Here is a 72,089-nt window from a genome sequence, read left to right as displayed (position 1 = left end):
TTCAAAATGTTCCATCTACTTTGTTCGTTTGTTTTTTTAAATAATTTTTAGGTTTTTTAAAGAAAAGAAAAATATTACAATAAGGGTAAAGTTGACAATTTCAAACCTCGTTCCAAAAATTACATAATTTTATCAAATATTAGGGAGTATTTGTAATAATGTCAATCTTAGGAGTGCTCATTGTAATTTACCCAAAAAAAATTAACTGTTTATTTTTATTTTTTTATTTAATGCTTTATATCAAAATTTGCAAGCCATGATTCATATACTGTGGATCCACGGTTCTAAATACTGGAGTTCGAATTTAATTGGTGCTGGATTTTAATTTTATAGATTCGGATGAATTTCGATGGGTCTCAAATTTGATCCAAGATCCGTCATGGATATATCACGAAACCGTTGCAAACAATTTTATATAATATAATTAATTTATTAGAATTTCTACCTTTTATTTTTAATATTTATTTTTTTGATGTATAATAATGTTGTTCTTTTTTCTTAAAACAAAAAAAAAAATTCACGGTAATTAATTGAAAATGAAAAAAAATCGACTTGTTGGGGTCAATGGTGGATCCATGGGCATTCTCGATACCACCCATGTGAAATCGTACGCACATGAATTGTGCATTGTTGAATTAACACATGATGATGATATCACGTATGATCTAAAGACTTGATAACTTGTGTAGATATAAATTCACTTGGATAATATTATCAGACCTGGATCCAAGTAGGGTAGGGTTTTGAGGCGGGTTAGAAGTTTTCAACGCTGTTAGGTGAGTTGGATGGAAAATAAGGCGGAATTGATATCAAGTTTCACTAGAAAAAAAAAGTTGGATTGATCCCTGATCCAGCTAAATCTCGATTTTTGCTACTCTAAAATATCATGATATCAAATATGGATACAAGATTACGCTCCTACTTGAGTCGGGTCCACTCAAATTTTTTTGGATACGCAACATGGACAGTTAAGCGACTTTAGATTTTCATTATACTTTAAAGAAATGGTTTAAAAATTTATTATTGTAGGAATTGAAAATTATAATTTTAAATTTATCAATCCAAATGTTGGCCGAGTGGACTATTGATATTGATCCGATCCGAAAGATCGACCTCCACTCAAGAATTCAAGCTCGCTATATCTTTGCCCCAGATATTAAAGATGGGTCCTAAGAAAGAAACATGAACGTTAGTTTAGTCGGGTTCACCCCCGACTAAAACCCTCCAACACTCAAATTAGTTAGATTCGAGGTCGAAATATGCGATCTAGAGATAGAAAATGATATAAATCATCAATCATGTGATGATTTTGACATAGTCATATAATAATTTTTAATAATAAAAAAAATTAAATATAGAGATCCTAATCGACACACAGAGACACAATTCTTCCAAGCAGCATAGGGTGCCACGGCTGCATTTTCATTTGTTTCCCAAACGTGAAAGGATTGTATAGCATGATGTAGAGTAGATGTGTAAGCTTGAGGTTACTGTGTGCAGTGTGCCGTGACGGACATGAGAAGGGTGTGATGCAAATTCCATGTGCAAGTCTGAGTAAATGACATTATCAGGATTTTGTGACAGAAATTCATGTCGTATTATCTTAAAATAAAATTTATGTATATTATTCTATATTTGATTTGGGATTAATGTTAAATATTTAATTTTTTTATTTAAAATATAAATAATTATTAATTAAAATAATTTAATTTCAATCATTTATGTCAAATATCAATTCCTAACAAAGACAATTATAACAATCATACTCTCATCGACAATATCAGATAGATGAAATGCAAACACATGCTGCTACAGTAGACAACACCTATTATGTAGTTAAATAACATCTCACATATATAGTGGGGTTCGAACGCATGTATCGGATAAATTAAATAATTGATCTTGATATATTAAAAATAACAAATTATACTTAATCTTTCTTATTTGATATGATTTAAAGAAATAAAAAGTACGTTTAGAAAACTCATGTTACGTGCAATTTAAACTCATGGAAGCTTGATCCAATTATAATTAAATAAAGGATGAATTACAACGAATTTTTCTAAAATTTGTTATTATTACAAATATTTTTTTCTATTTGAAAAACTACAACCCCTCTCTTAAAATTAATAATTATTTAACAAATATCCCCTACAATAGGTCCGAGAGGGTATTTGTTAAATGATTGTCAAAGTCAGGGGTTATTTGTAATTTTTAAATAACGAGGGAGTAATTATAATTATGGCAAATCTCGATGGATCCATTGCAAATTTCTCAAATTAAATTCAAATAAAATTTTTGAAATTTGATAAAAGTTTAAAAAAAGGGAAAGTTGAATGTTCTTTTCGATTTATGTTTAGCAAATTAAAAAGTTTATATACATTTAAGTTAAAGGAGTAATAAAACTTGTACTTTTGTGATTGGAATAAATTCTAAGACGAAGTTGTAAGTTAAATAATAGTAAAAGTTGAGAATGTATGGAAACAGAAGTAAGAAGTGAAAAAAAAAAAAAGTTGAGATATTTGGAGAATTGCTTAATAATTAGAATTTTATCATTAAGATGCAGAAGTTGATAGGAAACACGATATAATTTTGGCATCTAAATATTTCGAGACCTAAATTTGGTTTCAAATATAGTCAAAATATTTGTTACAGCTTTTAGCTATAACTAATGTTTTAGTTTTGTTTGCGGAAACAATGCACACTTATAATTAATTAGTATTTGCACACATATCAAAAGTAATATTTCTTCTAATGGTTTCCCAATCTAGTGGAGTCAAAGTTTTATTGGGGGTATCGGCAATCGCTTAAAATAATAGCCTATTAATTTATTGTTGAAAATAATATTTCTTTTATTTATAACTTTTAATTAGGAATTACTTAAATAAGTTAATTTAAGATAAAAATTATTAGTGACCTCCTACCAACTTCTGCATCTTATAATTTGGAAAATTATTAGGTATTACGTTGTTTTTTCTAAACACGCAATCTTTAAATTTATTTTTACTTTTTATTTTTATTTCCAAACACTCCAAACTTTCATTATTACTTAAGTTGTAATATTTTCCACAATTTATTTCCACCACAAAACTAAAATTATTGCAGACACCTTTTTACTAGTATATTAGTAAGTCTACCTCGATCAAATTGGATAATTTTTTGATAAATTTTGATGAAAGAAATATTCTTTGACGGTCAGGTTTGCCTAATTCAGGCAGCCTAATAGGTTCATCCAAAAATTGCAAGTCTTTAGTATATACTAACCATTGTGGCATATCATTCTCGCATGTATATAATAAATAATATTTCACACTTTAAAAATTTTATAAATAAAAGTAAAATATATAAATCAATACATTCTATTTCCCCCCCCCCCCCAAAAAAAAAAAAAGAATGAAAGAAAGAAAAGAAAAGTAATTTACAAGTTAATGTAAAATTTGGAAAGTGAAAAACTTAGTTAGATATTAGTTGAAGGGTATTTTTGACTTCAAATATAGTTGGTGTGACGGTGTTATTAACTACCAATTGTGAGTACGAAAGGGTTTTTTTTTTTATATATTAGTATAGATATATTAGTGTTTTCTTATGATGAAAAATGCCTATTATTTACACCTTTAAATTATGTTGATTACAATTATTCTCCTAAAATATAATTAAAATTATTATAAAAATAATTATTACCCAAAATGTATCATTTTTATAATTAATATAGAATCTATAATTTTATAAATTTACAATCCTTATATTTTTTACATAACTATTAAAAAATTAATATATTTTTGTTAAAAAATTCACATAACTTTTGATTGTGTTGTTATATATATGTTGAACTTTATTTTAGAAAAAGATATTATCAATATAATTTTAAAATATTACATCGAATATATATGCACCGTAAAATATACAAAAACATATATATACAATTAAGCTATAATATTCTATAATTATTTGAGCAATAATATGATATATTTTAATTATATATACATGTAACTAAATATAAAATATATAAGTTATATAAAACAATTTTTTTATAAAATTATACGCATACATAGTTACATCACGATTTATACATTTTGTGTATTCCTTAACATAAATAATTTACTTTGTAAAACATATTTGTACGTATCGATCTTGTAAATACTTTTTGTATTAAGAAAATTTAAAAAAAATAATAAATTATAAATATTATTTTTCAACAAAAAAATAAGTGAAATTTTAAAATCACCAAAAATAATTTTGGGAAGATTTATTTAATAAAATATATTTCAAAAAAGTATAGGAGATAAGTGAAAGGACATTAACGTCAATTTATTTTATTAGGTGGGCTCCAACTCTTTTTCATACGTTAAGAAATAAATACGACGTGCATAATTCAGGAGTGTAAAATATATTTAACCCGATGTTTTCCGCCCCAAAATAAGTTAACGTTGAGCTCATTGAATCTACTACCTACTAACAAGTAGTAGTAATAATTATTCGTTTCCCCCACACCACCACTCCATCCCCACTGCTGCTTTCTCTCTCCTCAACATCGATACCTCCATTGTTTACATGTACTAATCCCACGTTAAAACTATACAAAATTGTCGGTCTGGGATGCAGTAGGGCTTATGACCAGCCTTCTCATGTCCTTATTCCAACATGGTTCGTGCCAAGAATACTTGTTACATTTTCCACCTTTCCATTCAGTTCCACACATCAGAACAGTCGTCCCAATGCAGAGTTGGAGGCTGATCATCAGAGAACAAACTACTGCAGCATTCCTCCCCAAAGAAATTGTGCTCCTCAATCTTCACGAACTGCGGCGGCTGGTAGACCTTAGAGTCCGACAACTGATGAAGACTTATGGCAGACGACGACAGTCCAATTCCGTGAACATTGTCCAAGAATTCATCATCATGTGCCGGTGGGCTGTGGTGGAGAACCCCCCCGGCAGACGAAGAAATAGCTGCCCCGACCGGGCTATTGTTGTTGTCCTCGTTCAATATTGCGCTCGAGTCGCTGCTGTCCGAGGATCCGTCCTTGAAGTCGACGAAAACTGAGGCTTCTCTCATCATTGTTGTTAGTTCATTTCGGCAGTTCTCGAAGTTGAGCTCAATGAAAGGGGCTTCGATCTCGGTTTTCGCCTCAGTTTCGGACACTAATGGCTCTTCTTTGACCGAAACTTTGCTGTCGTGCTCGCCATCTCCTTCGTTCAGTTTCGATTTCAGCTCGAGAATCTGATAAGCAAGTTGAACAATTGTCATCGTTTATCAACTCATTACTGAAATTAAATAAAAGAAGAGTATATTTTATCAAAAAAGTAAAGAGAATTTAACCTATCCTATCTAAATTCTTTTACTCTTATAGTTGTTTTTTTTTAAAACTTCTTTCTGTCCAAATTAGATTAAAATAGACTGAATCAATGACATAAAAATATCTACTTAATTAATTCAAACAATACACAATTGTATCGACCATAGTATAACACTATAAAAAAATTCGGCACACTATAAATAATCATGACATAAAATCGCAGTAATTCAATACTAACCACGGTAAAATAAAATCAATGTGAAGATTTAAATTTTATCCTCTGTAATCAACATTTGTTATGATTTTCATCATGATCCAAATATTTTCCATGACTAATATTTTGACATCACTAAGAAAAACAACGTTAAATAGCCTTGGTTAATTTGTAGTCACCGCAATTTTTCTTTTAACTATAGTGAAAAATGGTATTTTTTCGAGCGTAGCTTAAATCTGGTCGAAGCTAAATTCTTCTAGATTTCCTTTATATTCTATAAATTTGACCTGCAATTTATTAACGAATCGCAGAAAATTAGGCCTAATCGGATCAATCCGATAATAATTAAGCAAGTGTACGTAGTACACTCGACCTGTCGTGTGAATGATTAATTTTTCCAAATGATACACTAAATTAGATAATCACACTGGAATTGTAATTAATTCAAATATGATGAGACCAATCTGGACTAAAATTTCCCAACAAAACACTTACTGACAATAAAGATTTATAGCCAAAATTAACAAACAAGTTATATATACACATATGTGCTTAATCTACATAGACAAAACGAGTGAATTACCTCATTGAGTAAAGAATCATTGTCCCTCTGAAGTTGTTCATACTTGTGCTTGAGGGCATCATAATTGGCCTTAAGTACGCCGTAATCTCTCTCCAACTGCTTGGTCTTCCACCGTGCACGGCGGTTCTGGAACCAAACCGCCACCTGGCGCGGCTGCAGCCCGAGTTCTTGTGCAAGCTTCACTTTCCTCTCCGGCTCAAGCTTATTCTCAACCTCAAAGTTCTTCTCCAGCGCCTTAACCTGATCCACCCTCAGCCTCCTCTTCTTCTCCGAAACCTGTCCCGTTTCTTCCACACAACCTCCGCCGCAATCCTCGTCCAGCCCCTCCAACATGGTCTGAAACTCCCTCGTGTACATGGGGTAGTCGCCTTTCGGGCTGTTTTCATCTACATCAAGTGGAACAGAAGCTGCAAGATCAGTACCGTAAAGGTGGAGTCTTGATTTGATTTGAACTACTCTATTATGGATGGGCGTGTTTGGGGGTAACATGATCAATAATAAAAAATGGAATTAACTATCAAGAAAGTGCAGGAAAATGGCCTGCTTTCATCAATTCAAGCACCTGTAGAGTTGGGACAGATGGACATCAGAGCACCCAACGAATCAGAACTGCCAAGAGATCTCTTCATTCTTGATAATAGTAGTAGTAGTAGTAGTAGTAAGAGTAGTACTGTAGTAGTAGTCGGTCAATACCAGATCTCTTGCAACCAACCAAACACAAGACAAGGTTATTTTACTTTAGTTTTTTGTTCTTGAAGTTGTTGTCTACAAGAAGAGGGATTTGGGAGCGGTGTGCGAGTGTGTGATCTGTGTTGTTTTTTTTTTGTTCTTGTTCAGAAGAGATGGTGGTAGTAGCCAAACTCCCATGACAAGAAACAATCCCAAGAGGCACAGTTTTGTATGCATGAACTATCATCATTGTGCAGCTTTTTCTCTTTCTTGGGTACTCCATTTTCCTCCTTTTTTATCACTTTCTCCACCTCTGTACCCATCTGAACCAAAAGCACAAAAAACACCCAAACCCCAAGAAAGTGAGAAAATCAAAGAAAGAAAAAAAACAATTGAAACTTGAGATGAAAATCCCAAAATTTCCAACACCCAAAAAAGCAGAAGTATTCGAAAGCTGCAGCTATATTTTTCTTTCTTTATTTACATGATTGCTCAATCAATCCAAGAACCATGTTTCTGAGAGAAGATTGTAACTGTTCAACTCAAGCAGAGAGGGATTTCAGTGTCTTTAAATAAAATCAAGTGGGGTTTCACATATGGTTAGAATCTGACTGGGGTTAGGTATAAATGCAAATGCATCGTGGGTTAGAGGTTTGGGTTTTGGTCACAAATGAAATGAACCCGAAATTTAAGGCAAATGCAGTCTCTTGGTCCACCGGCTATGCCGGTGAATTTTCGACCGTTCTCTGGGTGCGGCGCGGCTTGTCCTGGCGTGTGGGTTCGGCTCCAGTGGAGCCGTTTGGGGATTTGAGTGACGTCAGCGGATCTTGGAATCGGTTTTGTAAGAACGGTTCGGGCAGATGGCAAATTATAATTAATTAAAGAAGTAATTTCTCATGTTAATTAAATAAGCCCTTTAATTTTTTTAGAAGATCATAGTATGTTGTCTTTAGGAATTTGGAATTACATAGTTTGTCTTTCCTATAATCTTTGAAATTTGGCCTAAGATACGTCATGATAAGAAAAAATACACAATATATATATATATGAAAATTGCATCCGTACACCACAAATATAGGAACAAATTCAAAAGAAACATTTGAGGAGGCCAAAAAAAATTATATTTATATATTGGGAACCATCATGCTCATGTTGCTATATTATTTCGGCAACTGAAATAATTAGAGGATCAATATAAAAAAAGATTAAAAATTTGAGGGGCTAAATATAGAAAAAAAATTAAATTTATATATAATCTTTAAAAAAAAAAAGGCTAAATTACACATTCAGCCTGAAAATAACTCAAATAAGCACTTTTCACCCTAAAAACAAATTCCAGTTCTCACCATAAAAATGTATTTATCTTTGCAGTTGCATTTAAGGTATTTTCTATGCCAAATTGCTCGTTGGAGGGAGGGCAAAATGAAAAAAAAAAAAAAAAATCAATTTTCCACTAGGTTAAACATTAAGAAAGGTAAAATTTGTACTATATTATGAACTTTTGGACAAACTAAGATAGAAACAAAGAACTGGAAATGTTTTCTCTCACATGAGAGCTTCAACTTTTTTTCCTATTTCATAAACTTTTGCTTAGTTTAGGTTTAGGAATTGGGTGTATGGTCGTGCTAACGATGGATTGCTGCTTAGTGGTAGACCATGCACGTGTAGTGGTAGAGCAATACAGTTGAGAGATTGAGTTGAAACAGTTACACTGCGTATAAAGATGTTCGATAGTTTCACTCCCTTCCTTACAACGTGAACATAGAGCTGAAGGGAGCTTATGACGACGGAATTGGAATTTTGCAGTTGCGATGCTTAGATGACCCAGCATGCAATTTGATTATGGGGGTTGCCTCTTTGCACCAGATTATGAACCATGGAAGATGTGGTGATATTATTGAATTTTTAGTATATATTATGTTTTGGTAACAAACCATTTATAGATAGATTTAATTGTGAATTTACCGTCAACAATCCATGCCAAGTTATGATGTTGTTAAACTCATTATGACAAATAGGTATTGTTAAAATTTTATTTATGATATGAATGGGAAGAAAATGAAGAATACAATTTAGGTTCCATGTATAATTATTAGATACAATCTGATTAACTCTAAGATTACTCAAGTGAGAAGGAATTTTTGATACCATGGACTTAAGAGTTGATCTTGCTCGAAATATGCGACCTCGACTGGTTGGATCGATCACTGCTGCGTACTCTCCCAAGATCGAGTGTTTGAGTCTTGAGGACAAAATACGAACGTGAGGCTCGTGGGACACGTCCCCGACAACGATCCTCCGACACTTAAATTAGAGTGATTCGAGGTAAAAATATGGGAACTGGAGAAAATATATCGAAAACAGCTAATATCAGTTACCTCCTTAAATAATGCGTCGGAGTATTTACAGGCCCAAGTGGATACTGTTGCTTGGGCCACGTGTCTTCATCAGGTTGATGGGCGTCTTTGATTGGACGGCCCTCCCTGATTCGGGTCTTCGGTAGTGGAAATGGGTTCATCCGACCCGCTTCTGATGAGGCGCGGATCTTAAGCTCCCAAATGACTGAAATGCCCTTCATTAAGGATATTTCTGGTATTTTGCCCAAAAATTAGGGTTTTCCCATTGAAGAGTCAATTGATCAATCCACTTATCTTTCCAAACACTAATATTATTACCATTCCCAACAAGCCATTGTGTTGATTCTTTACTCAAAGGAATAGTTTGGTGTAAGTTTTTCCAAATCCAACTATTATGTTTTTTGCATTGGGAGTTAACAAAGTTGCAATTAGGAAAATATTTAGCTTTAAATATGTGGTAACATAGAGAATTTTCTATGATATGAAATTTTCATCCTTGTTTAAGGAGAAATGCCATGTTAAGAATTTCAAAAGTTTTAGAAGAACAAATAGTTTCTCCACTACAAGGCTCACTAGACTCGATCACTCTAAGGGGAGGCTCCTACACCAATAGGAGGGTGTATGATATTTTTCGTTCTTCAAGTCCAAAGGTAGGTTGGTATTCACTTCTTATGGGCCCATTTAAAATCCCCAGGAACTCGTTTATCTTGTGGCTAGCTCTACATGAATGACTCTCCACCGTGGACCGTCCGTGGTTACAGCATCTTAATAAGGATTGTGTTCTTTGCTCGTTGGGTACACTGGAGACTGACCAACACCTACTATTTTCTTGCCCTTACAAAGCAGTGTATTCGAATCTTATGCAGGGAGGTCCGATTTTCATGGACAAACAGAGGATGGATGATTGATGTGATGATTGCTGCGCGAAAATGGCGGGGAAAGCACGTTGTTAATGCCGTCTATCGCAACCTGTTAGCATCTTTAGTATATCACATTTGGCAGGAGCGCAATAGGAGGAAATTTCAGCAATTGGATCGAGACCCGTCGGCAGTGGCTAAGATTATTCTTGACGAAATTAGACTACATATACTTGGTGTAGAGTTGCCGAATAAAATTAGTACGATAGTCTTGTATAGATTATGGCAAATTCCATGGCACACTACATCAGCCATATGATTGTACATTACGATTTTTTTTTTTAATGCAATTTACCGTTACCGAAAAAAAAACAGTTTCTCATTTAATTAAATTAAATTTCCTTTGATCTGGTTTTGCATTTCATAAATTGTTTTTAATGAGATTATCCGTTTTTCCTAGAATACAATTTGGGATTCTAAATATGGACATGCAGTAATTAGCAGCGCTGAGAAGAATAGAAGGAGATAATTAAGTTGTTGATTAAGAGGAGATAATTAAGTTGTTGAGCAATAGTAGGTTTAGTGCATGTTTGGTGAAAACAGGGCATCAGATTTTTTCTAACTGTAGTTTGGCCTGATATCTTGCTGAATTTTTTGGGACTAAATTTCAGGCTTGATATAGTTTTGTTCTTACCTTTTAGAAACATAAGACAATATCATTTGCGAACGTAAGAATTGGTAATGGAGGGCTATTGGCAGAGTGTAAATCTAATGTAGTTCCATTCTAATTTATCGTATGCTTTAACTAAGTCTAGCTTGAGAGCCATATAATGTGTATTTTTATTTTTCTTTCTTTGGAGGGTAAAGAGCATTTCATGGGCTAGGATTAAATTATCTGAAATTAATCTTTTGGGAATGAAGGTGTTTTGATAAGGGAAAATATGTGTATTAAGCAGAGGTCTGATTCTATTAACCAGGATATTAGAGATAATTTTATAAAGGAAAAAAATTCAAGAACCCCCGTGATTTCAAAAATGTTTAAAAACCTCCGTGTGAAAATTAAAGTAATCACTTAACTATGATATAAAACAAAGTTCAAAATACCTCCTGTGGTCAAGGTTAGCAGCACACGTGTATTGACTGCAAAGGTTTGTCTGAAAATTGCATTTTTTAAATATTTTTGTCCTTCTCTCAGGTCTAATATATAATATATATCATTTAATAAATCTTAAAATAATATATAAATATTTATTAATAATAAAATATTATTTGATATATAAAATATAATTATATTAATATTTTTTTAATTAAATTAATCTTAAAAAAAAAGTAGCGCAGCAAAGCCGTCGTCACCACTGCTGCAGAGAAGGATGCGGCTGCGCTCTCCTCACCCCTGGGCAACGACGATAGCTTAGCAGCGAGGGCAATCATAGTCGCCCATCGCTGGCATGGCGATGAGCGTCGCCCTAAACATCTGGGCGAAGTTGTTGCCCAGTGGGGGCCGACGGTGGGGCGTAGGGCGGGTTGAGGAAGGGGAAGCCAGTCGCTGGTGAGCTGGGGGGAGGGTTGATTATTATTTTTTTTAAATAATAATTTTACTTTTAGAAATTACAATAATTTTAATTTTTGTAAATTATAATAATTCATATAATTCATATAATATAATTTTATCCCACCCGTGATCCAATCCATTTTCTAAAGTCACGTGTGACTTAACCCTCCAAAAAATATCCACTTGGCATGCCATGTTATTTTTTGGTCAAAACTTAAAATTTCAGCCATTGAAGGACTAAATTTCATCAATTTTAAAACTTGGTGAATTTATAAAAAATGGGATAATTATCGGCTAATTATTGGACTAATATTAATACTGAGCATATTTAACGGACTAAAAAAAATAATTTTTTCTATATAAAATTTAATATATATAATTTTATAGGTAATTTTAATAGATATATTTTTCTATATAAATGTTTTTCTATTTTTTCTATATAAAATGTTTTCTAAATAATTTTTATATGTTATAGTTATATTTTAATAGGCCTAGGTTGACCAGGAGGGGCATTTTAGTCATTGTATCAAAAAAATAGGTTCAAGTTGATTAGGGGGCGATGTGAGTCATTATTCATAACATAGGGGTAATTTTTTATATTTAAATTTTCACAAGGAATTTTTTGATATTTTTCCATATCACAGAGGGTCAAAATGAATTTAACTCATTTTATAAATCACTTTACATAAGCTAATAGGACCAAAATAATTAGGTGGATTAGGGTTATCTTTTTTTGGTATAAGAACAATATTCGTTATTAATATATTCTGGTAAATACCATTAGAGAAAAAATTAAGAACTATCTTAGTAACATGGTTCTTAAATAGGCCCAATATTTAATGTAAAAGTGCGAATTGAGTCCATCAGATTCATATCTATTCTGGTTGGATTAGATTTAGTAGAATTCGTGTTTAATAAAATAGGGGAGTGATCAGAGATACTGGAACTGAGATGAGTAATAGAGGAATTTGGGAAAGTATTACACCAATTGAAATTTGTCAGTGCTCTATCCAGTCTTTTGCATATAAAATGATCTTCTAAATTGTCGATTAGTCCAAGTAAATTTGTGTCCAATATACCCAAGATCAAGCAGATTACAATAATCAATACGAATTAAGGATTTTTTATGGAGGAAATATACTAACCAATTAGCATACGCGTAGCTATCAACAAAGGAGTTCAATTCATTCCATACATGTGGTTGTAGACCTGGTTGTGCATGATTATAGAGTGCAGTGAGCAAGAAAGGATTTTCTCTAGTATGATATTCCACTTCAATGTGAATCATGCGAGGTTCAAGACGTTAAGGTGCACAGTGGGCCGAGTCGATTTAGGATCGGCATGGATCAGCCAGGAGAAGTTCAGCCTAAGAACAACCCACTACTATTCATAAACAGTGTTAGGGTATTTTTGGGCCTGTAAATGGGCCCCAGTTAGGTCTATCTATAAATTAGGCCAGACCTATGAATCGGCTCTATTAAGGCCTGGACCAGGACCAGACCAGGCCCAAAGGTGCTTTTTTTTTTTTTTTTTAACAAATAGAAGTTTTCTTTCTAACAATTACTTGAATATATGATAGCATTATGAAATAAAATAAATAATAAATTAAATCACACAAAAAATCATAGCTAGAAAAAATAATAGTTAAGATTATATAATGAACTTATTTGATAACAAATTCAGAAAGATTTATAATAAACTTTTAAAAAAATAAATAAAAAATATTAATGAATTAAAGTACTAAAAATTTAGAAATAGAGCGACAATAAGTTTTAAAGCTCCAAAAAGTATAAAAAAACTATTAGAATAGTTTGCCTAGGAGAATAAAATAAAATTTATATGTCATGCATTATTATTATTAAAATAAAAAAAAAATGGCCCAACAGACCCAGCCCAGGCCCGACTCAAGACCAGATGGTCTTGGGCCACTGAGCTGAGTTGGTCCTAGGTTTCAATACATGGGACCGGCCCGATTCCAAGTGGGTTTGGGCCAACCCGACCTTTTTTTTATTGGTTCAATCCGGTCCTGGGTTGGCTAGCGCAGTTCGGTCCACTGCGCATCTTGACCAAGACGCATTTGCCTCATAGTGGTTGCAACAACACTCCACATCACCCAAATACCTCCCACAAAATCAAGTGCAAAAAGTACAATGGAGTCTGTAAAAAGAAAACGTTGTATGAGTGGGTTAGCCCTTTCTTCATGCATGCGTGTATCCGTGACAATGAAGATTTTTGGGGTAGTCTTATGAATCTAACTCCTTGCAGTAGTGAGAAATTTAGGGTGTCCTACCCCCCTATAATTCCAGCTAAGGATTCTCATTGAGGGTGGCAAATTAAGTAAGGTTGGGCGAGAGGGTCCAACATTGTTGGCTACTGCTGTTATGTTCACAGGCTTATTTTGGAGTTGACCAGACCTCGAGAAGGTCGAAAGATCTCTTTCTAGATGATGAAGGTATAAGTAAAATTGTCCTTCCCTTTCTCTGGCAAATGCTTCCCTTTCTTGAGCTAGTTCTAAAACCAGAGTCTGTGGAGTGCAGGGGCTGAGAAATAGATGGGGATTCGTATGGCTGAGCTAAAGAGCTATTGAGTTGCCTCTTGATCTTCTTTATCGGTCCTATCATAGTGCTCTGGGCTGCCTTATAGATTGGTAAAGAGGTATAAGATAGTACAAGGACTCCATTAGCCCCCCCTAGCCGATGGACCATGAACACAATCTCGATTCCACACCTGTCAAAGGACGAGGGCTTCACTCTTCTCTGGTTGACCTCCGGGATGGAGCTTTTGTCGAACAAAATAAATCTGAAAGGAGCGGCCTTGTTTAGGAAAGCAGAAACTCTGGAATTGTTGGGCTGCTACTGATTTGGTACCCCTGTTGGTAGCTAAGGACTGGTCCAGTTTGACTGATTTGGCATCCTGGTTGGTAGCTAAGGACTGGTAGTGGGCTGTTATAACCAGTCGGAGGGTAGCTAGGGAGGAGCGAAGCGACCATTGCTGCTGGTAGTATAACTGAGCTAAATGGGAGTGAGGCATCCGAACGGTGTACTCAAGCTGCAGCGGGTAGAGAGCGGCTTCCTAGTATATTGGTTTGAGGTTGGGAGAGGTTGTGATTTCGAGAGTTTCCTACTAGTTGTGGATGGTTGACTGGAGGATTGTGATTGGAAGGTGAAGGGCGAGTGATTGGTGGAATTCTCCTAAATTGGTAACAAGGTGGGAGCAAAAAAAATGGTGGATTCTGAGACATGGCAGGTTGGTGCTGGGGACTGCAAGCTGGAGCTGGGTTTTGTTGGTGAGTAGACTATTATTTCTGGTTGTGGTTGGAACTGGTTGGAGAGATTATGAAGGAAAGTTTCCTTTTCTGTTATGTTAGCAGTTGAGTAAATGAAACCTTGTGAAGAAGACAACTCCGAAATAGGGGTTTTCATATGAAGTTCAATTGCTGAGTTGTCCATTGACTCAATAGATATGACATGTGGGATTAAGTGATCACATGTGGCATCATCTGGGATTGGCTCTTTAAAAGGTGGTACCACCTCTATTGGTATAGTGCTAACAAGAAATTTCTCATAGTATTCTAGTAAAGGCAAAACCAATGGAATTTTTGTACAGTTGTGATGGTGAGAAGCTTGCACCGCCTCCACAATACTTGAGAAGCTTTCTCTGTTCCATGGTGATTGCATGTGATTTCTGAAGTCGATCCCACATGTGGTGATGCCATATTTGCATCATTATTATCAGCAACCTGGAGGGTGGTCTCTTGCAATATGCTCTAATCGTCTTTCCCAGAAATTGCAGAAGGAAAATTAAGATCTTGGCTAAGTTTTTGGAATGAATCATGAATTAGGATAGTGGAAGTACTAGAAGCACCATGTTGAGAATTCATCCCAAAGTGATGAGCCCAAACATTATACAACCACATTTAACTGTAACAATAATCAGAGTTTATCAACAATAATACTAAGACATAAAGTGGAAAGGTAAAAGGACCGGAACATAATCAAAGAGGCTCAGGGAGCCAAATCGGGGGTGCGAAGCACACAACCTCATCACTGAGAACCCACCACCAGTTGCACTAAGAAACCATGGCCACCAAGGCACAGACCCACTTCTCAAAAACTCTCGATTTCCTTCGTCAGTTTCTCATTCTTGGCTCTCTTATTTTTTCGGTTCAAAAGGGGGTGATTTACACTGAAGAAATTTTGAAGATTTGGGTGGTGGTGAGTGTTTCCATAACATTAAAAATGGTAGAAAATAAAGAATAAGAGAGGAGAGAGAAGAGAGAGAGTCGGCCGTGTGAAGAAGAGAGAGTGAGTGCAACAAAACAAAATGAGGATGGAGGGAATTTTTAGGGGCTCTTAATTGAGACAGGGTCGGGTTATGGGTAGTGGGCCAGGTTGACTGGTTGGGCCTAACAATAAAGATTGGTCCTGGGCCAAAAAATCCAACAAATTCCCCCTTGGACCAGAACACAAAAGGGAACGTAGTCCAAGAACTGATCTAGCTATCATCATCACCATTTATACCTGCAAAACAAAAATGTTAGTAACAGTATTCAACTTATGATATTTCAAGCACAAAGCATTGCACACAGCATAATTAATTTTTGCACACAGCAAGTACCAAGCAGATAGCGACGCTATAAACCCATACCCACCAAGGCTAAATCAAACAACCATTAAGCGTCAATCAGCCACTTAGGCTAATCCACGCATCCACATAGGCTAAAACCGCCATTAAGGCAATGTCACAAAGACACAATCACATAGGTTCAACCAGCCACTTAGGCACATTCATACAATCACTAAGGCTAAATTAAACATCCACATGGGCTCATTTTCAAAGACACTTAGCCACCTAGGCTAATGACACAAAGGCTCAAAAAACACTTAGGAACACTAATTATACACTAAGTATAAACATGAAACAACATCCACAAAGGACCATCCTAAATGAACTAAGCATTAATATTACACACAGCAAAAATACACATAGCGATCATATGCACAAAGCCAATAATACTCTTCAATAATAATGCACTTAGCGCTAAATTGCACATAGCATTCACGAAGCGAGAAAACCAAGAATTCACAAGCCAAATCTCGACCAGATACCTGCGACCTCAAGGGTCCAGCTAGGTGAGGGATTAGCGAGGAATAAACCTCGATTTTTAACAGTATAATCAACCAAATTAGGAACAATATTTCAACAAATGCACTTAGCGGATAAAATATTTTAACATTTAAAGCACTAAGCAAAATAATTCGTAGAGAGTTTTTGCATAAATATAGCAATAATTCCAAAAAATTTCACACAACAGAGAACTAGTACTAGAATTAATTTTAACAGAGAAATAGCCGATAACAGTTAAAATATACAGGAAGGGTAGTTTCAACAATATATTTTTTCAGCAAAAACAATTTGAGTCGACAAAAAATATGGCAAAGAGAAATAGCCACATAAACCATGCATGTTGTACCTCTTGGTGTCTATTTGGTTTTCATGGTGTTAATGAATAGCAACATTTTTAATTTACTGAGTGCACGAAAGCGTCAACAGAATTTTGTGAAACTTTAACTGCTGTTCGTTTCTTACGGTATTAAAAAAAAATTCAGCAATAGTAATCAATAGGAACACTGCAGCAGAAAAATATTTGATATGCCCATAGCAATGTTAACACAAAGCAGAAAACCCCAAAAAATGGCACAAACTAAAAATAATGAATAGATAGGAATATGAAGCTATGTTATCGTGTTGGCGCTGGAGCCAGAGAACATGGCTCTCATACCACTATTGGGAATTCATCCCAAAATGATGAGCCCAAACATTATACGACCACATTTAACTATAACAACAATCAGAGTTTATCAACAGTAATACTAAGAAATAAAGTGGAAACGTAAAGGGACCGGAATATAATCAAAGAGGCTCAAGGAGCCAGATCAGGGGGGCAAGGCACACAGCCTCATCACCGAGAACCTACCACCAATTGCACCAAGAAACCATGGCCACCAAGGCACAGACCCACTTCTCATAAACTCTCGATTTCCTTCGTCAATTTCTCATTCTTGGCTCTCTTATTTTTTTGGTTCAAAAGGGGGTGATTTATGCTGAAGCAATTTTGAAGATTTGGGTGGTGGTGAGTGTTTCCATAACATGGAGAATGGTAGAAAATAAAGAACAAGAGAGAAGACAGAGAAGGAAGAGAGTCGGCCGTGTGAAGAAGAGAGAGTGAGTGCGGCAAAATAAAATGAGAATGGAGGGGATTTTTAGGGGCTTTTAATTGAGACCGGGTCGGGTCATGGGTGGTAGGCCGTGTTGACGAGTTGGGCCATCAGGTAGTGGGTTGGGCCTACTAATACAGATTGGTCCTTGGCCAAAAAATCCAACACACAATCAATTTGTTTCTTGGGAATCCATTTTTTTTTAAATACTTGTTTTAACATACTTGTAGCCGAGGAATGTGGAGGTGAGTAATTAATCTGAGTATTCAGTTTGGGTGCCTCGTGGTTTTTATTCAAATCAGGTAATTTCTGGTTTTGTGGGCGTACTCTTTTCTATTCTATGCAAATTGACCATAGTGGAATGGAAGGCAGGGGCTGGTTGTTTGATGTTTCAGATGGATTATGAGAAGGAATATTAGAATGACAAGATGCTGCAATATGTCCAATAGTCCCACACTTCGTACAAAAAGCCATATTAAGTTCATAAGTTATCTATTGAAGATGATTATCAATGACAATAGCTGGAGGCGATGATTTAAACGTATCAACTTCAATACACATTCTAGCAAATCGCCCTTTAGATTTAGAGTGAGTGTGTGAATCTATTTTAATAGCCATTACGTGGTGTTAAAATTATTCTATTGTCTTTTTGTTTTTTCTTTTTCTGCCGAATTTCGAAATTGAAACATGTATGGAAAATGTTATGTTACTTTAAGTAATGATAAAGTACACTCAAGTTAATCGACTGATAGAAAAAATATGCTCAACCGTTAACGATGTCACTGTTAACGGGAGAAAACTAGAGTTGTTCTGAACCATCTTAGTTGGGGTTAAAAACTGAGAACTTCTCTTTGATCCTCTCCTTGGGGTTAAAAACTGAGAACTTATGTCTGATCCTATTAGTTGGGGTTAAAAACCTAGAACTTCTAAATAACTCTCTCAATTGGGGTTAAAACTAAGAACTTCTGTCTGAACCCTCTCAGTTTGTATTAAATACCGAGACCATATGTTAAGATCTTCTCAACCGAGGTTAAGGATTGAGGTTCAGACTATTGGTTATAATAATAGTCACAAATAAGTATGATGTCTATTATGTTGAGCATGCTTACCTAGCTAATATGGGTGATTTACGAAAACACTTGCACTAATCTATCAAGATTGTGATTATCACACAAGGTCATTTTGTACGTCTTTGCTTTCATTGAAAAAAAGTTTAGAATTCCCATTCTTCCGATGAATGTTTTGAAGTTTAATAAATTTCTCATTTATTTGATTTGTTTTTAAATATTGATTGTATGTTGGTAAATGATAGTTATATGTTATCAATATATTATGCTCAATTTTGGTAAAAGGTAGCAACCGCTTACTAGAGATTAATCGCTCGTGCCATTTGCCTTACCTTGAAGATGAGGTGTATAAGAAGTGTGAGGAGGAGCTGTACTCGAGTTGGTAGTTAATCAAGGAAAGCACGTGACATCAATTAATATGTTTAATGGACAATTTCTTTTTTGGGATTTCTTCTCCTTCTATTTAGTTGTTTGGATTTTGATGCTAGAGTTAAAACTTTCATATTTATATTTTTCCATTGCAAATAAATTTTTGAATTTTATTGCTTAGAATTAGTTTAGTTGAGTTTGGATCTACTGTTCGGTGATGAGGGTTTCATGCTACTAAGGCACTTGGTGGCATGGTTGTGTCGTGACCTTTGATCTAGAGCGTGACACCAAGTACCATGGGAGGACCAAGTATATAGACACCGAATATCACTTTATTCAAAAGACTATTACGCAAGGCCAAATAGTTCTCAGGCGCATTCCCACTAACGATATGATTGTTGATCCTTTTACTAAGCTTTTGCGTAAAGACGTATTTCAAAGGTATGTGAGTAGTATGGGACTTTATAGGACATAAGATTTGAGTGCCTTGGATATATTTTTTGTCCTTCAATTTTGGTATTTTGATATTTTTATCCTTTATCTTTTTAAAATTATAAAAGAGTCTTGTAATTTTATAATATTTCACAATTATGGTCCTTTAATTTGCTGAATTTTGCGAAAGTCATCGAAATAAATTATGTGCATCTCACGTGGTTTATTTAAATTGGGGCTTTGTTTTGAGTTGTTTAGTTTTACCAACACGGATGAAATTTTTTTAATAAAAATTAATGTGGCAGATGATTTATTCCAAAAACTTTTGCGAAATCAAGCACTGGAAGGACCAAAATTGCGAATGTCAAAAAGTTACAGGATTCTTTTGCAACTCCTAAAAAGATAAAAATGCCAAAATCGAGAGGGGCACATGATTAATTCCAGCAACTTTTGCAAAATTAGGCATCAGAAGAACCAAAATTACGAAATGCAGAAAATTACAGAACTATTTTGCAACCCTTGAAAGATAAAAAATAAAAATATCAAAATTACACGATCAAAAATATATTTAAGCCAGATTTGAACTTATAAGAACAAGTTATTGATTAATAAAGTTATGTGATTCTTATTTATTAGTGTACAATGTCTATTCAATATGTATGAATCTCACCAGGGTTAGATGGACTTTCTCACAGGAGTAATCACCCTAGAGTTGTGATAGCGAGTTGGATGAGACATAAAAATATCATATCAAGTAAGTGAATCATGCGAATGATCGCTTTTGCACTTTAGAAATGACGAAGGTTAATCTATAATCAAAAGTCGCCTTAGCTAATGTGATCAATTATGAAATATGTCTAAACTTCATAGAAGCTTGTTTATTAGTGAATGTGCAAATTGCTAGAAGACATTGAGAAGGTGACTATCTGCTTGTACGCAAGTCAGACACTTGGCTTACGGCTGGACTTAGGTTCGTATGATATTAAAAACAGTGACATGCCCAAGTCGAATGGGAGCTCCATCATAGCATGCATTTATACTATATGTGCTTTGAGATGACCTCTAGGAAGTGACTGAATGAGTTCAATCTTTCATCAGTATGTGAGCCCATATAATTACTTGTACCCTTAAAACTCAGGACCACGTAGTATAAGCTAAATGATGCTACTTTAGCATGATATCCATGACCATGAGTGACTCGGCCTGTTGAAGCATGTCTTGGAAAGCTGTCAAAACCAAATTAATTGATGTGAGAGGCCGAGAAAGAACTAAGATGGTAATTCAATTATATTCTATTGTTTATAACTGTTCGGACTAAGATGGAAAATGACTAATTAGTCATGAACATAAAAACATATTTGCGAGGGTCAATATGTCTATCTATATATTGAGGGATCCAGCGATGCTCTTTCAAGTGCAACCACAAGGTTTGGGGTATATAACGAGTTTTGAGTTGTAGGGTTATGTTAGTTCAATGATAACCTAATATAACTCTTCTCACGTTTCCTTTCTCGCTTGATCCCACACTTTATTTCCTGTATGAAAGACGGGATGAGAGATGAGAATTCTTTTATTGGAGAGAGATTATGTCAAATATGTAGGAGCGAAAAATATTGGATATATTCTTAAAGGGGACACCCAACAACAGTTGGGAGGTATGTTTCATTTTGATAACTATCTTGCTTTATCCTCCCAGATTATTCCTAGTGTGAAGAATATTTGGCAGCACCATATTGTGGGAATTCCAACGTACTCGGTTATGCATAAACTCAAAGCACTAAAGCCCGTGTTTCAACAACAACGAAGGAATAAGGGGGATTTGTCACATAATGTGCAGCTGGCCAAGGACTTTCTTGATACGGCTCAGCGGTTACTCAGCATGGATCGACATAATTCTCTGCTCTTGTCGCAAGAGCATTGTTGCAGATTGATATATGCACGAGCGGTGCAGCTTGAGCATGTTATGCTTCAGCAGCGTGCCAAGATACAATAGATGAAAGGAGGAGATCAATGCTTGCGAGTATTTTTTCGGAAAATTGCGCAGCGCCGTACAAAACGGCGAATTTTTCAAATTGATGATGAGCTTGGCCATACCTGTACGGATTACCAGGAGGTGATCTAGGAGTTTATTGGGTTCTATGGTAACTTGCTGGGGGGCGAGCGGAGCAGAAGGTTTCTAGACTTTCGGTACCTACAACCGCGGGTACGCCACATTGTGACCAATGAAGAGGCTCGAGTGATGATGCGCCCGGTGTCAGATGATGAGGTTAAATTGGCTATATTTGATATTGCAGCTGATAAAGCCCCTGGGCCGGATGGGTATACCTTGGAATTTTATCAAGCCGCATGGCCTATTGTGCGTGCTGAAGTGACGCAGGCTGTTCGGGATTTCTTCACCACTGACCGACTCTTGAGACAAGTGAATGCTACGGTTCTGGCACTCATCCCCAAAGTATACAATCCTACACGTGTATCTGACTTTAGACCGATTGCTTGTTGTAATGTTTTGTATAAAGTCATTACTAAAATCATTGTGCAAAGAATGAGTTTGGTGATGGATAAACTTATTAGTCCAGCACAGACAGCCTTTGTTCTAGGTCGCTTTATTAGCGATAATATACTACTGGGTATAATCAACAGCGCTTGCCACCTCGTTGTACCTTTAAGGTAGATATATGTAAGGCATATGATACAGTTGAATGGGATTTCCTCATTGCTACCTTGCAGCTCTTTGGATTTCCTGACAGGCTTATTCATTGGGTGGAAGAATGTGTTACTACTACCTCGTTCTCTGTTGAAATTAATGAAAAACCATATGGTTTCTTTGCTGGTGCTCGGGGTCTTCGCCAAGGAGACCCCATGTCCCCATATTTATTTGTCTTGATTATGGAAGTTTTGAATCTTATTTTGCGGAAACTAATTGATCAAGATGAGAGGTTTGTTTTTCACTGAAAATGCGAGCCGTTGAGATTGGTTCAGCTTGGATTTCCTGATGACCTATTACTGTTCTGTCGGGCTAAGCTAGAGTCCGTACGAGTGCTCAAGCAGGGACTTAACTTATTTGGGAATTTGTCCGGCCTTCGGGTCAGCGCCCAAAAGAGTAACTTTATTATCTCACGGTCAGCTATGGGGATTCGAGATTTGCTTATTGACCAACTCCACTTTCAAGAGGGACTTCTGCCACTGAAGTATTTTGGACTTCCTCTTATCTCATCACGGCTCACTATCTTGAATTGCCGACCCTTACTATTAAGACTGGATCAACGCATTAAAGGATGGGAGGGCACAACTTTATCTTATGCAGGACGAGTATAGATTATTAAATCTGTTCTTACTGCCCTTAGTATCTATTGGTCGTCTGCTTTTATTCTACCCAAAAGCATCATTCGAGAGATAGAAAAATGGTTGAGAGCCTTCTTATGGAAGGGATCATCTGTTCGAGGGTATGCAAAGGTGGCATGGGATTGCGTATGTCATCCTATTGATGAAGGTGGTCAAGGGATTCAAGATATTACTACTCTTAACCGCGCACTTATGGGACTCAAATTGTGGCAGATTATCCACGGCAACCGAGCTTCTATTTGGGTTGATTGGATATATCATACACGCCTGAGAAAGATTACTATTTGGACGGCCCCTGAGCGAGGGGGTTCTTGGGTTTGGAGGAAACTCCTTTGCTTACGGCCACTTCTCCGGCCTTTTATTCATTATTTCATAGGAGATGGAACTACTTTTTCGCTATAGCACGATCCTTGGCATGATCTTGGTCCACTCATCCAGCAGTTTCCGCAGGGCCCTCGACTTATAAATACTATGAAGACGGACAAGGTTGCAGTTTTCCTTTTAGATGGGCAATGGTGTTGGCCCTCTATCAGTGACACTCACTTCCTACAGCTCTTGCAGTCTCTTCCACCCATCCATGGAGGGGCTGATCGTATCCTTTAGCGGTCAAGAGATACACAACTAACAATTGCTATGATGATTCGTTCACTACGGGGTGAAGGGCCCAAGGTAGGCTGGTCTTCACTATTGATGGGCCGCTTCAAAACCCCTAAACATACTTTTGTATTATGGCTGACAATCCTTGGTAGACTCTCTACTATGGATAAGCCTTGGTTGGCTCATATTAATAGTTCCTGCGTACTTTGTTCTGATGGTGCTGATGAGACCCATGATCATCTTTTTTTTGCTGTACTTATTCGCGTGGCTGTTTGACGATGATTCGACGCACACTTCGATTTGATTGGCCTAATCGAGCTTGGGCTACTGACGTCTTATGGGTTGCTCGCAGATGGAGACAAACACTATGTTTCTACGGCCTACCGCGCTCTTTTAGCCTCGTGTGTGTACCATATCTGATAATTGTGAGCGCAACATTAGGCGATTTGAATTGAGTACATAGAGATACATGCACTGTGGGTGCGCTGATGGTTCGAGATGTGCAGCAGAGGATTTTTAGTATAGAATTACCTACTGCTATTAACACTTGTGCGCTTTACCGCTTATGGCGGATTCCTTGGCCTGTCGAGGAAACCGCTTAGATTAAGCAAGATATATTGTACTATTATCTGATAATTGTGAGCGCAACATTAGGCGATTTGAATTGAGTACATAGAGATACACGCACTGTGGGTGCGTTGATGGTTCGAGATGTGCAGCAGAGGATTTTTAGTATAGAATTACCTACTGCTATTAACACTTGTGCGCTTTACCGCTTATGGCGGATTCCTTGGCCTGTCGAGGAAACCGCTTACATTAAGCAAGATGTATTGTATTATTATACTTTTTTACTTAATGAAATTTGCCTTTACCGAAAAAAAATTATTGGATATATATCCATATTTGTGATATATAGAATTTTGTAGTCTCTCAAACTTATGGTTAGGATAAAGACTCATCTTGGATAATCCTTATCTAATACACTATTTGTCGTCTTTCAAACTTGGTTTTGAGATAAAATCTAATCTTGGATAAATAATATCTAAGAGTTTGAGATCTCTCAAGCTTAATTATATGGGATACTATAATAAAATATGGTGCTTCTCTGGGCTCCAAGTATGTGATCATTTTACATACATCCGACAAAATATCAATCTCCCAAATATACGCTCTTGGAGCAACGGATGCATTGATTCTGTCGAAAGCGGTAGGGACTAACTAATCCTTCGGGACTCACGCTCGATAGCGAATTCCAGCAAAATATCATAGATGAGAGACGGAGGAAACAGCCTTCTTCAGGGATAAAGATTTCAAGTTCAGACAAGAAATTCCGATCAAGAAGGGGGAATGGGGCTTTAAGGTGTTGATTTTCTAAATTGGCATTCGGGTTCGAATCCCATTTCCTCCGCCCGTACCCGCAGTTAGGTGGGATTAGCTTGCGTATTCCTTGCCTGCCCCAGCTGGAACTATTCTAACTTTGATTGCCCTAGAAAAGATTGCAACTGGATTGGAAATGGTGATGTGCTTACTAACCAATTTACTAACTAATGTATGCTAATGTAGAAGGGGCTTTCTTTCAGAACCTCTCTCTATGCGGCACCTGCCTTTACCTTGACGCCTGGGTGAGCACCTGTTCTTGCATATGAGCGCTCGCTAGCATTCCTCTGTGCTATAGTTTCATTCAAGTCGATATTGTACTTTAAAGAGATCCGTAGGTGAAAGCTAGTCTCCTAAACGAAGCTTTGGGAACTCTAGGATTCCTTGCTTGAACTTGATCGCTAAGCTAAGACGATGAGAGCGTTTTCTCCCCGACGGCTAATAAAGGAAGAATGCTCCAAAGGGGAGGTCATTTTAGACGTAAAGAAGAGATTTGAAAAAAATGAAAGAGCAGTGATACAGGAAGCAGTTTCCAGTAGAACCTAAGATAAGGGTAGCTCAATTTCTAAGTAAGAGTTTGAAAGCGCTTTTAGACAGGTAGAGTGAAGCCGGAAGCTCGCCTAATAGTAGGAAGGGACTACTACTACTTATTCTATTGAATAAGAGCTAGTGACTGCAGGAAAATACCTATTCCCGGTGAATACACATAGCCATAAGGAATTATAGAGCTTATCACTCTTTCTCGATGCTTTGAATAGCGTAGTTTAGTCTAAAACTTACCTTTCGATCCTAGTGAGTTAAGCGCCCCGGGTAGAGATGTTCAAGTTCTTTTTACTGATCTGAGTCACGAAGAATTCAATAATAGCAAGATGGCTCTTTCTGCTTATGGTTGGACTGACGGTCTTTGGCAAGGTACTTAACTTACTCTACTAGAAGAGGGACGAGAAGGTGTTTCAGTTTATGCGCAAGGGTTCCAAACCTTTCAAAAGAATCCGACGCGGAAAGGGTCACTCAAGCAAAAGAAAGGCCCACAGCCTATTCGAAATCAAAAACACCTGCCAGGAACTTTATAAAAAGGACCTAGAACTAAAAAAGGCCTGAGACTGACTTCCTTGAAAAGAGGGAGACAAGTTATGTAGGCTGTGGCCGTTCAAGAAATGTAGCGGTTGCTCGACCAAAGCCGGTCAAAGAATCGATTAGTAGTATGCCTGATATTGCAAAAGAGCAGACGATCAGGCGAGATGCTAATTGGAGAAGGACTGACCGGACCAGCCTTCCCGGAAAGCACGAGCATAGAGATTCGTAGTGTTCGTTCGGAGATTCCACTATACCCTTTTCACTCGGGAAAGCAACTCTAGCCTATATTCTTTGTCTTGAATCACAGAGTAAGGACAAGAGCTCGGACAACAACTATCACAACTGGAAATGCTAGAACTACTTACTAGCTATCTGACAGTAGTGAAGATATGCGAAAGAGGAAGAATGCGCTACATCGGATATTGCTGTAGTTGATGAAAGAGCTGTAGTGAAAGGCTAGTTAGGTACCGCAGATAGAGCATATTCCGACTGTAAAATTGGGTGGAACGCTCTCGTAGCAGCCTATTTGGAGCGATAAGAGAATGTTCATAGAAATTTTGGAGAAGACGTGTTTGTAAATTTATGAAATCATTCATGGGCTTGTAGGCGAGCCAGAAAGGTCCAAGATTCATTGGATCATTCAGCTGGGACAACCAAGATGTCTAAGAAAACCACTCTGGAAATTAGGGTGAGGTAATTATCAAAATCTTTTATGTGGCAATGTGTATTATACAATTAATTGCCTCTAAATTTCCAACATCTAAAATAAGCGTAACCAAATATGCTATCATTAGGACAGAGGCTGTGCGTGGACCTTTTAATAATTCTGCAAAATTGAATGTGATCCCTAAGCCACTGCTTAAAATTGAGAATTTAGGTGTTAGAAATTGTAGCTTCAAACGCCTTCTTAAACCAAAATATCTCCATGTAAATCCAAATCTCGTACAACGTTTCCCCAACACTCAAAGTTATCAGAAGATGAAGCAAAATGACATTGAAAAATCGAAGCTTTGTTTGGTCCAAGCAGAAAAAATTAAAGGTGTCATGATGAAAGCTAGCTTGACCAGTTTTCTTGATGAATGTAGTTGTCACAAAAGCCAAGTGCCCAATGCGTACGATGTGGTCCATTTATTTCCTACTAGTAAGAAAAGAAAATTAGGACCATTCTTTACGACAAACTTGGCCGAAAACCTGGTGACATAGTCGCAATCGGATTTATGAGCATTACATAAAGTTTAAGGCAAAAAGCTGATTCTTCAATGCAGAGGGCGACACATGGGAAAAAGGGTTTCTTGGTGAGTCATTTTTTAGCTGGAAGGACAAACGAGAATAGAGTTTATTGCCACAATCACGAATTATGTTCAAAATACAGACACAGATGGGAATAGTATACTCTTTCTGACTGGAGCATAACACAAGTACTACACTTAAATTTTGGTATAGTATCTCACCCATGCCTCTAGAATGAGCATTTTCTTTTTTGAATATATATATATATATATATATAAATATATGTCTTTTAGTTTTAGTATTTTATAGCTCGAAAAATTGATCCAACCACATTATGAAATCCTAGTACCACTATAAATATCTCTTATATTATTTTCTTAAACCAAGTTACTATTCATTGAATTTGACCATTCATAATTTCAGCTTGTGAGTATAGTGCCGAGGGTAAAATTTCCGTTTTATCATTTCATCAAAACCACCACATTATTGGTGTCGTCTGTGAGAAGATTGTGTCATGAGGAGTTGAATTTGATTTTAGCTCTGGGGGTGGCACTCGGCCCGTGGTCAAATTGACATCCTTGTGGATAATAGTAGATATATTCCTTCAAGTGTTCATGTTGGATCAAGTTTCTATCTCATTTTGGAAGTGAAGACATTCCTCGATTGTATGCACAATGTCACGGTGGAAGCAACAATGTTTGTCTGATTTGAGTCTCTTGGGATTATCTTTCATCTTCCTCGGTCAGTGATTGATCAGCATTATTATTCCGCCACGGCTATATTTCACTCCTAGGAGCATTTAGAGGGGAGTAGTGCGTGAATCTCATTGGAGGTAAGTGCTTGTGTTTCTCCTTTTTCTTCGACTCTTTTCCCTCCTATCTACTCTTCCTCCTGATGCTAAGGGAAGGGTCCGCAGCAATGAACTCCTCGATTCTATTGTATCTTTGTGATCACTAAAGCAAGTATTCTCGAGAGTTACGGGGTTTTTCTGCTATAGATTCTTTGAATCTTCCTGGTAGCAAATTTTGTTGAATAATGCTGGCCAATAACTCATGGTTGACATGCGACACCTTGTGCACTGCCTCCACAAACCTTTGAACAGTCTCTTTACTGCTCATCTTCTTTTTTGGCGAATGATGAACAGAAACTTTCTTGTTCATGGAGAAGTGATGCAAGAAACGTTGGGTTAACTGCTAGAGGTTGGAGATAGTTCCAGTGGGCAAATGGTTGAACCATGTCACGACACGCCTAAAGAGAGTAGTGCGGAAAACCTTGCAGTAGGCGGCATCACTCAAGTCGTACCAATCAATTTTAGCATAAAATTTGTCCAAGTGTTCTTGTGGATCCTTCATTCCATCATACTCGAAAATATTCAATATTTTAACACCTGTTGAAAGCGCTTCGGCTAAGATTACGGAACAGAAAGGGTTGCATTTATTTTTGAAAAAAACAATAGTTACATAATTATACAAAATATATAAGTTAATAATATTTCAGCGCATCCTTCAAGAACCAACACACCAACTAATAAAGTGAAATATCAAAATAAGAGGGTGTTTATAAACTCCTAACGCCTTATTCTTGAAAACTTTTCTCAGTAGACATTAAAAAAAATATATATCAAATACTTTTCAACATTTTATAAACTTTCAAATATTATATAAAATATTTCAAAAATTTATAAACTCAACCATACACCTTTGAAAAATTCAAATAAATCAGGTAAATTTCCAACACTAGCAAGCAGAACACTCATAAATGTAATGTCTCGAGACCCCATTAATGCATAAATTTGATGATTTGGTAATCCAAGATATAGTTTCACATAGGTATTTTTTTTTTAATCTAATGATAGGTATTCAATTATATGAAAGTAGTATATATGTCAGTTCCCAAAAGGTAATGCAAATTCATGATTTGTATATACTCCAAGACTAAAACCTCATCATATCCACCATAACTGTTGCAGACATCTCTAACACCAAACAGTTTTGGCTTATTCTGAGTGGTGAATCAGTAGTGACTGCTATAAATATGATAAAGCTCAATGCTAGGGTTTGGGGTCCATTCTAAATTTTTATATGAAGAATTATGTCAGTTCCCAAAGGAAAAAATGTCTTTTTTTCTTTTCGTGTCATTGAAAATTGCCATTATCTTTTTGATATCATAATTCTGACAAGTGTGATTTTGATATCATAAAATACTTTATTTTAGATAAATTCTAGGATATTTTTATTATTTTTTGAAATTGAAGTATTATTTGATCTGGACATATTGTAATATTTGAGAACAAACTATAAGAAATAAAATTTTACTTCTTTTTAAATAAAAGTATTATACAAATTTTATTTTTATATAAATTATAATTATTTGTACTTGAGATAAATTTTAGTATTTTTATATTCTTTTTTTGAAAAATTGACTTATTATTAGATCTGAAAATATTTTAATATTCGACAACATACAATAATATAATAATGAATTAATTTTTAAATTATAATTAATTGTATTTGAGCTACATTCTAACATTTTGTATTATTTTTTAAAAATTATTGTTTATATTTAAAAAATTTCCTAATATTTTTTATTTTTAAAAATAATATTTCTTCTTTATTATTCATGGTCAAAATTTATTAAAATATTTTTAGAATAAATAATGATTTAATTTAAAAATAATAAAAGATGCTAAAATTTATCTCAAATATTAATAATTATAAATTAAAATGGGGTAAATATTTTATAAGTCCCATAGATAATTTTTTTTTTAGTACAACAACTATGGCAGTTGACGCTTTTAATCCCATAATATTCAAAACCACGTTTTTTGGTGATTTTAGAACTCCTTAATCCAAAAATAAAATGCATTTTTAGTCCCGAACAACGCCTTTTTAGTTCCAAAATCACAACGCACATGACTTTTAGAGACTAAAAATACATGATTATGAGTTTTACGTGACTAAAACTGACGCCTGGATTTTTACGAAACCTGCCCCCTGCCATAGTTATTGTACCAAAATAAATTCCACCCTTATTTTATGGGACTAAACATGCATTTTTCCCAATCAAAACTATTTTATTATTTATAATGAAATAAATCTTCTCTGTTTTTTATTTAAAAAAATAAAATTGATTTCTTATAGTTTGTTGTCAGAGTTTATTAAAATATTTTCAAACCAATTAATATTTTAGTTTTAAAAAATAATAAATAAATACTAGAATTTATCTCAAATATAAATAATTATCATTTAAAAATTAATTCATTGTTTAAATAAAAATAAAATTTATCTAACATTTTTATTTAAAAAATAATTTTAATTCTTATAGTTTGTGGTCAAATATTGAAACACTTACAAACGAAATAATAATTTAATTTTAAAAATTAATAAAGATCATAGTACTTATCTGTAGTACAAATAATATAATGTTAAATCTATGTTATTATATATATTGCAATAAAATTTTCCTGATATTTAAATTCTTTTCATGAAATAATTATTTTTTCTTATAGTTTGTGGTCAAAGTTAGTCAAAATATTTTTTGGGTACCATAAAACATGTTCTGAAGTCAAAAGTAGCGAAAGTCATGTGGACTTCGGCAGTTAACGGCAACGAACAGGCATGTATGATGCACAAGACTTTTTCGGACTAAAAAAATATATTTTTATATTTTATGATACCAAAAAGCAATTTCAATAGTACCAAAAAAATATTTTGTTTTGGATTCCATAAATATTAAGCAATTTTACCTATAACTGGAGTACTAAGACGGATGTAGAGGTAGAGACGGATTAATTTTGGAGTCTTTGGATTGATAAAAATTGAAAGTGTAATGCTTGAATTGCGTAGTTTGACGATAAAACTTCTAAATAGTAGTAACTTTTGATTGAGAGGGAGTTGTAAAATGATATGTATATGTATGTGATTATTGAGATTCTAACCCCCCATCACTATTGTCATGTCGGGCCACTGTTCATCGTGAAGCTCCATCATTTCCACCATTATTTATGTGTTCCTACAAAACTTTTTCATTTTTTTAATAGACCATTTAATTTTTATACTTTTTGTAGTTTTCTTTGAGACCTCATATTTTACTAGATTTTTACTAGGATCTTAGGGTATTTTTGCTCGAGTTTTATAACCTTATAAGATAGTCCAAAACTTAGCTCGTTTTGAAGATGGGAAAATTATTTTAGTCCATTTACTTTGCATACTATTAATTTTAGTCTTGTAAGTACGGTTTTTATCAATATAATCATTCAATTGACAAAAATGACAAAATTAAGTCATGTAATAGTTGAAAATTTCATTTTTTGTGAGAAAAAATGACATGACAGTCATGTCCGACACAAGAAATGACTTGATAGCCATATTGGAATTTTTGTGATCAGGTGACATGGTGCAAATTGAATAAATTTATAAATATTAATTACAAAAAGTATTAAAACCATTTGAAATTATCAACTACCATTTGAACTAAAATTGCAAGTTGTTAATAAGTTGCATGAATTTTTACATACACTATAGAATTTAAAATATAAAGTATATTTATATATCTAACAAGTATTTGTACAAAGACGCGTTATTATTTATATACTTTATATATTTTACGGATTCACTGGTATCTAAAAATACAAGCATCTATAAAGAGTTTATATATAAAATAATTATTCAAATTAGTACATTAAAAATCTAAATAAATAATTATGTATAATATATATATATATATAATATTTAAAATATTGTTATATTAAATATAAATACACAAGAAATTTGAAGTTCTTAATTTTAAAAACTATAATATGTATATAACAGTGAATTTGAGAATAAGAAATTATTACGTAAAATATATAAAAATTAGCATATAAAAAATATTATATAAGTTTTCTTAAATATATATATTTTCTGTGTATTTTCATTGTTAAGACACATATCAATATTAATTATATTATTAAATATCATAGCTTCAGGTTTAACTTTTTCTACATTTTTAGTAATATTAATATCAATCTTCAGGTCTGGACATATACTATACACCAACTTAGGTTGTATGTTTTGGTGAAAATTTGTACAAAATTGGTGATGTGAGTGAAATTAGGATTTGTTTTGACGAAGCATCCAATCAACCCTCCTAGACATGTAAGCAATGACTAGATTGCATTTTATGCGTTGTATTTTAGGGGTGACAATTTAAGAACTCTAGTTACAAAGAGCTGGTAATTAAATACCGATAATTAATTAATTTTGTACAATTCCAGAACTCCTTTATTTTTCGTTCATGTCATCAGCTTATATGTATTAGTACATGATTTTCACTTGGTAAATGACTTGTAAGCATAATGTTAATCTGATTGATTCGTAATATTATCAGCTAACAACACTACACAAAACACAGGAAATAAGTATCGAGGTATATTAATACGATAATCTGACAACAATATTTGGAACAAAGTTGATATACAAAATAATTTAAATTAAATTCTTCACATTCTGACTTTACGAAAAGGGGACTGAAATATTGTTCACAAATTGGGCAATAAGTACACAAAAACTGCTAGTCTTTTGTATCGGAAAAAATATTATTTTAGTCCGCTAAGTAATTTTAATTTTAGTCCGATAATTATGTCCATTTTTATTTAGCTCCAGTAACTTACAAAATTGCTTACTTTTAGTTTCTGACAGATTTTCGAACAATTTTACCCCTATGCAACTTTTGAAAGACAGTTTTAGTCCATACGCACTCATAGGGGTAAAATTGTTCGAAAATCTGTCAGATGACTAAAAGTAAGCAATTTCGTAAGTTACTGGACCTAAACAAAAATGGACAAGTTATCGGACTAAAATTAAAGTTAGGCATACTTAGCGGACTAAAATAATACTTTTCCCCTTTTATATCTATAGTCCTTAAAGTATCACCCCCTAATACACAAAAACATAAAATGCACTTTAGTCATCAATTACATGGCCCAGGGGCTGATTGGATAATTGCACAACAAAACCCCAATTAAAAAATTATAATTTCGACCATGTCAGCAACTTACTGCGTGTTAGAAAATTTTGGGTCCTCTAATTACTAAAAAAATATCGAATTACGGGTTATAATTTATCATTTATATAATTAGAATTCTTAAACTATCCCTTCTAATATATAAAACAGTAAATATAATTTAACCAAGAAAATAAATAAATACAAACAAGAGATATTGTTCTATGAAGTTGAGGGTTCGAACTTCGAACCCTGTACTCTGAGATATTGTTCTACTCTATTGTAGGTGTTGTCTATTATTATAATATGTGTTGTTTAGATATTATTTATCCGATAGGATATTATTGTACTGCATAGTAGGTGTTGTCTATTGCTATAGTAGGTGTTGTTTAAATTTTATTTATTCGATATTATTAATTAGGGTATGATTATTACAATATTAATTATGTTTGTTAAATATTAATATTTTATAAAATTATTATAATTAAATTATATTAATTAATAATAATTCGTCGCATCAAATAAAATTAAATAGTGTTTCCCTTCAGTGTACGTTTGCTTTCTTCCATTTGGAACTCTGAACTTAAAGAAGCACGTGAATGGCACATACCAATTCTATCAAGAAACTTAACTGGGAGTTCACTTGGTACAAAAAATTGCAAATGTTTTAGAATTAAAGGATACAATACGATGAAGTTAATAATATTGAGATCAAAACCACAAATAACTTAAATTGTGGGGTTTAAAATGCAAATTTCACCCCAATAAGAGACAAGGGAAAGGGCAAACATCAGAAATGAAAGTGAAAGAAACATATTTTAATATATACAATTTAAAATTACTAAAACTATATAGTTTAATACTTGAAAATCATTAAATTAGTAAACTTGGTCTGTAAATTAACTCTAGGTAGTTAATTTTTCATCTTTTAAGTCCCCTCTTTTTCTTAAACGAGTAATTTGTTGATCACCTCATGTATTTGCGAATTCTATAATATTATTTAAAACAAGATATTTATTTAATAAAAAATATAAAAATAATAAATTAAAGTAAAGTATACTTATAGGACTATTTTATCATCATTTTTGTAACTTACAAGACTCTAAAAAAGTAAAAAGTATATTTATAGGACTAAAAGTAATAGGGGTAAAATTAAAGGACGAAAAAATAAATTTCAAAAAAATATAAATATAAAACTATTAGTGTTACAGAAGTTGTTCCAAAATGTGGTCCAATTACTTTAATAGGAGGCCATCCGAAAAATTTTATAAAGTCAACTTCATTATCCGGTCAAAATTTGTAATGGTTCCTCTGGCTGTTACAATATCCGAACCAAAATAGTAACGGTAATTGTAAAAGTTGTTACTAATATTTTGAAATGTCTATCAAAAGAATGGATGGAATGCGGTTCCATTTCTTAAAAACCTTTTATAAATTTAATCTTGTAGTTCCTAATGTCATTTCAATAAATTATTCTTTTTCTAGTGATAGTACCACCTTTGGTTGAAATTGACGGAGTCATGACAAAATGATTACACAATTTGTTATTTTCATCTTTTGTCGTTAAAACACAACGGCAAAAGACTTGTTAGAAACACTCGCCGTTAGTTGGGAAACAATATTTTTCATCTTGTAACTTCGGATTTTTCCACTTTTGATCCCATTGATTATGAAATATCACTTTTGGTCCCGTAACTTTAAAAAATAATTTTGGTCCCATTTTCATCAGATGTTTAACGGAAAAGGCCACATGGCCGTTAAGTGCATAGACCAAAAGTAAGAATTCTTTAATATATTGGATCAAAAGTGTAATAATCTAATGGCTACGTACTAAGCACGTAATATTTTTTGTTAAAAATATATAACGAAAATGTGTCATGGGACCAAAAGTACTACTCTTTATAAGTTATGGAACCAAAAATGATAATTCATAATTAATGAAATCAAAATTTAAAAATTCCTTGTATTATTGAACGAAAAGTATCATTTCCCCTGCAGTTAGTCAATTGAAGGGCGGAAAAAGGACTCAAATCAAAACTTGTAAATTCAGTCTCGTAGAATAAACCCATTTTAGAGAAAGTCTTACACATTATAGGTAAGCCAATTTTAACTAAAGGTGGAATTATTTTTAAAAATTCGTAAAACAATTTATGGGTATTTTTGAGGACCCATCGCTTGAGAAAGCTTACCTTGTATTTGGATTTGTGTTTTAAATATTTTATTTTGTGTTTTGATGATAGAGAGAAAATAATAGAGATAAGTAAGTCTGTGTTGAAAATAAATGATATATTTGGATTTGTGTTTTGGGGTAATTTAAAATATTTTAAAATAAGTGGTATAGATTTGATGTTCGAATTTGGGAGACACAAATCAATGTTCATTGTCAAATCATATATATTTTTATATATAAATATGTATATATTTATATTTAATGTTGTATTTTTTTTAGACAAAAATTACTGTTTATTGTCAAATTATATCTATTTTATATTATATATATATAAATATATATATCATATATAGAAAGTTGAAAAATAAAAAAACACACAAATAAGGTATAAAAACACAAAAACAAGCATCGAGTGTGTTTTATCTTATATCGGAAAAGACGAAAACATAAATCCAAACACAGCTGTTTTATGCTTGTGTTTCTTCCTTTCTTTAGTTCTTGATTTGAAGTTCATTTTTGTTGGGCAATGATGGGATATAGACTTATAGGAGGAAAGACTTGGAATCTTCTTTATCAATCAACTTTGGCCTTTCAATCAGTAGTGAAGTGGCCCCATTGTTATGATAGTTAAGCTCCCTCATATTCTTCTTCTGTGGCTATCAATATAATTGTTCCATAATTAGATTGTGTGGTGGAAAAAATAAATAAATTGACTTATATCTATATTTATATTACACTATTATATATACAACACACTAAAAATAAATAAATTAGTTGAAATCGTAACAAATAATAAATCTACTATGATTAGAAAAAATCAATGTGTAAATGTGGTCGTTGCTACGACCAATTAAATTATTTATTATGATCTTTAGCTATTACTAATGTTTTAATCTCGTTTTTGAAAATAACGGATGATATAAATACAATCGTTGCATAACTATGTTAATTAGTATTCAACACATTGTTGCTTCTGATTATGATGATTAAACATGACAAACAAACATATTTCTAGGGATGTTTGTATTTCATGACGTAAGTTAATTTAACCTAACTATATTTGGTTTTTTTAAAGTTATTTAATATCGTGAAATATTTCCATGAGTGCCTTATTTCGGAAAAAATTGAAAAAAGAATCATTGTGTTTGGATTTGTGTTTTGTGGAAATAGAGAGATAAAAATAAAAATAAATAAATATGTGTTAGAAATAGTATATATGTTTGGATTTGTTTTTTGAGATAATTTAAAATATGTACCGTATATTTAATATTGTGTTTTTGGAGAAAAAAATTACTGTTCATTGTCAAATCATGTCTTTTTTATATATATTTATGTATATGTGTGTGTGTGTATATATATGTATGTATTTATGCTGAAACAGTTAAAAACACCAAAATAATATTTTTTTATATGATGACAAATATTGAGTATGTTTTGACTCAATCTGAAGATAACTTGAAAATAAAAATAAACGTAGTGAATGATTTTCTCTCTCTCTCTTTTTTTTTTTTTTTTCTAATTTAGTGGCTCTTTTCCTCATTAGAATGTCATTTCTGTCTCTTTTTTCCATAATTGAAAATCAGGAAAGTCATTTTCTCTCTCTTTTATATTCTATTATTTCATCATCCATACTATATTATTAAGGGAGAACACCTCTTTGGTGTTTCTTCCTTTTTTTAGTCTGCTATTCTTTATTTTATTTAATTATTTTAGCAGTTTTTTTTTTTTTACTCAACCTCTATTTTTTTCTCTCTCAACTTCCATATTTTTTCGTATCCTACTTTTTTCTAAATAACTACTCACAATCTTTATGTTTTTAATATTTTTTTTATTTAATTAAAATATATAATTTGTAAATATAAATGTTCCAATTGGAATTTTCTCTTAGACGGTCTTAATTTTTATTTTAATACACTTTGTTAGTATCAATATATTTGAATTTGACTAAATAAATAAATAGATTGGAACTCTTTTAATTTCAAATCAACATATTTGCTACTATTTCTTTTTTTATGTTTTGGCCACTATAGAAAATAAAACTAAGATGATATATGTTAAGACTATAGAAAAAATAAAACAAAGTGCTAGTTGAATATTTGGGGCATTTAAATGTATCTTTGACCCTGTAATTTAGGTGATTCGATGTTTTGTCTTTTAATTTTTTAGAATAGTATTCTAGTCCTGCATATTTTTAATTTTTACGATTTCAACCCTTTTCCTGCTAGAGTTCATCCTTCTCGTCGAAAAAATGCATGTACATCTCATATGACCTTTTAAAATTAGGACTATTTTTTCATTATTTTTGTCCTTTAACTTTCTAGGATAGCATTTGGGTCTTACATCTTTTATATTTTCACGATGTTAGTCCTTTTTTCTTATCGGAGATTACCCTTCTTGCCGATAAAGGCCCACTAGATGAAATAATGCTTTTTTTTATATTTAATTATGATGGTTAAAAGCAAAAAATCATTGCGAAACTAATTAAACCACAGTTGTACAATGACTTTAGATATTGTTTATGTAAGCGAGGTCAAAATATTTGCTACAACTAAAATATCGTGGCAAATATTTGAAAGAGACAAGTGGATCGGCCCGAGAACGCGCAAGCAAAAGCGAGAGACGAAATAATAACGTAAAAATTAAACGGGCATACCTAAGGGTGTACCCTTGGTGTTTTCCGGCATTTGATGTAGTTTGGAAAATTAAAAATCAAATATTCATATGAGGATATGGTTGAGAAACGAGAGGAGAAGCATAAATTTTACAAAAAACCGACGAAATTACCTCTTGAAAATTCAAGCTCCCAACCGGCTAGTTGCATTGAATTATTCACCCAAGATTCCAACATAGGAACCCTCTAGAGAAAGTCAACACTACCCCGGACATTGATCTCTTTGCTAGAAGAGATCAAGACCAAAGTCTCACCTAGTGAGAGAGGGGAGGGGCGGTCGACAGTAAGAGAGAGAGAGATGGAGAGATTTTTGTGTGTTGTGTATTGTGTAACTATTTCTTAAATAATTATACACAATACATATATATACATTGTATAGATAAGTAGGAATGTGTCTAGATACATTTCATTCATCTATAAGGTAACCCTTTCATCTATATGGTATGATCCAATCATACTATATAGAGAGGATTCTAATCATGGCCTAGTTTGCACTTTTTCTCAGTCAATTCCCCTTCCATCAATTTGCTAGTGGCCCTTAATTAGTGGGCCGAATTTATAAAAAATAAACTCAAGGCCCAATGAATTTTAATGAAATCTAATTTAATAAAATCCAACTAATTAAGCCCAATAGGTCTACTCCAATTAAATACATAAGCCCAAAATGTCTCTTAATTAATAAATTCAATTTATTAATTAATTAAGACAAGCCCAATTAAATTAATCTAATTAATTTAAGTTTAGGCTATACATCCAATGAATCACCATGTGTGAGTAATCCGATTACTTATATCTTGCCGAATTAATTTCAAATTAATTTTTTGTTCTTCTGCGGTGATTTATGTGTGGCTCAACTTAATTAAATCATTTTTTATCAACCCTTGACCAAGAAAGCCTACTACCATGGGTAGTCGTCTAGCAACGGTCTATAACACTAGAGACTATGTGAATGTCCGTCTGAACATTTAAGCATTCAAATTTATACGGGTACGATCCTTTGGTCTACCGTCTCCCAACTTTAGTCTAGGGAATAGAATTTGATGTTGGTTCTCATTCTGAACTAGGTGTCTAAGTTTTAATACTTGAGATCGTGTTACACTTAATTGTTCGACCTAGGAACCTCTTTTTTCTATTCGACCAATCACTGTGGTCATAGGTTCATAAGGCGTGAATGTGTCTCCAAGTACATAGGAGATACCTCCGTTATGTACTAACAAGGGACGAATCCTCTTCTTAAAACTCATCGTCCTCGCTGCATACTTCCACTGCACTGCACAAGACTTATAATGATCATTCCTATAACATAATCACCTCTCGCCAGATCCAAGATACAATCATCATATGAACGTGATTGTCGTGGTTCCTCAAGTTTGAGGACTAATCCCGTACTATCGGAGCCAGGGATTCAAGTCATATCGACCAAGCCTCCAAGGCTTCCATATGACAATCCCCACGAGTCAGTTCAGTCGATTCGGTACCTAGTCAATCAACCCACTAAGATAGCATAGACGTACGACATCTATCGCCGACGAAATGTGGCACTCATTAAATGAATACAACTCTTAGTGCAAGTCTCCATAAGACACTCGATGTCTAATCTTGAGGTCCTTGACTTGGAACATTTCAGACCCAACCCCTTGGCAGTTGATTTCATGACCGTCATCCAATACGCGGTCCAACTGCACAGTTGTCTAAATGGTCTATGGGTTTTGTTGTGATGTTTAAGCAAATATGAACATACAGAATGAGCACAACAAAAAAAAAGGCCAATAACAAACACTCATTTTATTCACTAAATAATATTATATAATATTTTGCATTATCAAAACATATTACATCTAGGCCAATCTAATTGGCTTTCTACTCATCTATCCTAATAATATTTTGGTCATAGGTAAAACCATATCGAATGTTGGATTAACCGTAAAAAATAAGTTTTCATATTGATTTTATCTTACTGTAGTCGATAGTATTGATTTACTATAATTTTTGTCGCAGTGATTATAGAATAGAAAATAGTCATTTTTTTATAATGAGGTGAACTCCGAAGAAAAAATGACTAAAATTGCAAAAATTAAAAAAATGCAGCACAAAATTATTACCCTATAAAGTTAAATTACAAAAACACCAAATACCCTAAATTACGGGACCAAAATTGCATTTCATTCATATTTTGGTTCTATAGTTAAAAAATGAGGGAAAATAGATAATATACAGTTTAAAACATGAAAATCGATCACAAATTCCAAACTCGAAAAGGTCAAAGGTCTCAAAAAAAGCCTCTAAAACTCGTCTAAAGAAGACGAAGGTCTGAAGTTGTTAAAATTACTTGCAGATTGGCCCTGTACTCTGCCCAAGAGATTGCATTCATCTGCATATTGAAGAAAGAGGAAGAAGAGCTAAAGTATCTGAAGCTAAAGTTGCTCTCGCATTTCTTAGTTGTTACACGACTTTTATCCTGTTAAGTAGGAATGCGTTTCTTTATAGCTGTTAGTTGTTCTTTCTTTCTTACTTATAGAAGCGCTATCACGCTTTATAGGTTACTTAGTCAGTTAATTAGTTCCTAGTAGTTTATTCTGTTGCTTTGTGTTTATAAAGAGGCATTCGTCCTCTTGAGCTGTATCAGTGTGACAACCAGCAACTGTAAAAGGCTTTCTTGCTTCTTGAATGAAATGATAAGTTTTTCCATGGCTTCACTGCGCATTAATCTCTATACTTTTACATGGTATCAGAGCCATCATTGATGATCTCTGATTACCTCCTCTTTTCTTCCTTATTCACATACATACCTTAAGATTTCTTCTTGTCCCTTGATCAAAACAGCCATGAGAGAAGAATCAGAGAATTTCAAAATACATTCCAGTGAAAACCCATAATTAAGCCTGGTTACAACATCTTTGGATGGATCAAACTTTCTATCCTGGAGTAGATTTGTTAAATTAGCCTTGGGGGCTAAGATGAAGATAGGCTTCATTAATGATGAAGCTGTCAAACCCACAGAAAATGGAAAAGAGCTCGAGCAATGGGTGAGGGCTGACAATATGGTAACATCTTAGATATTGAATTCAATATCCAAAGAAATCGTTAAAAGTTTTATGTACACTAAAACTTCAAAGGACCTGTGGATTGAGCTAGAGACAAGGTTTGGACAAAGCAATGGTCCAATGATATATCGGCAGAAAAGGGAGATGATTTCAATCACTCAAGGTACTTTGTCTGTGTCTGCTTATTTCTCCAAATTGAAGAAAATATGGGATGAATTGGCTAGCATAGTGCCAACTCCAGAATGTAGCTGTGGTGCAATGAAGGTCATTACAGAAATGAAAGAATCAGACCAACTGATGCAGTTCTTGGTAGGATTAAATAAAACGTATGATCAATCAAGAAACCAAATCTTGATGATGGATCCACTACCAAGCACGAGCGGAGCTTACTCCATGGTGCTAAGAATGGAGAGCCAAAAGGAAATCAATCCCAGCAATGTGTGTCCACCACAAAATATGGCTATGCAAGTCTAATAAATCCCAGATTTGCAAAAACTTTTGAAAAACCAAAGGGATTTCAGAAAAGAAGAAACAATGTTGACTAATAAATCCCAGATTTGCAAAGAGTGTGGAAAAACTGGACACACAAAGGAAGTTTGCTTCGAAATCTATGGATTTCCTGATTAGTATAAAAATCTTGTTGAACAAAGTAAAGGAAACAACAGAGCCTCAATAGCTACAGAATCTGCAGAACAAGTCCACAATGCAACAAGTGAGGGAACTGTTGCTGAAATTGTAAGAACTAAACTCCAAAAATATTTTGGAGGAATGGAACATGGAGCATCCACAAATAACAACATTGCAGGAGCTGAATATTATGGTAAATATTTTAAAGCCTCTTTTATAAATAAGCTGTGTTGCAATTTATGGGTTATAGACAGTGGTGCTACCACACACATGTCTAATAATCTAGCATCCTTTGACTGACTTAATACTAGCAAGACTAGTTCCTCTATTCATCTTGCTGATGGTACACAACATTCTGTCATTAAGACAGGAAACATACTTTTATTTGATAAAATTCCTTTACATGATGTTGCTTATGTTCGTAAACTGAGGTTTAATCTTCTTTCTGTCAGCAAGCTATGCAGCAAATCAGATATTGTTTTTAAATTCTTTCCTACCTATTGTATAATGCAGGACCAGAGGACTAAACAAATCCTTGGAGTAGGGAGCTTAATAGGCAAGTTATACATCCTTGACAACCATTCTATGCAACAAGAACACATAGATAGAATTTTAGCTTCAAATTCTGATCTTAGTTTGAATGTTTCTAGCACCAATTATGAAGTATGGCATAGAAGGTTAGGCCACATTTCTGACAATGTAATGTTGCACATTGGTTTCATAAAAGAAAACGAAGTTTCAACACAGACTTGTGACATCTGTCCCCAAGCAAAACAACAAAGGTTACCATTTCCCTTAAGTGATTCTTGCTCAAAAGATATCTTTGATTTAGTACATGTAGATTTGTGGGGACCATACAATGAATTTTCTATATCTAAATGCTCCTATTTCCTCACTATTGTGGATGACTTAAGTAGATGCACTTGGACCTTTTTGATGAAATATAAGTCTCAACTGCTATCATACTTATTGATTTCCATAAAATGATCATGACTCAATTTGATAAAAGAATAAAGATCATAAGAACTGACAATGGTACTGAGTTTCAAAGCACACAATGTCAAGATTTTTTCAAAAGGAAAGGCATAATACATCAAACCTCATGTACCTATACACCACAACAAAACGGGATAGTTGAAAGAAAACATAAACATCTACTTCAACTAGCTAGATCCCTTATATTTCAATCTAATCTTCCTAAGATGTTCCGAACAGATGCTATCTTTACTGCCACTTACATTATAAATAGAATTCCTACACCTCTTTTAAAGTGGAAGACACCTTATGAGATACTATATAAGAAACCTGTCAACTATAATCTTTTTAGAACCTTTGGGTGCCTATGTTTTGCTACAAACACCTTTCCTAATACATCCAAATTTGATCCTAGAGCTTCTAAATGTGTTTTGCTAGGATATGCTAACAATGAAAAGGCTATAAACTTTATGATATTAAAAAGGGAGTGATGATAGTGTCCGAAGATGTCACTTTTCAAGAGCATGTGTTCCCATATATGGGACAACAAACTGATCCTATAACCTATTCTACACTGCCTTAGATTCTGAGATTGACTCATTAGGAAATGAAGATGATATTGATGAAAATAATGAACCCTCATTACCTCCACCACAAGATCAGACCCTCCTCACACAACTTGAACCCTCTAATCTGCCTAGAAGATCATCTAGAACCACCTCAAGACCTGTGAGATGCAGGACTTTATATGTTCTCAAGTTTCAGAACAAACAGACTTATTGATTGCCACTTATACTGCAAATATGAATGCTTGTTTCCTTGTAGCTTCTTCTCATGAAGAAGAACCAAAGTCCTAAAATCAAGCTATTAAAAGAAAAGAATGGAAGGATGCTATGAAAACAGAATTAGATGCTTTAGAAAAGAATAACACATGGGATATAGTTAAATTGCCTGATAATAAGAGAACAATATGTTGTAAATGGGTGTATAAACTCAAGCTTAACTCTGATGGAACTATTGATAGATATAAGGCTAGATTAGTTGCTAAGGGATACAACCAAATACCTGGTATTTGATTTTTTGGACAGCTTCTCATCTGTAGCCAAAACAGTTACAATTAGAACTCTATTAGCTGTAGCTACTAAACTCAATTGGCATGTTCATCAGTTTAGATATTAATAATGTTTTTTTATATGGTTATATAGATGAAGAATTGTATATGCAGGCACCTGAAGGCTATGACATTGAAAAGGATCATGTCTGTAAGCTAAAAAGATCTATATATGGCTTGAAACAAGCCTCTAGACAATGGAATCATGAATTTACTTCCAAACTGGAAGCTTATGGTTTTGTGCAATCCAAATATGATTATTGTTTGTTCACTAAAACTACCTCTACTGGCCTATATTGTCAACTTGTATATATAGATGATGTTTTAGTGACAGGATATTCAGAAGATGAAATCACTGAGATAAAGAAGTATCTGGACAGAACCTTTACAATCAAATACTTGGGCACAACTAGATACTTCTTGGGCCTTGAAATTGCAAGATCAAAGGCAGGTATGTCTGTTACTCAAACAAATACATCATTGATATTATTAAGGATGCAGGTATGTAGCATGCAAAGGCAGCAGCTACACCACTGCCTTCTGGAATCAAACTGAGTGAACATGAACAAGGACAATTGGAAAATCCAGAGAAATATAGAAGATTGTTGGGGAAGTTGCTGTATTTGGGATTCAGTAGGCCAGATATATGCTTTGCAACCCAACAATTGAGCCAATTCATACAACACCCCTGTCAACATTGGAATGTTGTTGTCCATCTTGTCAAGTACTTGAAGGGAACTCTCCACAGAGGCTTCTATTTAACAGCTACTCAAAATTTTGACCTAACATCCTACTGTGATGCGGATTGGGCCAGATGTAAGGATACAAGAAGATCAGTGAGTGGTTTCAGCATATTTTTGGGTGGAAGCTTGATTTCTTGGAAGACCAAGAAGCAAGCAACTGTATCACGATCCACTGGATAAGCAAAGTACAGGAGCATGACATCTACTTGTGAGTTATTTGGATACACAATTGACTTGGAGAATTTCAAATTAAGGTGCCAACCCCCATTCCCTCTTTCTGTGATAATCAATCTGCTCTTCACATTACGGCAAACCCAGTTTTCCATGAACGAACAAAATATCTGGAAATTGGTTGCCACATAGTACGTGACAAATATAAAGAGGGGTTCTTAGCTCCACAACACATAGCTTCAAAGAATCAGGTTGCAGACATTTTCACTAAGGCGCTTCCAGGACCAAGCTTTGCATCATTTGTTTCCAAGTTAGGACTTATCAATATTTTGACAAGTCCACCTTGAGGGGGGCCTGTTAAAATTACCTGCAGCTTGGCCCTCTACTCTGCCCAAGAGATTGCAGTCATCTGCAGATTAAAGAAGGAGGAAGAAGAGCTACAGTATCTGAAGCTGAAGTTGCTCTCGCATTTCTTAGTTGTTACACGACTTTTATTCTATTAAGTAGGAATGCGTTTCTTTATAGCTGTTAGTTGTTCTTTCTTTCTTACTTATAAAAGCACTATCATGCTTTATAGGTTACTTAGTCAGTTAATTAGTTCTCAGCAGTTTATTCTGTTGCTTTGTGTTTATAAAGAGGCATTCATCCTCTTGAGTTGTATCAGTGTGACAACCAACAACTGTAAAAGGCTTTCTTGCTTCTTGAATGAAATGATAAGTTTTTCCATGTGTTCACTATGCATTAATCTCTATACTTTTACAGAAGTATTCCAAAACTCTAAAAAATACGAAAGTCTAAAAAAGACCCCCATGATCTAAAAACGATGAAGTCCTGGAAAAGACATTCATACTTCATCTAAAAAAACATTCAGTAATTCATCTAGAAAGGACTATCAATATCATCATCCGGAAAAAGCATGCAAGATACAAGTTATTGTAGGAACATTTGTTCCCTTACCTTCATTGCTTTGGATATTTGGTAGAAATTCAACTTCCTTCTCGCCGATGACTGCTTCAAGTTCAGCACTAGAGGTCCCAACCTCGATAGCATCTTATTGTTTTATCTAGAGCACATATGTTACCGAAGGTCTAGCACAAAACTACATTCTCAGCAACAAAGAACTTCCACGTCTCTAAAAACCCTAATATGTATAGATCCACTATGATCACTAGCTCATTTTAATATCTACGGTACACGTAAAATCGTAAAATTAGGTCTCCATATAAATATTGGTCCTCCATGTGACGGATAAATTTAAGCACCCACTCTTTCTTAATACCTTCATTATCTTTTCCAGTTATAGACTAACTTAAGCATAAGAGGAACAATGTCTGGACTTCCCCGACATGATTTTAGTAATTGTATATTTTGCAGATCTTATTTTGGAGATTCAAACCATACCCATTTGAGTAGAGGTAGCTATCATTCAAAGATAGGAGGAAATAAACAAAATAAATGAATGTTATCCCTTCTTTATCAATAAAAATTGAATGATAAAGTTCACTTAACTATTTTATTTAAAGAAATGTAAAAAATAATGCACACGAATAAAGTGTCATTTAACTGTTTTGAAAATGCCGAGTATTAGCTCATCAAATTCACAAATATAATATAGGATGGATCTTTTTGGTACGTTTTAAAATTGAAGGGGAAATTTTTGGGCAGAAAGCATATTTCAGGGTGTAAAGTGTAATTAGTCCTAAAATCTACGGACCAAACAAAAAAAAAGTATTCAAATCAGATTTGATCAAATTAAGCTAATCACGCATAGCAAACTTGATATACTTGTATGTGAATTTGGCCACTTTTTCAAATTGTACATTAATCATATAATAAATATATTATACTTACCGTATAAATGTTATTGATTCAAATTTGATTAAGAGAGTGTTTGGCTAAGTTTATAAGCTCCTAAAAATATTTTATATGTTAGAGGGCTTATAAGCTCCAATAAAGTATTTGGCAATTCTTTTTTAAAAAGCTTATAAGATCTCAAAATAAGATGTTTTGGATCTTATAAGCTCATTTAAAAAAAGTTAACTTTCCTAACTTTTTCTGTAAGATCTTATAAGCTATATAAAATTAATATGTCATAAGACAAAAATATTCACATTCATACACTTACACACTCTATCCCTCACTCTCTCTCTCTCTCTCTCTCTCTCTCTCTCTCTCTCTCTTTCACACACACACACATTCTCTCTCTAGAATTCAAAAAACTATTTTTACTATTTAATTTTTCTAATATTGAAAAAAGTGAAAATACTCAATTGTTTAATAATAAATTATTATAGTTAAATAAAAATAAGATTGGTATTGATATTATATTTACTGAAAAAATATAAATTCAAAACATTATAAGTTATACGACTAAAAATAATCACTGCATTAACAAAGAAAATATAAATTATATATCTATATTAATATTCAACTAGCATGAATGTACATATATATTATTTTTATGCAAAAGTTTAGGTAATTATTCTTCATTTTTTTAATTATAGAAAGATTATCGATTAAACTTTTATTTGGATTAAACTAATGTGTACTATTTATAAAAATATTTTTATTTTTTTTAAAGCAAACGAGAAATAATAATTTATTCGATTCTAATAGTATTATACCCATTTTAGTCATTTTATAAATAAAAGACCTTATTATGCCAAACACCTTAATATATTATAAGATATTTTCACATCTTATAAGTTTTAACATCTTATTATTCAAACACTTTAGAATCTTATTTTTAAAATAAGATCCAACATCTTATAAATTTTTAAAATATTTTATAAAATATAAGAACTTATAAAAAATTTAAAAAAAACTTAGTCAAACAACCTCAAAATCGAATCTCGGCAGGAATTTACAAAGAGACTCCAATCGGTCGGAAGCAGTAACCATTGGCTAGGCAGTATCAATCTAGGATGAGTGCAATGAAGGGGCACTCCTTGCAGGCACGAAAGGGCAAATTACACTGCCAAAAGAGAGGGATTGATAGCTCAGTTTTTGTGTTTTAATTTGTTGAAAGCGACGGAGAAGTGACATATGAGAACAGTTGCTTGAGAGTTTCTATGCTTAAACAGTACGAGAAGAGTCATCTTTTCTTGTATTGACAAACGACTCCTAATGTCCTATATAAGTGTGTAATAACTAGGTCTCCAAACGAGTCGGAAAAATATTTAGGTTCGAACTTGAATTTGATAATCTTGATATTTTTTACTCAAGCTTGTGCTTGAGATCGATTTTGCTCAAACTCGAGCCCGTTTAATAAAATTTAAAATTTTAATTAATATTATAAAACAAATTTAAAAATACTCTTCTGTTCTGAATTAAATTGATGGAAAAGATTTATCTTGCATTAAATAACAAAAATATTCTTTATTTTCTTTATCAGAACTAATAATTTAAGTCATAAAATACGTTGATTGTTAATATGAAATTAAATTTATAATAATAATTTAGATATTTTTATGGATTTATGATTTATAAAATTTGAAGTGTTAAATAATTTATTTAACAAATGATAGCATACATAAGTTTTTAATTATTTTCATTATATTGATAATTAGTTTAGTAATAACATAATTTTTGCAAAGATGTATAGATATATGTATTAAATGATTTTATTATTTATACATAAAATTTAAATATTTCAATATTATATTTGAAAGTATATGAGTGGATATAAAACATTCATTAAATATTGGAAGTATATCATCTTTATAAGAAGTTTCTCTAGCTAGATAAACTCGTTTTTTGAACCCTTTAAGATAAGTCCTTAAATTCTATTTTAATCAAGCTTTTGTAGACCTTTTGGAAAATGAAGCTATTAAAAAAAGAGCTCGCACCATCCTTCTGATCAAAGAGAGGAATAGGGTAAGACGCCACCGATCCTATAGCGGCTGAAGACCAGGTTGCAAGCCTGTCTGTAAGCCAAGATTCAGTCCGACTAGCACTATTCTGACTGAAAGGAAGAATAGAGTAAGCTGGTCTACTTATCTTATCTCCTATGGACTATGAGTTATGAGTTAGATGTTCGAATTACAGGAGTTAGCAGTCTGAGTTTGTAGTTCTGTGTTGATCTATTGACTTATGAGCTTCTTTCTTTTCCTTTTCTCTTCTTTACTCTTCTTTAGCAGGCTTTTAGTTGTCTTACAGACTCTTGAAGAGCTATAAAAGAGTACTAAAGCTCAACCAAATTCGGACCACCATCTGAAGGGGACCTAAGCAGCCGTCAGCAAGGGTCAGGATCTGCTTTGGTTTACCTCCGAAATGGGGCTTCAAACAATAAAAAAAATACTGAAAAAGAAGTTGATACTAAAACAGATTAGCCATGTGTTTCATTAAATAATTATTAAAAAAAAGTACTAAAAATAACTAGATCAATGATTAATCTTTTTTAAATAGATATTAAATAACATAAAATTCATATAAATAAAAAATTGAGATATTAATTGAATATAAATATATAAATACTAAAAAGAATGAGGGCGGGGAACAGCAATATTTGAGCTCGAACTCAACTCATCAGAAACCCCAGCTTCAAATCACTAGCCTGCTTGACTTGTTTTACAGCCTTAGTATGTATACATAGATTTATATGTGTATGTATATGTATATACTTTCCCATTTGAATTTTTCTTTTTCTTTTTTTCAAATATTCTAATAGTTGTTTTATGGAGACATTACTCTAATTCAAGATGCCAGTAAATTGTAAACTATTAATTAAAGAAACAACAGTCTAAAATGAATTAAAAAAAAAAAAAAGTCCATCTTTTTCCAGCCGTCATCATATGAAACCTTCATTACTCTCTCCACTAACTTAACCCTACTTTTAGGAGAAATAATGTGAAATTACATACCAAAAAATATATATATGAATATACCAGATAAAATTTTCACATAAGTCTAACTTTCAAATTTTTTATCTGAGGCTCTGTATCTACAAACACTAGATAAATCAAATTGGAATGGAGCATGTCTGCAATAATTGTTCGAATTAATTTTAATCAAATTGTGAACGTGTGCATTAAACACCAAGAAAAATCTAATTTGCCGGACCCAAAAGTTTACGTGATTCAAAAAATTATTCCACAGCCGCAGTTGCTTAAGATCAGTTTCAAGTAAAAGTCACCAATCAACTAAATTTGGGGGGGGGGGGGGGGGGAATGGTAGGCAACTTTTCCCTTTTGCTTTGCCTTCTCCATGTTGTGGATGCTTTCCAAAAGTTGAGTTGAAAGGTGAGTGAAGGTAGAAATCTTCATCAACATTCAAGGTGCATAGTTGGTTAGGTTGGTCCATAACTAACACGGAACAGCTTGAAAAAATTCGACCAAAGACTAACCCACTACTATTTATGGGCTATCTTGAGATGGTCCTGAATCTCTGGGCCCCAATTGGGTCCATTTTGAACTAAAACCCAACTCATAAACCGGACCGATTGAGGCCCGAACCAAACCCACATCAGGCCTGAATATGCTTGTTTAATTTTTTTTTTATAATATTGAGATTTTTTTATAAATAATTACTTAAATTTATAATTGTCTTGAGAAATAAATAAATAATAAATTAAATCACAAAAAAAATTATATATAGAAAAATAATAGTTAAGGATATATATAATGAATTTAAAAAAGGCCCAACAGGCCCGTCCCAAGATCAGGTGGTCCTGGGCCACTGGCTAGGCTAGTCCTAGGTATTGATTCCTAGTACCAACCCAATCCCAAACGTGCCCAAGCCGAATGAACCCATTTTTTTAATTAGTTCAATCCAATCCTGAGTTGAATTATCTCAACCCAGCCCATTGTGCGGCTTGAATCAACATTCAACACTTTGCTTTTTCCAACTCCCTTCTTTTGGTTTTTTTATTGCAAGTTTTTTGTCACCTCTTCAGTGATGGAAAAACAGGTGTTTCCTGTTCTAAAAGATGTTTAAATAGATTATCATAAGAACAATAATCAAATGTTTTCATTCAATCAAGAAACTGACATAAACACCAGATTAGAGTTCATCTTCAATTGTTTTAATATATATATATATATAGGCCATCTAAATAAATTTTTCTTTAAATAAAATAAATACTGATTTTTTGTACACATGACATGTATATATAGGAACACGACAGATATCACAGATGCTGATTTTTGTCGACTCAAGAAGCTAATCTCTTGCATTGAAAAGTTAAGAATTCCAACTAGTACTGAATAAAATTTATATATATACACATTTTTATATTAGAATCGGGCATTTTTTCTTTGTCAGGCCTGAATAAAATTGCTATATTTTTCATATATGTGTATATATCAGTAAGCAACAACAATTTTTACCAGTATATTGGAAGAACATCCTGCTTGATCAACTATGTAGAACTCTGGACTGGAGATTTTTGCCGTTAGTCTACCCATTCCAGAAGCCAAGAAAACAATGGACAGTGTTGAGTTTCCTGTGAAGATGAAAGAAACCAGATCATGAGGTGTATTGAAAACCAGTTATGGATTCATTCTGCAAGAATTTAGAGCAAACTACATAGGATTTTGCATGAGTACTTGTCAGCCTATGTTCTTGACAGACATTGTTCAACTAATGCACCTTAATACACATGTATGAAAACAAACAATGTTCGATATTTGTGCTTGAGTTATGTTGTCAACCTCATTTTTGTACAGTTACTGTTATTTAGTAAATATTATTAGAAAAATGCTGATATTCTTCTATGATATTATGTATATATATATACCTAAAGCAGTTCTTCAAAGTTTGATAAATAACAGTACGAATCATCTATTGTAAGTTTGTGTTTAATTCGGATAAGTAGTTGTCAATTCCCCAACAATTATGTTTCTGATTCTCCCAATTATGCAACATGCATAGATCCAGAGCAGCAGCAAAGACTCTCGAAATTTCCGATATTTTTGTTCGTTGATAGAGATTTCTTAACATCCTAAATTATGTTGCAAGAAATATAAGGTATTTGTGAAGCCTATCATTTATAACGATGCATTGCATTGATTGTATTTGAGCGAAAGTAATGAACTTTTCCCTCATTATCCTTCACACCTACCTCAGGCTCCCTAGGTGTAAGGTTAAGGCACATCAGAGTTACGCTCCTTCATAGGTCGATAAAACAATCAACACAAGATATCGAGTTTTTCCCAGAAATACCATGATTCCAATCGACAATTTAATACACAAACGTAATATAAATAACTTTGTTCTTATGCTCCCGGCAGTAATGCTTTATACTATGTAAACAGCACCGAGATTACAAGCGTTTCCAAGTAGCAGCTACTTAATTTTTGTTTGTCTGTTTTGAGCAGAAATATAGAATTTCATTCAGAATGAAGTGAAAAGCAGAGAAATGGATGAAAAATCTAAGTTTTTAACTCTTTTAAATGGATGTCCTTGTTCCTGCTGTGAAAATGTAAAGTCATACTATGAGTTGAACGAGTTCTTATGGTTCATGGACCTAAGATTCATTAGAGAGAACACTCATTATAAATATACGATAGATATCTTATCATATTCGCTTCGGACAATCAATGTATAGAAAAGAACAAAGCAAGAACACTGACCTGCAATTATCGATCTCAATAAAGGCCTAAAATTTTCCACCATGCCGCTCCTACTAATGCCCATATCACAATGTTTATCAAAGCCATTGCTATCCCCAATTTAAAGACATCACGAAGGTCTACATAGCCAGCTGTATACCAAGAAGTATTGAGAATGAAGATGGATATGAGATCATAACTAGATATCCACGAATAATGAATATATATATATATATATGGTTAAAGGTAAATCATGATATCAAATGCATATATATTCTTCCCTACAGATTACATTTGTTGGTTCATAGGAAAAGGAGTGATCTTGCATATATAATTAAGTGCTCTGTAAACAGAAAAGGTTAAAGACCTACGTGTTATTATGAAGTTACGATATCCTTCATCTGGCATTAAGCACATACATAAAAAAAGAAATCACATATTGCAAAGACACGCTTCTAATGGAGCTCATTACATATTAGGAATATTAATGAATTCAAAAATCATAGTTTGTTCTTTGTGCTGATATAGTGCTTATCTTTTATCACTATTTAACATCAAAATATAGCTTGCAGCCATAGAAGAAATTACTAAAATCAATCAAAGCTTCATAAGAACATAAATCAGTTTGTGGAGCAGTTCAAGGGCTTCATTGTCCTTGACTAGAAGCAACATGTACAAACTTTGATGCAGATTGCATCGTCACAGGTGATACTTATCCAACAGGTATGTTTATAAATGAGGAATTTTAAAAATCATTAAATAAAGTAGGTATGTTGATCATCATCCTTTACTACTGATTATGTCAAATCTACTTATCTCATTTATCTGATTATACACTGTTAAAGCATTTGATCAGCAAAAATCTTGCTGTTGTTGGATAAAATAGGAAATGCTCTGGAACACGATCTCTCCAATCATTTTATTCTTAAAATAAACAAGGTAAAGTATATTTCGACTACTAGATCCCGGCCAGAAGATCCGAAAAGACCCAACATGTGAAAATTTTGTAGGCAAGGAAAAAAAACACACCTCCATAGTAGACTGCCGCTTGACCACTGCTATAATGTGTTATTGCACCAAAAAGATTTGTGTTGTATGCCAGAGCCAATGCAGCCAACAAACCAGGAACTTTGGATGCCAAGTGCATACCAAGAAATGCCGAGTAGAGAGCTCCAACATGTGCAGTCTGACTAGCAAATAAATAATGGATGAAGAAGTATGATATCTGAAGGATGCTAAATGCCCCAAACCAGCTAAGTGAAAGAGATTTAAGAAAGTTGGCAACACATTTAGACATCCAGGGTATAACACCAAGAGCCGTTAATTGTGTAGCCATCCCAACTAGAACCCCAAACCAAGCCAAAGTATCCCATGCTTGTTTCTCGCCTAAGCAATCATCCCAATCAAGAACTCCAAACAGCAGAAGAACTGATAAACCTAACATTGCAGCAACAACGCTAGCCATGTCCAGAGCTTCTCTGTGCACAAACTAGAGTTATGTTTATACATAAACAGAATAAGACGTAACTACAAGAGTATGAGTAACTAGTGATTCCTATAATGGCACAAACATATTGATTCAAATTTGATTTCACTTTTCTGGATGATAAAAGATGAAACCACGTCTCCTAGAAATGTATAGATAATGTGAAATGATCTCCAGTGTTTCTCCTCAGTCGAAGTGCATAAAGTTTTCACACTAAATAACCACAGATTCTTTGCCTAATTTCTACTTATTTCAGAGGTAAAGTATGCTGTCCAAATTGTCTTCTTGATTTTATAGTATCTGAAGTTCATTTCAAATATGAATCACCCATTGAATTAATTCCTTGCACCTAACTGATACACAGTGATAAATCTGTTCAGTGATATTGAAGATTGAACCGTTTCTAAAATGATATTATAGGAGCACAATACTAATAATAACTATAATTTATTTCAAATCAGGTATAGTTGGAAATTTCTGCGAAACCCCGATCATTTTGTTATATGTTCAACAGTTCTAATGGTTTATCGAAAAATAGGATTCCGATACCCTCAACTATGGTCATATTACAGAAACCACCCCGTATTATTTGAATGATTGAATTGCCTCCCGTATTAATGGCAACATGACAATAGAGGTATCAGCTTGTTAATTCAAACGATGACATGGTTTTTATAATGTAATTGTTCCTATGGAATGCTTATAACACATATGTAATTAGTTTAAAGCATCTATCAGTGATGAAGATATTTATGCTGATGCTCAAGGACTCAACAACTTAACCTAGTTAATTATGGAGGTTTAACATGATGAACAATCATTAAAATTTAATAAGGATCAGCATTTCCACCTACCCTGCAACCCATAATGCAACTGTTAGAAGCAAGGTTCCTATCATGACCCACTCGTCCCTCTTGATGGGACCCATCTGCTCCAATTTCCTTTTGGCCATGGCTGGAGCATCTGGAGTGGTCTTCATTTCAGGTGGAAATATCTTGTATAAAATAACTGGAGTTGCCAAAACAGATATCAAAGCAGGTAAGCAAGAGACCTTGAGCCAAGTGACCCACTGATTTGGGATTTTGACCCCAAGGCTTTCTGCCAATTTGATACACAACAGGTTCTGAGCTGCAGCCGTCAGAAAGAAAGCACTCGTGCTATTGTTGCACTGGTACACATTAGCAAGTGAAATGATCAACTACAGAGTTTTAGTGAATTACAGGGTGGATTGCTAAATGTGTGTAAAAACAAGAAGGAAACATGAAAGCATGAATAGTCAAATTTCACATGGTTGGACTACGTCCACAACCATTCAAGTTCTCTTTTAGGATAAAATTTCCTACAATTACAGTAGACAATCACCATTTAACTATACAAGAGAACCTGAAAACATTGTAGAAGTTATAATTTTTGCCCCTCGGTGATAAAGCATGCCAAAAGTTAGATCCCCAGCAGCTAAGTGCAAAATGTAATGTTGGCTAACGCTTCTCTCTAAAACTTATAAATACAAAATGGAATTGGTCGACAACAAAACCAAAAAACAATATTCATTTTTGCAATATGATGGATCAAATGTCATAAACTCCCCATCGTAATTTGAAGTGCAGGAATTTGAAGTGCAGGATCAAATGTCATAAACAATATCAAATGCTTGTACTGTAATTTGAAGTGCAGGAATTCAGTTGGGAAGCTTTAGTATTGATTTAGAGTAAAACATGGAGAACCTACCTTGTGAAAAAGTTGATATGAGAAGCATGAAAAAGATGGGATATTTTGCATCCACCTCCCTCTACATTTCAATTTTTAGCATCCACTTCCCTTTAGGTTTTGATATTCGGCAAAGACCTCTACTATTGTACTTTTTCATAAAAAATTCTATCAAAATTTTTTTATATATCAAAATAACCTACCTAATATATATAACAGCAAATGTATTATCTTTTAAGAAATAATCTAGAGTTATTTTTTCAAAATAAAAGTATAAAAAGTGGGAATTTCAAAATTCAAGCTTCGCTACTCTTTTCAATTGCAAACAATATTAATTTAATAGTGACGCTGTCTCACATAATAATTTTAAATAATTAACAATCATAGTACAAGAAAATCAATGAGCAGGTTGGTTAAGAATAATATAAAGCTACAGTTGATATGCTTAAATTGGATGAACAATCTAATGTCTTTTTCATTTTCAATTATTCTACATGCTTCTTTAATTTTATAATTTTTTATAATGTTCTCAAACGTTTCTAACGTCCAATGAATCAAAACATAATTTAAAAATGAAATTTTAGTTACTTCACTAGCTGATAACGTACTTCATTACTTGCAATGAGATACCACCTAGAAGAACTTTAGTAGTATTATCTCATTTATTTGTTTTAGTTAAGGGGATAATTACACACACCCACGAGAAGTTTGATTATATTACAGCATTGTCCCTCAGCTTTACTAACTAGAAGCTAAGGCAATTGCATTCAGTAGACAAGGAAGTGGAAGCCATTTATAGATTCCTAGTCCAGGGCCCAAAAGCACATAAAAGCGTGAGGGTCAAGGACATAACTGAGGGAAGTGGATTCCTCTCCCTAAAGAGAGAAGAGAGCTCAAAGTGAGTGATCTCCCAGTGTGTCAAGGGCCTCCCGTGCACTCCGCGCCCTTGACGTACATTTGGCCACGCAACCGCTCAACAAGGCCGACCAACAACCTTCGCCGATAGACGCTGGACTTCCGCAATCGTAGAGTTTTAGGCGTAGGTCTTTTGTCTTGTACATGTTGTACGCTTGTAAATACTTTTATTTGCTCAGGGGACGTTATGCCTCCTAAGGTGCGATGTTCGATCTTTTTTGTATCTACTGTTGTCAATAGGAAAAATCTTTTTAAGACTATTATAAGGGGAAACGAGTTCTCAAAGCTTGGTGTAATGTTGCATGCTAGTGTCCCCCTCAAGGCGATCCCTTTGCGCTAGTATCGTTTATACAATGTATCTGCAATTTGCTATTTAATGAAATCCACATTCTGAATCCCCCGTTCAATTTATTGCTTTCCTACTGCACCTTGCTTACTGTTGTGTGTTTTTATTCCTGTCACGCACTGTGCTAGTGTCAACGGGAGTTCTGTTGTTGTGTTGCTATTAGAGGAAGTAGTCATTTGCTGTGGACTGCTAGCCACACGGTGTCCCTTTTCCTGCATTGCGGAAGGCACCTCGTGAGATAGTGGGAGGGGGGTGGCTTGAAGCCTCAAGTCAATTACCTATAATCCTTCTTGCTTATCTATACCTATTTCAATCATGATTCATAAAGATATTTAGCTCCTTCTAGTCTTCCTTTATGGAGCCACCTTGATCACCCAATGTACTAATTGGACTCAGATTGACTAACTAGCAGTATTCCTCAAGCCTCCCAATTTTTACTTTCCTAGCCTATTTGATACCAACCATAGCCGTCTCATTTAGTATAGATGTCAGTGTTTACGATTTGTAAATAGGCAACTGGGACTGGCCACGACTTTCCTAAGGTGTTGGCTAATCTAGTTTCTAAGGGTGCAAACAAGCCAAGCTTAGCCAAAATTTCAAGCTCGAGCTTGCAAACCAAGCTCACGAGCTGGAGCTCATTGTTCACAGGACAAGTTCGAGCTCGAGCTCGAGGTGCCTTTTTATTTTTTTTAATAAAGATAATTATTGCAAATATTTAATATTAATTATTAATTATAAAAAGTGTTAAAAAACACATGTTATAATATTTTAATCTAATGTTATGGATATATGACTTCATAATATTCTTTTTATATATCTAATATTAGTTTATTAGTAACTTTAGTAAAAATAGAGAAAATATATATAAAATTATGTAATAACTTACACATACTTTTGTATAGTTATATATTTACAAAATCAAGAAATATTAATAAATTATTAAAAGAATTCAATAATACTTATAGTAGGCCATTTTGAATATATATTTGTCTAAATAAAGATTTTTTTAATTGAATTATATAATATATTAATTTTAATAAAATAGATAAACATAAGCTATTTTGAAAAAGTAAAATGAGGATGGTCATGAAAATATATTTTTAAAATATGGTAATGGAAATTTAAATTTTTATATCTTTCAACTATGCAAAAAAAAAAAAGAGAATTTTTTAAAAAAAGAAGAAACCAAGAAGTGGTTGATCTCATGTAGATATACATATATATATATATACATCAAGCAATAAGTAAAATTGTTCAACCATCATTGTTATTAAGGATAATTACACTCCTCTCCCCTGAGATTTGGTACAATTACACATAAATCCCTTGTGGTTTGGGAAATTACTTCTAGCACACCTGAAATTTTCTTCCATCTAACAAATGAATCCCGCTGTTAGTAATCGGTGAATTTTGGGTATCGGATGGACTTATTTGTTAAACGAAAGCAAACCTCATGGTGTTAGATGTAATTTTTCGAACCATAAGGGATTTACGTATAATTACACCTAACATCAGGGAAGGGAAGTGTAATTATCCTATTAGATATATAAAAATACATAAAAATAAAATAAAAATAAATAGAGAAAAGCTCGGGAGGCGGAACAAATGCTTGGGCTCAAGCTGCTCCTGTCGAGCCAGCTCGTGTGGCTTATCTTGCATGCCTACTAGTTTCCATGGTCACATATGCAAATAGAACATATGGCAGTTTAAGCTAGCTGCTCTCAAACTCTAGCTTAAATTAGGTTTCTACCAACCTTTGAAGCTTAAAAAACAAACAAGTTGCGCAACGTCCTAAGCCGATCAAAGAGAGAAATAAGGTAAGGCGCCACTGCTTTTATAGCGGTTGTAAGCCGAGGAGGGAGCTAAGAATCAACTCAGCTAGTGAGTTAATAAATGAGCTACCAAGCCCAAGCTTTTATGGTTATAACTGCAGTAAGGGCTCAACAAATCCTAGAGCTATGAGTTATGACTTCTAATGAGTTATTGAGGTATTTCTAAAAGAATATTATATAAGAAGCCCCGTAAGTTTTATCTGTCAAAAAAATAGCTGAAAAGTTGCGCAAGAACATTTCTTCTAGCCCTTTGGAAAACAGCTAAAAAGACAAAAAGCACACCAAGAAATAAAATATTTTATGAAAGAAATATCCCTCACCAAGACCAATCAGTGGATCTTGACCATTATTGTTTTTCACTCAAGCTCAAATGGCAACCTGGACAAGGCTTGATAGATCATATTTTCAGACAAACATGTGTCTTGTTTCCAACCTTCCACGTTTTTCTAGATCAAGCTAAAGAACCCAAATCAGTTCAGACTGTGTTATCGTTTGGTTGAGTAAAATAGGACGTTTTCTACACCATTCAACAACTCAAGAACAATCTCTTTATCATTTGCCTTACTTGCCAATCTGGTTTACGTAGACTCCAATTATACCTATTAAAAGTGCTCCTTAAATATCCATGTCAAAGATAGTACTATATATGAGCATTCTACAATAACATTCTCCTTTAGAAGGAAATACACATTCTATTTTCTGCTGAGTAATTTTTCATATGAAACTTAAGCAACTAATTTAACAGTTTGATAAATCTGATGCATTTACCACAGGTTTTCACCACTAATATGAAGAAAATATTCTTGCTGTTAAGTTGTTGTCAGAGGCATGTGACCATTTAAAAATAAATAATGCTCTTTTTGTCTCAATTCTTGACCGCATATATAGAAATATTTAAAATCTCCATTTCCATGATAAAGTATTTTACTGGAACTCACAGCAGGGTCTGTAAAAACCTTTTTTCTGAATTTATTTATGTCAAATATGTCATACTATATAAAATGCTTCCATCCTATTGCTAAGTGCATCTTCAAATGCTTGAGCTAATAGGGATGAGAAAGGAGCCAAACTACTCGATACTTGAGATTGATCATTCAAAGTTCATTCAGAGATCGGTTTGTTAAGTGTAAAAATTAATTCCAAAAACCCTTTTTAGATTCAATAAGTTTTGAGGCACAGCTCAAACTCAGCTTATTTAGTTAAACAATAAAAACATATATGTAATGACATAAAACTATTCAATTAAAAAGGAGAGTTCAAACTCGATTCTTCTAATAATCAAACCCAACTCTACCCAATTTAAAACTCGATGATAGATTCAACCCGAACTTAAACACTCCCCTGTTTACTAGACTGGTTATACCCTTCGGCTAATAATATTGATGCTGTAATGATTTTCAACGTGAATGGGGACCAAACGGAAGTCACAAATTCCTCGAGTTACTAAGAGATCATCATTCTTTTAAGAAAGAGATCCTGAAACTGTTTATTGGCTCCAATTTCACGCTAATCATTTCATAAACATTAATTTATAGCAATTATTGCATCTTGGCACAGGCGCATACACACAAACAACCCACAAACAATCCAACTTATATGCCAACGTTAGCTGCAGACACTTCAGTGCGACCGCCTGAAACTTTTCACGATCTTCTCCAGTTCAAGATTCAAATTTTTCCATTACATAAATACCCCGCATATAATAGAACATTTCATATTGCAATCACCACATGCTAACCACATAAAACCCACAAAACAGACAAAATTATCTCGATTTGCGTCCAGCAAAAAAATAAAATAGTCAGAAATTAAATTACCTGATTCTGGGATTGAATTAGATAAGCTCCAAGCTTCCTAGACGATGGATCCTTAGGCTTACTTTCAGCACTCAAAGCCAAAGACTTAATAATGGGCACGAAAATCCCACCAGCTCTCGCCGTAGAGCTCGGCATACCTGGAGAAATGGCAAGCTCCCCCAAAACCAGCCCATAAGACAAACCCAATGTACTCTTCCCAAGCCACCTGACAAAAAACATGGCAACCCTATCCCCAAGCCCCGTCTTCACAAACCCTCTGGAGAAGAAGAACGAGACAACGATCAGCCATATAACCTCGTTGGTGAAGGCGGAGAAGGCGGCGGCGAAGGTGAGGGTCTTGGTGACTACGGTGAGCGTAAGGCAGACGAACGCCCAAGCACCGACGGGCAAAGGGCTGAGAATGAGTCCGGCGACGGTAGCAATGAAGATGGCAAGGAGAGACCAAGCATTGGGAGCGACCGCACGGGGTTTCGGGACAGCGAAGCGGAGTATGAGGCCCAGGGTGACGCAGATGAAAAGGGGCAGTGGTCTGACGCCTTTCCATTGAAGAATGCGGCGGAGATTGGTGGTGGTGGTGGCATGGGGGGAGATGTGGATATGGTGGGAGGGGGACGTGGGGGCGGACATTGCCTTCTTGTCAGTGGTGGAAAGGTGGACACAGCTGTGGAGGGAAAGCATGCATCGTTGAAGCTGTGGGACTGACTCTCGTTTATAAGGAAATGATTAAGACCTTCCCCTTTTTCTTGTCTTTTTCCTTTTTCTATGATAATTGAAATGCTTAAGCCTATGTTTGATTGATACATCAAACCCACATGTTTTAACCACAGATTTCTCTTTCAAAGATTTTCATAATGTTTGGTTTCGTTTTTAACTTGTTTTGGAGTGTTTTGTGGAGATAAAAAGAAAAAAACAAAGATAAATAAATATAAGTTAGAGATAGTATGTATATTTGGATTTGTTTTTAGAGATAATATAAAATAAATATGATATGTTTGATGTTGGATAGTGGGTAGGCAAAAAATAATGTTCATTGTCAAATTATGTCTCTTTTATATATATTTATATGTATATGTATGAAAATACATATAATTAGTTGTATTTTTTGGATAAAAAATTAATCAAAATACTATTTTAAAATAATGCAAAATATACCTAAAACTTGCAAAATAAAACAAGTCAAACATGGTATATGTTTTGGCCCATCTCAAAGATGAGCCAAAATCAAAACCAAACATAATGTTTGTGTCTGATAATTAATAAAGAATACTTGTTTTTACAAGCGAATTTAAAACATTACTCATAATTAAATCATAACAAATATCTTTTTGGGCATAGCAAAAATATAATATATATATATATATATAATTAATTAGTTATGGTCAAAATTTTATCATTTATTTTATTTGACTATAGTATCGATTTACTATTATTTTAAATTATAATCATTTCGAGTATAGAAAACTTTATATTCTTCGTAGAGTATTATATGTAAATGTACATATATTATAATTGTTACAAAATTTTGTATATTTTATATGTATATAACTACTATAGCATTCAAAAACATTTATTTACTTTTGAACTCATTAAAATATTTTATGTGATATGTCTTATCATAGTGGTTAAATTTGTGGTTTGTGAACTAATTTGAAGTGATGAGTTTAAGTCCCACTAAATGCGTAGGTAATTATTTAGTTTGATGTAATTTTATTATAATTTATTTTATTATTCTTAGTTATAGAGGATAATTATATCGTTTTATTTTAAGATTTTGGTGTGATTATACATAAATTCTTATAGTGTGAAAAATTATATTTGATATCTTTGACGTTTTTCTCTAACAAATATATCCCTTCATTAATCAAGATTCACCAAATTTATGATATTTGAAAAAAAAAAAAAAAAAAAAGAATGAAAAAATTATATTTACCCCCAATTAACTATTATTGACAGATTGTAGATCAAATAAATCTATGTTGACCAAACTATCCTTACAAGAGTAAAAACATATCTCCTCACATGCATTAGTGTGAGAAAATATATAAGGGTGGTTTAATCAGAAAAAAAAAAAAACGTTTGACCACAAGTCAGTCAATTGCGGGTAAATATGAATTTTCATTCAATTTTTTTGTTAATATAAAAAAAATTCGGTGAATTTTGAGTTACGAGGATATCTATTAATTATTAGAAGGAAATAGACGTTAGGGGTACTAGATGTGATTTTTCAAACCACATGGAGCCGACGTGTAATTACACCAAATCTCATTAAAAAGTGGTGTAATTATCCCTAATTATATTAATGTATTAATCGAATCAACGTATTATTCAATTTATTAATATATTGATATCAAATTTACAAAATGCATATGTACATATGTATTTTTTGTTTGGTAAATTACCTCAACATCCACTGAAATTATATATAATTACACAAGCACCTCATATTCTTTTCAAATTTAAAAATACACCCTTGAGGGCTTGTCGATGTAATTTTATTATTATTATTTTTTTAGAGAATAATGTATTTTTTTCTAGATGGTACTTGTGTAAGTTTTGCACCCGATGGGGTACTAATATAAATTACAATTACAACGGCATGGGGTGACATATAATTTTTCAAAAGGCCTCATGTGTTTGTATAATTAGACCTAATTTCAAATGGTGTTGATGGAATTTACACTTTCGAATATTAACTAATTTTCTATGTCTTTATTTATATTAGTAATTTGTAGCATACTCTTCGTGTGTGCAATTGATTTAAAGCTTAAATAATATAATTTTTATTTTTTGAAAATATATATATTAGTTAAACAAACAAAAAATAATAAAATGATAAAGGTTGCGGTAAGTTGTTCAGAGAATAGTGAGGGAGGAGAGAAAGAAGTTGTAATACGGGTTTATTAAAAAATATTGAAATTGTTATTATAATTAAATTTTATTAAAAAAATTGAAATTAAAGTATAAATTTGAATATTTAGAAGTTGGTATTGCAATAGATTTATCCTTTGTTATAACTAGCCGTTGTGGCACGTTGTTCACGCTTTAAAATATATTATATAAAAATAAAATATAAACTAGTACATTATATTAAAAAAAAACTAATTTATGAGTTTGTGTAAATTTAAAAAATTAATAAGTTAATTATCTTACCAGTTGAAGGACGGTTATGGCATTTCAAAAAAGTTAGTGCGGTGATGTTATTAACTGTCATTTATGAGTGTGGAGGGCATTTTTCTTTACTAGCCATTTTGGCACGCATCCCTGCATGAATATAATAAATAATCTTTTATATACTTTAAAATATTATGCGTAAGAATAAAATGTATAAACCGACATATCGCATTTAAAAAAATAAATAAGTGAATAAAAATATTAACTTATAGATATTATCGACACAAAAGATTTGGTATTACGGTATCACAAATCGTTGTTTGTAAGTGAAAAATATATATATTTTTTTTTGTATTAGTATAGATAAATGGTATAGATATGAGAATAAGAATTTAAGTATGAGTGATTGAAAATTACATAAGGGATATTTTTGGTAATTTGAAAAAATGTATCGCGGTGTAAATAATCGTTCTTTTTGAGTAAAAATAGGATTTTTTTTTATTAATACTAGTGGTTATGACATGTCATCCCTGTTTGCATATAATAAATAACTGTTTACGCTTTAAAATATATTATAAATAAGAATAAGATATATAAACCAATACATCACATTTAAAAATAAAAAATAAACAAATAAATAAAAAATAAAATTAATTTAGAAATATTATCGACATAAAAAATTGGTGTGAATGAAATTTTCATATAGAATAGATAGATAGTTGGAGTGTTTGCATGAGCTTCTAAAAAACGTTTTTTGGCTTATAGCTTCAAAAAAGTATTTTTGAGGTTATTTTGGCATACCAACTTCTGCTTCTAAAACTTCTAAGAAAAGCGATTTTAGGCCAAAAGTTAGAAGCACCCCTACCTGGGCTTTTTTTGTAAAAAAAATTCGATTTTATTTTTGGCCAAATTGCATATTACACTCACTTTTGTGTTTTAAAAAGTTAGCTAAAAATCCCCTTGTATTTTAAAAATAAACAAAAAAAATCCCTCTATTTTCTTAAGTATAGCACACACACCCCTCACCATTAATTGAAGCTAAAGACGTTAATATTTTTGTCAAAAGACCGTTATGTCCTTATCAATTATATATTATTTTATTTTTTCATGATTGTTTGATTTTTTGTTGCAAAACAACCGTAGAATTTAATTAATACATCTCATCGTTAGATCTAAATTATTAAAAATTAAGATTTAATTAATTTTTAATATATATTATATTTATAATTATAAAATATAAAATATTATTTATAAAAAAATAAAAAATAATAAAATTAACCCCCTCCTCCTCCCCCGCTACCAGGCTCCCCTCCCGCCACCAGTTCCTTTCCACTCGCCGCCACCCCCTCTCACTGCCTAAAGCAAAGGGGCGACATCGCCCCCAACGTAGAGGCTGGGCAATCGCGATGCATCAGTCACCTAGATTCCCATGGGCGGCCGCCCAGGAGAATTTCAAGCGACCACCACGACAGTCGCCTAGGGTACTTTGGGCGACGATAATGCAACCATCGTCGTGGCCCAATTTTTTATTTTTTTAATAAATTTAAAAATTGATTTAATAGAAAGAAAAATTATATATGCTTTTTAGATAATTTCATATACATCTACCAGAATATCGATATTATTGATATCAATTACCCCTATTTTTTAAAAAATTACACATACATCCCCCCAAATCGTCAACATTATTGCACAAACTATCCCTATTTTTCAACTGACAAGAGTGATTTTTGTGACTAAACAGAAGACATGGGGCGATTCGTATAAATAGACCATAGATTAAGAGTATAAATGTAATTATCCCTAACTTTAATTGATCTTTAGGTTGAATTCACGACATTATTGAACTATTGAAGGCTAGGTCTAATTATACAGATACCTCCTTATTATTTATAAAATTACAAATATATCCCTGAAGAGGTCACGATATACTTATTTCAATAGGTGAACATGTATATTTTTACTCTTGAGGAGTTGTCAATATAATATTACAATAATAATTTCAAAGAATATCGAGGTAATTTACCCATAGATAAGCAAAGGACCACAACTTGGATAATTCTACAAGCAAGTGGTATAAAATTAAGTTCAATTATATAAATAGTTTTTTATTTTGTTTAAAATTATAAGTACATCCTCGAGGGAGTCCTAATATATTTATCTCAATGGGTGATCATACAAGATTTTGCTCCTGAGAAATTATTGATGTAAATAACAATTATAACCTTTGAAATTGTACTTAAAATTTTAAAAAAATGTGGAGAATTTATACCATGTATTTTAAAATTATACTTAATTTTATATGTAAATATATATATTTTCCAAATTATTTTATTGCCCCAAATAATCTGGAAATTTAAATTTAATGTATAAATATAATTTTTGGCCCTTTCAAATTTTTACTTCTAGATACGTCCCTGGATGCTACTAATACACTTGGTAAAAGAGCACAATTTGGATAATACAATGGGCACTCTTTTTAAAAATAATAAAAATAATGATGATGATAATAATGTAATGGGCACTTGCTATTGCAAGATGGGCGCATTTTCTCCAAGTGGATGTCGATTTTTGAGTGACTCATCATTTGACTAAGAAATGTCTACGGCCAAATTGCATTTTATCCGATCAAAAAATTACTCGGTGTAGTATTGAATATGTATCAAATACGAACACAATTTAAACACGTGTCGACAGTATTCGAGTGTTCAAAAATATAAAGTAAAAAAGAACATGGCGTGCAACACATTTAGGGTTTTTTTCACAATTTTAAAAAATTTTGAATTGTCGTTAAAAAAAAATTAGACTTAATAAAAAAGAAAAAAATTAATTTACTTCTCTCAAACTAAAAGTTTTAGAATGAAATTGCTAAAAAAATGATAGATGGTCATGATAATTTAATTAATTTGGATATATTTAAAAAAATTATTGTAGATATTTTAAAATAAACTGATTATGTATATAATTTAAGCACGTTTAGTTAAGAATTTATATGTAGGACATGTTTTTTTTATATTTTATTTTGATATTTTTCATATTGCATATTTTAATTTTATGAGAAATTGAGAATATATATAATAAAAAATATATATTATATATAGTTGTGTCAGTGCCATGTCGTGTCTTAATTTTTTTAAATTTTTCGTGTCACCGTATCTATATTGTATCATGACCATGTCTATGCATCATAAATTTTACTCTTGTGTGTTTTTCAAAATGTATAAAAAAACTCGTTGTGTCATAAAAATAAGCTAAAAATCCTCTATAATTTAAAAAATTCTGCGGAAAATCCTCCTTTTATTATAAACTAACGGAAGATAGATTTGACCCATTGTGCGATATATACTATTTCTTTTTTAAGGAATTTGACTTTTTTTTAATTAAAATTGAGTAAAATATCCTTCTTCACATATTAAACTCATTTGTTACTTTTTGTTAAAGTTGATTTGTATTTTTATCTGTCCTAAAAGTTGAATAATTTTATTTTTAAATATATTTATTAGATATCAAAATACAAAATAGCATATCAAATTTGTAATTTAAATTAAATTTTTTTAATTAATATCACATTACAAAATTTAATATACTATAATTCACTTTTTAAATTTAGATATTTATATTAGATATAAATATTAATTATTTATAATAATTGTACTATCGTGGCCCAAATCTATCATAGTCACCTAAATTTCGTCTACCACGATCACAATCACAGTAGCCCAGATTGGGGGCCAATGATAATTTTATTTTTTATAATTATTAATTGTATGTATAATATGTATTTAAAAGGCTAAATTCCTCTTTGCCCTTATGTTTTTCTAAATTAGCTAACAAAATCTCTGTAATTTAAAAATAGGCAAAACCCCCCTCATATTTTGTTAACTCCTGCGGAAAAAATTCTTGTCACTAGGAATTGACGGAACATACATTGCACGTGCGACTGATGTGGTTTAGGAACTGCTTTGACGTCCTTGCATGATTTTTTGTTGCTTTTATAACTAAAATACCCCTATTATGATAATATAATGGTTTTTGGACATTTTTTAAACTTATTTTTAGCTTATTTTGAGTGTTTTTTTTTTCAATTTCATCTTTCTAAAAACTTAAAAAATTCCTTTCAAATATATTTTGTTTAAAAATACAAAAAAATATACGAAATTTTAATATTTAATAATTTAAATTAAAAATTAAATTAAACCATAAATACAAAATTTAAATATCTTAACAAATATGGATATTAATGAATTATAAAAATTATACATTATTAACTAGTTTAAATATTATATAATTAAAAATATTAAATAAATTATATTTGAATTTATTACATTATAAAAATTATACATTATTGGTTTTTTATTTAAAAGTTTTTTAAAAATACAAAAAAATAAATACATTATTTTTATTTCAAAGTTTTTTAAAAATACAAAAAAATAAAATTACATTTTTTTATACATATTTATATACATTATTATTTTTTATTTCAAAATCTTATAAAAACGTATTTATATTAAATATAAAATTAAGAAAAATAAAAATTACATTATAAAGAATAATATACTAAATTTTATTTTTAAATTTAGATATGTACATGAATATAAATTTTAAGAAATTATAATAATTATAATTTATAAATTAATAGATATGTATATGAATATAAATTTTAAGAAATTATAATAATTATAATTTATAAATTAATTTAAATTATTATTTAGGTTAGATATTTTATTAATTATATTATTTTTTATAAATGATATTTATATTTCAAATTATTATTATATGTATTTAAAAGAAAAAAGAATTCTATTAATATATGTCAGACAAAATAATAAATTTAATATTTTAATAATAATTACAAAAATTAATTCAATTATAATAATTAATTTGGGGGGGTTTTTTTTTAAAAAAAAATTATTTTTATAGTATATATTTAAAATTAATAAATTTAAACTCTTTTTTTCTTATAAATTTAAGATATAATGATTAAAATTAATTGATTAGATTTGACGGCTCTCATCTAATCAATAAGGATCCAACAGTCATTAAAAAAAATTATATATAATATGTAAGGGCATAACGGTTATTTTATCAAAAATTAACATCGTTAGCCATATTTAATGAGTGATTGAGCTAAATTTATAAAATATAAGGGGTTGTTTTGCCTATTTTCAAATTAAAGGGGGATCTTTTACTAATTTTTTAAAACACGAGGATTTTATGCAATTTGGCCTATTTAAAATTGCTTAAATCTAAGTCCTTCATCTTTTATAGATTTAACGTTAGAGATAATTAATTATATCCTACGGCTTTTATATACTTAAAAATGATTCGACAGTCATTAAATTAATTAGAAATAATTACCTTCACACCCCCTTTTCTATTGTCCTTTTACACAAATCACCCTTACCTTTTTAAAAATTATGAAAACCACCCCTGACAGTCTTTATAACCCAAAAATGCCCATATTGATGAGGTCAAACTTTAATTTAATTTTCAACGACACAATTGCCCTCAAGGGTATTTTTGTAATTATTAAAATGGAAAAGGGGTGTTAAATTATTATTTATGCAAATGGATAATATGAACCCTATATCTTGTTTAGCATTTATACCAATTTTTAATTTAAACTTAAATTATTTTATTAACTTTTTTTAATTGAATCTCTATATAAAATTAATTACATGAAACTTAGATACTAGATTATATATATAAATTAACAAATTATCACGGTTGTATAAATTATTTTAAATTTTTAAAATTAAACAATTTATCCTCTATTTTCGTTCATATCTAAATTTTTTAAATTAATGAATTATACATATACGTATGTATATAATTATATTATAAATATGTAGTAATAGGACATATTTAATTGTATATATTTATACATTTATGCATACATTACAAAAAAAGGTGGAATTTGGCACGGTCAGGGAACCCATCCCAAAGCCCGTGCCATCTTGGAACGGTCTTTGGAACACTTGAGGAATGGTTATGGAAAGATAACGTCATGTGGAACATTTTTTTTGGGTTCTAAATTTGGAATAGCCTGATCGTCCCAAGTTAAGTTCCAAACGAACAGTTACTTCCACATTTCGTGCCAAAATGGTAACGAAAAATCATTGGAACTCAATTTGGAACACTGTATTAGATTTAGGAACGAAAACTAACAGTTCGAAAATGTATTCCTAAATGAGGTACAATTTGGAACGGTCATTGAGCACTCTTAATAAAATATGCCAAAAATTATTCCAAAATATGAGGTTTTTTTAAGAAGCAATATATTTGTAAAATCGCTCCAAAATATGGTACAAATTGGAACAGTTCCTTTAAATTATTTCTTATGAGTCCGTTCCGACTTATCATCAATGGCTATATTTCAAAGATCCAAGAAACCTCCAAAAACCGTCTCAATGACCATTCTAGAAGTAGGATTTAAGCGTACTTTTTAATGATTATTTATATGTTTCTATGCCTGTTCATAAAATCGTTACAATTTTTTCTACAGAAATGTGTTCCTCTTGTTCTATTTAATGTCACTATCTTCTTCAATTCTTCTTATTTTCTCTCTAATTTCTAAATTTCTTTCGAAATTTTTTATACTCTCATTGTCCCACTAATATTAATTCTCTCTCGAATTATCATTGATATTTGGAGTTATTTTGATCAGGTAACAACTTTAACCCTTTTTTTGTCAATTGATTATATATTTGTGGTAATTTTGTTATATTTAATTAAAATTAAGTTCGAAAGTTATACTTCTATAAATATGAAAATTAAGTTTAAACTTGTACTATCAACATTATGTTTTGCTACTTTTCTTAATGATCTCTTACATAATTTCTTCTCGACCACTGCTAAATCCTCATCAACTTCGACCATAGTCCCATTTTCATAATTAATATTGTCCAATAACAATTATTACGACGGCGACTGCTGTTGCTGTCTTGATTGAATTTATACTCCATTTATAATTAGAAGAATTTTTTTTCTATTTGTCTTGACGTACACTTAAAAACTTATGTGCGCAGAAACTACGTACTAATGTGGCTGCTACTATTATTATAAAAGAGAACATTTTGTTGTACCAATTTTTTAATACCAAAATTTATTGTTTAATTCATTCTTCATTCAAAAAAAAATTTGATCAAAATAGTAATTTCAATATTTTTTAATGATATCACAATTACAATTTCTTTTTCTCTCAACGCACTACTCCACGTTTCTCTCTCACCTTATTTTCCATATTTTTTTTCACACAAAACTTCTATATGTTTAATAAACCCATAATTATAATTTTTTTTACACTCTACATTTTTTTCGAACTTCTTTATTTCTCATAATCTCATAGCACGATTGTTTTTTTTACATAAATTTTATTTGTTCTCTTCATCTTATATTTTCTTTTTCATATGGTTGACGGGACTGCATGCGACAACTCCTCATTTTACTATAAATAATTACAAATGGTACAAATTTTGGGTTGGGTATGATTTTTAATTCTTAAAAATTATAAATTTGAGTATTCTTGGGACTGTCTTAAAAGAACAATGAAATTAGGAAACTATTGCAGTAGAAGCAACAAGGTGTCGTGGTGTAGTTGGTTATCACGTCAGTCTAACACACTGAAGGTCTCCGGTTCGAGTCCGGGCGACGCCACTCTCTGATACTGATTTTAAATGTAATTTTGGGCATAGCTATTTTTGCAACACTGCTGAGAATGTGAACGGCCGGGATTGACTAGCCCCTCTCGATTTAAATTTTTATTTTTTTTATTAAATAGTATCAATTTAAATTTAGTAATTTATTATAGTTTTTATTTAATCTAAAATAAAATATATAATACAGAGAATAAATTCAGCTAATATTTTTTTAATAAGTAATATCAATTTAGATTTAAATACTTTAACATAATTTTCAATTTAAAATGAATTATATAGGACAAAATATATACTCAACTGACTTTTTGTATTTTAATAAGTAATATCACTTTAAATTTGTTAATTTAACGTAGATTTTGATCTAAAATGAATTATATGATACAAAAAGTATAATCAAGTATTTTTTTCTATTTCAATAAATAATATTATTTTAGATTTAGGTACTTTAACATAATTTTTGATATACAATGAAATATATAATATAAGCAAAACAATCATCTAATTTTTTAATTTCTCAATAAGTAATATCAATTTAAATTAACATAGTTTTTTTCATCTAAAAAATAAATTATATAATATAAATAATACATTCAACTAATTTTTTTTGTATTTCATATATAGAGTCGGATATGTGCAAAATTATTTAAAAATTTACATATAATATCATAATTTTTTGTTAATAATTTATTATATATGAATAAATAAATACAAAATAGACCGGGGCAAAAACCCATAACCCACCCCAGACCCAAAAAACCTAACTCGATTGCTATCCTTAGGTACAATTGGCATGTTTATTCCCGTTAGCTTGCTTTGGTGATGATGCGTCATTTGATGTATAGAATGTGGTCCACATGTTCACTGAGCTAAATGGTCTCTCGATTGGTGAAAATTGAGCTTGAACTGGTTGTTATCTCGCCAACAGAATGGAGGTAGT

General features: G+C 32.6%; 2 protein-coding genes and 1 non-coding gene across 3 annotated transcripts; 1 reads left to right on the top strand and 2 right to left on the bottom strand.

Annotated features, from left to right (window-relative positions):
• LOC105178280 (homeobox-leucine zipper protein ATHB-6-like) lies at positions 4,324–7,317 on the bottom strand. Its single transcript, XM_011101728.2, has 3 exons — positions 6,655–7,317; positions 6,093–6,478; positions 4,324–5,219 (listed from the first exon to the last, which is right to left on the bottom strand). Exons 1-3 carry the CDS (start codon positions 6,719–6,721, stop codon positions 4,686–4,688), a joined length of 987 nt encoding a protein of 328 aa, XP_011100030.1. The 5' UTR covers positions 6,722–7,317; the 3' UTR covers positions 4,324–4,685.
• On the bottom strand, positions 50,925–61,121 carry LOC105178279 (dicarboxylate transporter 2.1, chloroplastic). Its single transcript, XM_011101727.2, has 5 exons — positions 60,384–61,121; positions 54,621–54,934; positions 53,310–53,758; positions 52,302–52,432; positions 50,925–51,172 (listed from the first exon to the last, which is right to left on the bottom strand). The coding sequence occupies exons 1-4, from the start codon at positions 61,059–61,061 to the stop codon at positions 52,317–52,319; spliced, it is 1,557 nt and encodes a 518-aa protein (XP_011100029.1). The 5' UTR covers positions 61,062–61,121; the 3' UTR covers positions 50,925–51,172; positions 52,302–52,316.
• Positions 71,077–71,150, top strand: TRNAV-AAC. The gene has a single exon. It is a non-coding gene; the product is annotated as a tRNA-Val (tRNA).

The sequence above is a fragment of the Sesamum indicum genome, linkage group LG15, assembly GCF_000512975.1.
Source record: "Sesamum indicum cultivar Zhongzhi No. 13 linkage group LG15, S_indicum_v1.0, whole genome shotgun sequence".
Lineage (NCBI taxonomy): Eukaryota > Viridiplantae > Streptophyta > Magnoliopsida > Lamiales > Pedaliaceae > Sesamum > Sesamum indicum.
Note: the sequence above shows the minus strand (reverse complement) of the source record. Positions and strands in the feature narration are given on the sequence as shown.

What these genes read in the sequence shown, in the direction of transcription:
- LOC105178279 (XM_011101727.2), bottom strand. Translation starts at nt 61,061, where the DNA reads ATGCTTTCCCTCCACAGCTGTGTCCACCTTTCCACCACTGACAAGAAG. An exon ending in GTTGCATTATGGGTTGCAGG is followed by an intron (nt 53,759 to 54,620) that starts GTAGGTGGAAAT and finishes GTTTGTGCACAG; the next exon opens with AGAAGCTCTGGACATGGCTA. An exon ending in AGCGGCAGTCTACTATGGAG is followed by an intron (nt 52,433 to 53,309) that starts GTGTGTTTTTTT and finishes CTTGGTATACAG; the next exon opens with CTGGCTATGTAGACCTTCGT.
- LOC105178280 (XM_011101728.2), bottom strand. Translation starts at nt 6,721, where the DNA reads ATGAAGAGATCTCTTGGCAGTTCTGATTCGTTGGGTGCTCTGATGTCC. An exon ending in CATCTGTCCCAACTCTACAG is followed by an intron (nt 6,479 to 6,654) that starts GTGCTTGAATTG and finishes CACTTGATGTAG; the next exon opens with ATGAAAACAGCCCGAAAGGC. An exon ending in ATGATTCTTTACTCAATGAG is followed by an intron (nt 5,220 to 6,092) that starts GTAATTCACTCG and finishes CTTGCTTATCAG; the next exon opens with ATTCTCGAGCTGAAATCGAA.